Source organism: Triticum urartu, chromosome 4A, assembly GCF_056163025.1.
Source record: "Triticum urartu cultivar PI428250 chromosome 4A, HENAU_Tu73, whole genome shotgun sequence".
Lineage (NCBI taxonomy): Eukaryota > Viridiplantae > Streptophyta > Magnoliopsida > Poales > Poaceae > Triticum > Triticum urartu.
In genome coordinates this window covers 616,391,916-616,462,048 of record NC_141876.1, presented here as the reverse complement: position 1 = coordinate 616,462,048, position 70,133 = coordinate 616,391,916, and the positions used below count along the sequence as shown (strand labels likewise).

At 45.1% G+C, this 70,133-nt stretch overlaps 6 protein-coding genes and 2 pseudogenes across 6 annotated transcripts; 5 read left to right on the top strand and 3 right to left on the bottom strand.

Annotated features, from left to right (window-relative positions):
• Positions 1-13,353: 13,353 nt before the first annotated feature.
• Positions 13,354-14,678, bottom strand: LOC147977401 (F-box protein At5g03100-like). The gene is made up of 4 exons (XM_087521157.1): positions 14,353-14,678; positions 14,166-14,259; positions 13,666-13,827; positions 13,354-13,584 (listed from the first exon to the last, which is right to left on the bottom strand). The coding sequence occupies exons 1-4, from the start codon at positions 14,676-14,678 to the stop codon at positions 13,354-13,356; spliced, it is 813 nt and encodes a 270-aa protein (XP_087377283.1).
• An 84-nt stretch (positions 14,679-14,762) lies between these two features.
• LOC125555019 (ADP/ATP translocase ER-ANT1-like) lies at positions 14,763-18,850 on the top strand (annotated as a pseudogene).
• A 6,094-nt stretch (positions 18,851-24,944) lies between these two features.
• Positions 24,945-27,336, top strand: LOC147977400 (MEIOTIC F-BOX protein MOF-like). Its single transcript, XM_087521156.1, has 4 exons — positions 24,945-25,711; positions 25,922-25,997; positions 26,079-26,152; positions 27,225-27,336. Exons 1-4 carry the CDS (start codon positions 24,945-24,947, stop codon positions 27,334-27,336), a joined length of 1,029 nt encoding a protein of 342 aa, XP_087377282.1.
• Positions 27,337-32,010: 4,674 nt separating this feature from the next.
• LOC125554453 (heavy metal-associated isoprenylated plant protein 3-like) lies at positions 32,011-33,699 on the bottom strand. The gene is made up of 3 exons (XM_048718009.2): positions 33,097-33,699; positions 32,892-32,979; positions 32,011-32,691 (listed from the first exon to the last, which is right to left on the bottom strand). Exons 1-3 carry the CDS (start codon positions 33,562-33,564, stop codon positions 32,237-32,239), a joined length of 1,011 nt encoding a protein of 336 aa, XP_048573966.2. The 5' UTR covers positions 33,565-33,699; the 3' UTR covers positions 32,011-32,236.
• Positions 33,700-37,159: 3,460 nt separating this feature from the next.
• LOC125555018 (mediator-associated protein 2-like) lies at positions 37,160-44,026 on the bottom strand (annotated as a pseudogene).
• A 3,160-nt stretch (positions 44,027-47,186) lies between these two features.
• On the top strand, positions 47,187-51,878 carry LOC125555017 (uncharacterized). Its single transcript, XM_048718339.2, has 6 exons — positions 47,187-47,526; positions 47,671-48,133; positions 48,259-48,514; positions 48,606-48,696; positions 50,651-50,737; positions 51,087-51,878. The coding sequence occupies exons 1-6, from the start codon at positions 47,251-47,253 to the stop codon at positions 51,354-51,356; spliced, it is 1,443 nt and encodes a 480-aa protein (XP_048574296.2). The 5' UTR covers positions 47,187-47,250; the 3' UTR covers positions 51,357-51,878.
• Positions 51,879-55,914: 4,036 nt separating this feature from the next.
• On the top strand, positions 55,915-59,948 carry LOC125553268 (GDSL esterase/lipase At3g43570). The gene is made up of 2 exons (XM_048717077.2): positions 55,915-56,381; positions 58,956-59,948. The coding sequence occupies exons 1-2, from the start codon at positions 56,039-56,041 to the stop codon at positions 59,774-59,776; spliced, it is 1,164 nt and encodes a 387-aa protein (XP_048573034.2). The 5' UTR covers positions 55,915-56,038; the 3' UTR covers positions 59,777-59,948.
• A 5,668-nt stretch (positions 59,949-65,616) lies between these two features.
• Positions 65,617-69,598, top strand: LOC125553267 (GDSL esterase/lipase At5g42170). Its single transcript, XM_048717076.2, has 3 exons — positions 65,617-66,003; positions 68,545-68,675; positions 68,782-69,598. The coding sequence occupies exons 1-3, from the start codon at positions 65,703-65,705 to the stop codon at positions 69,469-69,471; spliced, it is 1,122 nt and encodes a 373-aa protein (XP_048573033.2). The 5' UTR covers positions 65,617-65,702; the 3' UTR covers positions 69,472-69,598.
• Positions 69,599-70,133: the final 535 nt, after the last annotated feature.

Below are 70,133 nucleotides of genomic sequence, written 5' to 3'. Positions count from 1 at the left end.
GATGTGGCTCGCGAGATCTGTCAGTTGCAATTCCACGCTTGAAAGACGCAACCTTCTGAGCCCGCGAGGCCATGTATCTCCTATGTCGCGGCGGAGCCAATGATTCCCGATGGTGACGGTGGACCCGTGCAGCCGAAAGTCCTCCAAGAGCGTGAACTCATGGCCGCGCAGAAAGTTGGTCGTGAAGTACTCAGGATTGTAGCGGGTATAAAACTCCCGCTCGTCGATGTCGAGGCACGGCACGGCGCGCCAGAGGTGCCGCCACCGCGCGGCGAGCGCGCACGTCTGCACCGCCTGTTAGTAGTAATCTTGATTATACTAGTGGTTAGCGGCATGCATGAGTTAGTTGCTCGCCAGCCTGGTGGATATGCCTTGCATGTGTGCGTGTGCATGGGCTAGCCAGTTCGTTTGGCACGTCCGTGCGGTGCGGATCGTGGCCGCCGAGTCGTGGCCTGCATGTGCGGGAGAAGCTGGTCGAGTGGAGCGGCCGTAGCTGAGTCGTGTGTGTGTGCGCCTGTGTGAGCCAGCGGGTATAAAGACCCTCCTCATGTACTGATCAAAGTGCGCCGGTATGAGCCGAGCCTAGGACCAGAGATGAGGTAGTCTCTACCGGGACCATGGTGTGCGCCCGGTCGGCTGTGAGAAAGAGCTCCTCTGGATAGGCTGCGGTGTGTTGCCACGCCTGGGTATGTGCCCAGTAAAGTGAGGTCGTTCGTGCGGCCGAGGCGCCGTTCGTGCGGCGGAGGCGTTTGTGCGCCGGAAAAATTGTATGCTCCATCTTCCACCTTCTTTTGTGTGAGTGAGAGAAAAAGAGCTATCTGGGTTTGTCCCAACACCGCCTGCCGGGCCTTGGGGCGCGAGAGGATGGCGCGGAGGAGATCATCCGGCAGCGCGCTCAGCGGCTCAGGCGGTCATCGCCCGCATCACCGCCGCCGCCGTCGTCTGCGTGGCATGGACGCTTCTGCTCGGTGGCGACAAGCATTTCTGTTGTTCTAGATTGGCGCGCGCAGTACGCAGCAGACAACTAATCTGCTGCTGGGTGTAGCTGCGCCGCCGCCGCAATGGCTTCAGAGAAAGATGGGATCGGGGGGATTCGGAAGTGAGGAGAAAGACCGGGAGAAAGCCCTTGGACTGTACTCTATATATGCATAGAACGGGCCCTTTCTATCTTGTTTTTCTTTCTTTATTACTACTATCTTTTCCCTCAAATGGTTTTCCTCCTTTTTCTCTATTTATTAGTTTTTTATTTATTTTTATTTTCTTTCCCACCTCTTCTTTTCTTTTGTTTCCTTCTTAGTTCATGTCCACGGTAAATGTCTTTTGTAGTTTTATGTAGGCTTCACTAATTCATAACCCATTTGTGTTATTTTCTAAAATGTTCTAGTAATATATGGCAACGGTTTTATCACTAACTTTGATACCAAAACATTTGTACCATTTTCACGAGTCGTATGAACAGTTTAGTTGGAAAGAATGAACATTTTGTTTGATGTATTCAAAGACTATAGCTAAAAAATGCGGACCACCATTATTTTTTAACACAATTTCAGATTACCTATGTGATGTTTTCTATTAAATTTTGTGTACTAGTAGTTTTTTCTTTTGTACTAGTAGTTACTTTCTGCATGGAGCAACTCCGACCGTATTTTCCCCATATCAAGTTGTGGGTGTTGTGTGAGGGGGTAGTTTCTTATTTTCCCCATCAACAAAAAAACTCAAGGGGCCACAGATGGTGATAGATGGTCAAAAGCGTATGGTCGACCGTGGCGGGGAGTATCACTGGGGTTTGGGTAGGGATGGGGAGCCCCTATTCCCCCCCCCCCCCCTGCATACGCGGATCACAGAAAAGTGGGGTCGCATAGAGGTCCGTTGAACAGGGAGGTGGGCTAGGTGAGTATTGGAGTGTGTTTTACGCGCAAAACTCACAAAATGATGTAACGAGGACGGGGACCTGTGTTGGGTTGCTCTTAAAGGATAGATTAATGACAAAATTTCTAGACACCAACCACCGCAGTCATGTCCCATGTTTATAATCCAAAAACCATAATTCTATGGATGATCGTACAAAATCCCACACATCAATCCGGAAAAATAAGGTCATGGAGAAGTAAATGTGCTAAAAAAAAGAATGTATAACAAAACATATAAATGAAACCCTACAAAGAAATGCCATGCGAGATGAAGCTTTGTCCAGATTGACCCCCCAAACATCAAGAAAATAGATACAAGCACATAGAAACAATTGCAATGCATCGGAGTTCAGCAAATGAATCTTTGCATGCTTGCAATTTTGTTCCTTTTATTTTCCCTCATGTAGAAGAATACATTTAATTTAAACATAACACATTGAGAGTTCATGTCTCAAAATAATACTACGAATGTAACTTTTATTGAATATATGTTCTAAATTTAGTGCAAGTGTGTCATCCAAATTGACATTGAATTACATATTAAACCTTAATATTTAGATGCATTCTTATGCTCTTAAACTTGGTATATAAAATTGTACTCCCTCTGCCCCAGAAGTGTCAAAAAAACGTCTTACATTATGGGAAAGTGGGAGTACTATTTGAGATAGATGTCGAGAGCGAGTTATAGAAAATATAGAAGTTTAGTACCATGGTACTCCTTGACCGGGAGTAATGCTACATCGACGGGATATTACGGGGGGAGGGATGTTACGGAGTGCTTGTGACTTGGCATGCTGTGACTGATATAAGGGGGCGGGACGGGCCCCACCCACCTGAAATTCAGAGTAGGGGATAGTTCGTAATGAGCCCGTTAGTTTAGCATTTTAACCTTGATCGGTGTCGGAGAACCACTCCAATCCGACCGTTTATTCAAAGAGTAGTTCTAGGTTTTCAGTAGTCTATGTTGCATCTATTTTTCATATCTACATTCCATGAAAAGCCGAAATTAATAAAAATAAGGTTAGATCATCCTATCCAAACCAGAGCCATCACAACTCTCTTTTCAGTGCATTTCAACTTTGAGTTTACTTCTACATCACCATGTCAAGTTTCTAGTCATAGGGCTTAGTCCTTTAGAGTTTCGAGTTATATTCACTTTAGTCATGTCGCCGCCGCATCATTATCACATCCATTGCCGACCACCACCATCTATCGTATTCCAGAACGTCTCAGCACTGCATCTACCATAATCATACTTGAGGTTGCTTGCATCTTTGCTTGGTCCAATTGGATCCTCTGGCTTTGATTCAAAATAAAGGCATAAAAAATCGGATCCCACCAGATTAGAATTAGTCTCACCATTCGGACCAAAATCGACTTTGGGCAGTGTTCACCAAAATAGGCACAACTTTGTCACATGGACTACTTTCCGGCTCCACGAATACTCAAAATGATCGCAATGATCGTGCACATCCAAAAAGTTCTCCCTGTGTATGCCAAGAGCCCTGGAAGGCCTTCATAGCATTGTCTTGTAACTTAGAAATTTTGCCCTAATTTCAGAACACGATTCATTGCAATTTTTCATATGATAGTAGAAATTATTTGACCATTCATATGAACTCCCATTTGAGTTATTCTTCATGCGTTGTAAAGCTTATGTCAATACACAGCTTGAGAAAAAATATAAATAAATGTATTTTTAAGTGAAGTTGCATAGAGAAACTTTAGTGTATTTCACTTTGTGATCTTCATTTATATCTTGTTGTTCAAGGCATTGTCCTTAATTTTTTCACAACTTTTTACATTATATTTGGAGTTTATTCCTAGGCACTGTCTTAACTGACTTTGCAATCTTGGTTTATATCTTCTTGTTCAAGGCTACTGCATATAATCTGTTGATGCTAGGTGCGTAGTGCCGTGGCCCCATGAGTGTTCTAGGATAGGATCACGTCTCTAGTCCATTCTAGTCCAGGACCAGCACATTACCGTTATTGTGCATTTGTGCAACTTGCATATCTGAATTGATTATGACTAACATGTTGGAAATATGCCCTAGAGGCAATAATAAAAGTATTATTATTATATTTCTTTGTTCATGATAATTGTCTTTATTCATGCTATAACTGTATTATCCGGAAATCGTAATACACGTGTGAATACATAGACCATAATAAGTCCCTAGTAAGCCTCTAGTTGACTAGCTCGTTGATCAACAGATAGTCATGGTTTCCTGGCTATGGACATTGGATGTCATTGATAACGGGATCACATCATTAGGAGAATGATGTGATGGACAAGACCTAATCCTAAGCATAGCACAAGATCGTGTAGTTCGTTTGCTAGAGCTTTTCCAATGTCAAGTATCTTTTCCTTTGACCATGAGATCGTGTAACTCCCGGATACCGTAAGAGTACTTTGGGTGTATCAAACGTCACAACGTAACTGGGTGACTATAAAGGTGCACTACAGGTATTTCCGAAAGTGTCTATTGGGTTGACACGGATCGAGACTGGGATTTGTCACTCCATATAACGGAGAGGTATCACTGGGCCCACTCGGTAATGCATCATCATTATGAGCTCAAGGTGACCAAATGGTTGATCACGGGATCATGCATTACGGTACGAGTAAAGTGACTTGCCGGTAACGAGACTGAACAAGGTATTGGGATACCGACGATCGAGTCTCGGGCAAGTAACATACCGATTGACAAAGGGAATTGTATACGGGGTTGTTTAATCCTCGACATCGTGGTTCATCCGATGAGATCATCGTGGAGCATGTGGGAGCCAACATGGGTATCCAGATCCCGCTGTTAGTTATTGACCGGAGAGTCATCCCGGTCATGTCTGCATGTCTCCCGAACCCGTAGGGTCTACACACTTAAGGTTCGGTGACGCTAGGGTTGTGAAGATATGTATATGCAGTAACCCGAATGTTGTTCGGAGTCCCGGATGAGATCCCGGACGTCACGAGGAGTTCCGGAATGGTCCGGAGGTAAAGAATTATATATAGGAAGTGCTGTTTCGGCCATCGGGACAAGTTTCGGGGTTATCGGTATTGTACCGGGACCACCGGAGGGGTCCCGGGGGCCCACCGGGTGGGGCCACCTGTCCCGGGGGGCCACATGGGCTGTATGGGGTGCGCCTTGGCCTAGATGGGCCAAGGGCACCAGCCCCAAAAGCCCATGCGCCTAGGGTTCCACTTAAGGGAAGAGTCCCAATGGTGGAAGGCACCTCTAGGTGCCTTGGGGGGGAGGGAAACCTCCCCTTGGCTGCCGCACCTAGGAGATTGGATCTCCTAGGCTGGCACACCCCCCCCCCCTTGGCCCTCCTATATATAGTTGAGGAGAGGGAGGACTTCATACCTCAGCCTTTGGTGCTTCCCTCTCCCCTGTTACATCTCTCCCTCGTAGTACACGGCGAAGCCCTGCTACTGTGACGCCCTGCATCCACCAACACGCCGTCGTGCTGCTGGATCTTCATCAACCTCTCCTCCCCCCTTGCTGGATCAAGAAAGGAGGAGACGTCATCCGTTCCGTACGTGTGTTGAACGCGGAGGTACCGTCCGTTCGGTGCTAGGATCTCCGGTGATTTGAATCATGTCGTGTTCGACTACATGAACCCCGTTCTTCGAACGCTTCCGCTCGCGATCTACAAAGGTATGTAGATGCATCTAATCACTCGTTGCTAGATGAACTCCTAGATGGATCTTGGTGAAACGAGTAGGAAAATTTTTATTTTCTGCTACGTTCCCCAAAAGTGGCATCATGAGCTAGGTCTATGCGTAGTTCTCTTGCGCGAGTAGAACACAATTTGTTGTGGGCGTAGATGTTGTCAATTTTCTTGCCGCTACTAGTCTTATCTTGCTTCAACGGTATTGTGGGATGAAGCGGCCCGGACCAACCTTACACGTATGCATACGTGAGACCGGTTCCACCGACTAACATGCACAAGTTGCATAAGGTGGCTGGCAGGTGTCTGTCTCTCCTACTTTAGTTGGAGCAGATTCGATGAACAGGGTCCTTATGAAGGGTAAATAGAAGTTGACAAATCACGTTGTGGCTTTCACGTAGGTAAGAAAACGTTCTTGTTAGAACCCTACTTCAGCCACGTAAAACTTGCAACAACAATTAGAGGACGTCTAACTTGTTTTTGCATCAAGTGCTTTGTGATATGATATGGCCAAAGTTGTGATGAATGATGAATGATCTATATGTGATGTATGAGATGTTCATGCTATTGTACAAGGAATCACAACTTACATGTCGATGAGTATGACGGTGACAGGATGATCATGGAGCCCCAAGATGGAGATCAAAGGAGCTATGTGATATTGGCCATATCATGTCACTATTATTATTTGATTGCATGTGATGTTTATCATGTTTTGCATCTTGTTTACTTAGAACGACGGTAGTAAATAAGATGATCCCTTACAACAATTTCAAGAAGTGTTCTCCCCTAACTGTGCACCGTTGCTACAGTTCGTCGTTTCGAAGCACGCCGTGATGATCGGGTGTGATAGATCCTTACGTTCACATACAACGGGTGTAAGACAGTTTTACACATGCAAAACACTTAGGGTTAACTTGACGATCCTAGCATGTACAGACATGGCCTTGGAACACAGAAGACCGAAAGGTCGAGCATGAGTCGTATAGAAGATACGATCAACATGAAGATGTTCACCGACGTTGACTAGTCCGTCTCACGTGATGATCGGACACGGTCTAGTTAACTCGGATCATGTAATACTCAGATGACTAGAGGGATGTCTAATCTGAGTGGGAGTTCATTAATAATTTGATTAGATGAACTTAATTATCATGAACTTAGTCTAAAATCTTTACAATATGTCTTGTAGATCAAATGGCCAACGTTGTATTCAATTTCAACGCGTTCCTAGAGAAAACCAAGCTGAAAGACGATGGCAGCAACTATACGGACTGGGTCCGGAACCTGAGGATCATCCTCATAGCTGCCAAGAAAGATTATGTCCTACAAGCACCGCTAGGTGATCCACCCGTCCCACAGAACCAAGACGCTGTGAACGCTTGGCAGACACGTACTGATGACTACTCCCTCGTTCAGTGCGGCATGCTTTACAGCTTAGAGCCGGGGCTCCAAAAGCGTTTTGAGAGACATGGAGCATATGAGATGTTCGAAGAGCTGAAAATGGTTTTTCAAGCTCATGCCCGGATCGAGAGATATGAAGTCTCCGATAAGTTCTTCAGCTGTAAGATGGAGGAAAATAGTTCTGCCAGTGAGCACATACTCACTATGTCTGGGTTACATAACCGCTTGACTCAGCTGGGAGTTAATCTCCCGGATGACGCGGTCATTGACAGAATCCTCCAGTCGCTTCCACCAAGCTACAAGAGCTTTGTGATGAACTTCAATATGCAGGGGATGGTAAAGACCATTCCTGAAGTATTTGCTATGCTGAAATCAGCAGAGGTAGAAGTCAAGAAGGAACATCAAGTGTTGATGATGAATAAAACCACTAAGTTCAATAAGGGCAAGGGTAAAAAGAACTTCAAGAAGGACGGCAAGGAAGTTGCTGCGCCCGGCAAGCAAGCTGTCGGGAAGAAGTCAAAGAATGGACCCAAGCCTGAGACAGAGTGCTTTTATTACAAAGGGAAGGGTCACTGGAAGCGGAACTGCCCCAAATACTTAGCGGACAAGAAGGCCGGCAACACCAAAGGTATATTTGATATACATGTAATTGATGTGTACCTTACCAGTGCTCGTAGTAACTCCTGGGTATTTGATACCGGTGCCATTGCTCATATTTGTAACTCACAGCAGGAGCTGCGGAATAAACGGAGACTGGCGAAGGACGAGGTGACGATGCGCGTCAAGAATGGTTCCAAGGTCGATGTGATCGCCGTCGGCACGCTACCTCTACATTTACCTACGAGATTAGTTATAAACCTCAATAATTGTTATTTAGTGCCATGTTTGAGCATGAACATTGTATCAGGATCTCGTTTAATACGAGATGGCTACTCATTTAAATCCGAGAATAATGGTTGTTCTATTTATATGAGAGATATGTTTTATGGTCATGCTCCGATAGTCAATGGTTTATTCTTAATGAATCTCGAACGTAATACTACACATGTTCATAATGTGAGTACCAAAAGATGTAAGGTTGATAATGATAGTCCCACATACTTGTGGCACTGCCGCCTTGGTCACATAGGTGTCAAACGCATGAAGAAGCTCCATGCAGATGGACTTTTAGAGTCTCTTGATTATGAATCATTTGACACGTGCGAACCATGCCTCATGGGTAAGATGACCAAGACTCCGTTCTCAGGAACAATGGAGCGAGCAACCAACTTATTGGAAATCATACATACTGATGTGTGCGGTCCAATGAGTGTTGAGGCTCGCGGTGGCTATCGTTATGTTCTCACCCTCACTGATGACTTGAGTAGATATGGGTATGTCTACTTAATGAAACACAAGTCTGAAACCTTTGAAAAGTTCAAGGAATTTCAGAGTGAGGTTGAGAATCAACGTGACGGGAAAATCAAGTTTCTACGATCAGATCGTGGAGGAGAATACTTGAGTCATGAATTTGGCACACACTTAAGAAAATGTGGAATAGTTTCACAACTCACGCCGCCTGGAACACCTCAGCGTAACGGTGTGTCCGAACGTCGTAATCGCACTCTATTGGATATGGTGCGGTCTATGATGTCTCTTACTGATTTACCGCTATCTTTTTGGGGCTATGCTTTAGAGACTGCCGCATTCACTTTAAATAGGGCTCCGTCGAAATCCGTTGAGACGACACCGTATGAATTATGGTTTGGGAAGAAACCTAAGCTGTCGTTTTTAAAAGTTTGGGGATGCGATGCTTATGTCAAGAAACTTCAACCTGAGAAGCTCGAACCCAAGTCGGAAAAATGCGTCTTCATAGGATACCCTAAAGAAACTATTGGGTATACCTTCTACCTAAGATCCGAAGGCAAGATCTTTGTTGCCAAGAACGGAATCTTTCTGGAGAAAGAGTTTCTCTCGAAAGAAGTAAGTGGGAGGAAAGTAGAACTTGATGAGGTATTACCTCTTGAAGCAGCAAATGGCGCAACTCAAGAAAATGTTCCTGAGGTGCCTGCACCGACTAGAGAGGAAGTTATTGATGATGATCAAGATACTTCAGATCAAGCTCCTACTGAGATTCGAAGGTCCACAAGGACACGTTCCGCACCAGAGTGGTACGGCAACCCTGTCTTGGAAATCATGTTGTTAGACAACGGTGAACCTTCGAACTATGAAGAAGCGATGGCGGGCCCGGATTCCGACAAATGGCTAGAAGCCATGAAATCCGAGATAGGATCCATGTATGAAAACGAAGTATGGACTTTGACTGACTTGCCCGTTGAACGGCGAGCCATAGAAAATAAATGGATCTTTAAGAAGAAGACAGACGCGGATGGTAATGTGACCATCTATAAAGCTCGGCTTGTCGCTAAGGGTTATCAACAAGTTCAAGGGGTTGACTACGATGAGACTTTCTCACCGGTAGCGAAGCTAAAGTCCGTCCGAATCATGTTAGCAATTGCCGCATTCTACGATTATGAAATATGGCAAATGGACGTCAAAACGGCATTCCTTAATGGTTTCCTTAAGGAAGAAATGTATATGATGCAGCCGGAAGGTTTTGTCGATCCTAAGAATGCTGACAAGGTGTGCAAGCTCCAACGCTCGATTTATGGGCTGGTGCAAGCATCTCGGAGTTGGAACATTCGCTTTGATGAGATGATCAAAGCGTTTGGGTTTACGCAGACTTATGGAGAAGCCTGCGTTTACAAGAAAGTGAGTGGGAGCTCTGTAGCATTCCTCATACTATATGTAGATGACATACTTTTGATGGGAAATGATATAGAACTCTTGGACAGCATCAAGGCCTACTTGAATAAGAGTTTTTCAATGAAGGACCTTGGAGAAGCTGCTTATATATTAGGCATCAAGATCTATAGGGATAGATCGAGACGCCTCATAGGTCTTTCATAAAGCACGTACCTTGATAAAATTTTGAAGAAGTTCAAAATGGATCAGTCCAAGAAAGGGTTCTTGCCTGTTTTGCAAGGTATGAAATTGAGCTCGGCTCAATGCCCGACCACGGCAGAAGATATAGAAGAGATGAGTGTCATCCCCTATGCCTCAGCCATAGGTTCTATTATGTATGCCATGCTGTGTACCAGATCTGATGTAAACCTTGCCGTAAGTTTGGTAGGAAGGTACCAAAGTAATCCCGGCAAGGAACACTGGACAGCGGTCAAGAATATCCTGAAGTACCTGAAAAGGACTAAGGAAATGTTTCTCGTTTATGGAGGTGACGAAGAGCTCGTCGTAAAGGGTTACGTCGACGCTAGCTTCGACACAGATCTGGATGACTCTAAGTCACAAACCGGATACGTGTATATATTGAATGGTGGAGCAGTGAGCTGGTGCAGCTGCAAGCAGAGCGTCGTGGCGGGATCTACATGTGAAGCAGAGTACATGGCAGCCTCGGAGGCAGCACATGAAGCAATATGGGTGAAGGAGTTCATCACCGACCTAGGAGTCATACCCAATGCGTCGGGGCCAATCAAACTCTTTTGTGACAACACTGGAGCTATTGCACTTGCCAAGGAGCCCAGGTTTCACAAGAAGACAAGGCACATCAAGCGTCGCTTCAACTCCATTCGTGAAAATGTTCAAGATGGAGACATAGAGATTTGTAAAGTACATACGGACCTGAATATAGCAGATCCGTTGACTAAACCTCTCCCTAGGGCAAAACATGATCAACACCAGAATTCCATGGGTGTTCGATTCATCACAATGTAACTAGATTATTGACTCTAGTGCAAGTGGGAGACTGTTGGAAATATGCCCTAGAGGCAATAATAAAAGTATTATTATTATATTTCTTTGTTCATGATAATTGTCTTTATTCATGCTATAACTGTATTATCCGGAAATCGTAATACACGTGTGAATACATAGACCATAATAAGTCCCTAGTAAGCCTCTAGTTGACTAGCTCGTTGATCAACAGATAGTCATGGTTTCCTGGCTATGGACATTGGATGTCATTGATAACGGGATCACATCATTAGGAGAATGATGTGATGGACAAGACCTAATCCTAAGCATAGCACAAGATCGTGTAGTTCGTTTGCTAGAGCTTTTCCAATGTCAAGTATCTTTTCCTTTGACCATGAGATCGTGTAACTCCCGGATACCGTAAGAGTACTTTGGGTGTATCAAACGTCACAACATAACTGGGTGACTATAAAGGTGCACTACAGGTATTTCCGAAAGTGTCTGTTGGGTTGACACGGATCGAGACTGGGATTTGTCACTCCATATAACGGAGAGATATCACTGGGCCCACTCGGTAATGCATCATCATTATGAGCTCAAGGTGACCAAATGGTTGATCACGGGATCATGCATTACGGTACGAGTAAAGTGACTTGCCGGTAACGAGACTGAACAAGGTATTGGGATACCGACGATCGAGTCTCGGGCAAGTAACATACCGATTGACAAAGGGAATTGTATACGGGGTTGTTTAATCCTCGACATCGTGGTTCATCCGATGAGATCATCGTGGAGCATGTGGGAGCCAACATGGGTATCCAGATCCCGCTGTTAGTTATTGACCGGAGAGTCGTCCCAGTCATGTATGCATGTCTCCCGAACCCGTAGGGTCTACACACTTAAGGTTCGGTGACGCTAGGGTTGTGAAGATATGTATATGCAGTAACCCGAATGTTGTTCGGAGTCCCGGATGAGATCCCGGACGTCACGAGGAGTTCCGGAATGGTCCGGAGGTAAAGAATTATATATAGGAAGTGCTGTTTCGGCCATCGGGACAAGTTTCGGGGTTATCGGTATTGTACCAGGACCACCGGAGTGGTCCCGGGGGCCCACCGGGTGGGGCCACCTGTCCCGGGGGGCCACATGGGCTGTATGGGGTGCGCCTTGGCCTAGATGGGCCAAGGGCACCAGCCCCAAAAGCCCATGCGCCTAGGGTTCCACTTAAGGGAAGAGTCCCAATGGTGGAAGGCACCTCTAGGTGCCTTGGGGGGAGGGAAACCTCCCCTTGGCTGCCGCACCTAGGAGATTGGATCTCCTAGGCTGGCGCACCCCCCCCCCTTGGCCCTCCTATATATAGTTGAGGAGAGGGAGGACTTCATACCTCAGCCTTTGGTGCTTCCCTCTCCCCTGTTACATCTCTCCCTCGTAGTACACGGCGAAGCCCTGCTACTGTGACGTCCTGCATCCACCAACACGCCGTCGTGCTGCTGGATCTTTATCAACCTCTCCTCCCCCCTTGCTGGATCAAGAAAGGAGGAGACGCCATCCGTTCCGTACGTGTGTTGAACGCGGAGGTACCGTCCGTTCGGTGCTAGGATCTCCGGTGATTTGAATCACGTCGTGTTCGACTACATGAACCCCGTTCTTCGAACGCTTCCGCTCGCGATCTACAAAGGTATGTAGATGCATCTAATCACTCGTTGCTAGATGAACTCCTAGATGGATCTTGGTGAAACGAGTAGGAAAATTTTTGTTTTCTGCTACGTTCCCCAAAATAACATTGCTACCATATTTAAGCCTACCAAGCTCCATGGATTTACCGTGCAATTTGGCATCACCTTCCAGTCGCTTACCCAATCTTTGGAGGTAATTTACACCATTGGTTACCGGTCACCACATGTTGAGTAAGAATTGGTAAGAACCTGAGATACATTCTCCTGCTTTTGATTAGCAACCACATTTTAGTAGTTGAAAGGGACATTATCCTTGTGTTTTGTTTCCAATCTTGGACTAACAATGACAGATTCGGTCGCATCGCCGCCGCCTGCCAGTATGCCGAAAATGTCACGGTCGCCGCACACAGTAAAGCAAAAGTAGCGCTAGGGGACGTCATCATGGTTGTGAACATCTCCCACATCACCGGCGTTGTTGGTAGATCGACCGCGTCAACCATGATGATGCCGATAATGATCTAGCATTGCTGCAAACAGTTTTGGTTTTTGTGGTGAATGGTGCACGTACAAGGGATGATCACAACCGCCATTGCCGCAGAACAGAGCTTTAAAAATGATGATATATATCCCAGGGGGGAGATACTAAAATCATATAGTCGAGGCAATAAAAGACACTTTTATTTCAATAAAGAATCTAGTCTGCACTAATATAAAAGTCAGGAGTTGGTGAAATCCAAACCATCTCAGCCATCAAATACAAACAAACCCAATTACTGATGGAATAATGTTGTATGTTATTCCTCACTTAACAGATAATTAATTAGTCCTCTATTTGACACAATTCAATAGCTATTTACATAGTGCATAGTCCCTGTAATGTATATTTGCACACGCAGACGTACTAGTAAAGAGAGGTAAAGTATAGTGCTATACGCCTAATGGACTTTAATGAGTTTGTTCATGTTCTTTTTTCTTGAGAGCGGTGAGTTCGATCTTGTTGTTTGGCAGATTCCTCCACATGCCCACCAAACCCTTGACAAGTAGGTGCACATGATCATCACCATCTCGGTATATGAGTTCACTAAACCTAAGGTTCTTGCACTTGAAATGCACTAGATCCTTAGAGTATGACTGGTGGCGTTTCATCACCTCCTTTGTAGGCTGAAAATCCGGGACCTGTTGAATAACACAAAGGAATCAATATTACGTAATATATTGAGTTGCGGTAATAATTAATGAAAGAAGTAATAGTAGCACCATGCAATGTCGCAAAGTGAGCTTATGCAGGTTACGCAAGTTCCACAGGTATTGTTGTACTCCGAGGAAGTCATCGCTAATACGACACTCGTCCAGGAACAAGGTTCTGAGGTTCTCAAACTTGAATACAGGAAGATCCTGATGATTCTCATAGAACAACAACTGAAACGAAACCCAGATAGATGGTCATTTTGTTATCTTTAAAATGGCCCCAGATAAAGGAGAGGCAAACTGAACAAAAGGGGGTATCAAGAAGAAGATATACCGTGACCTCAAAATGCAACAGGTGCAAGGTTGTCACATTAGACAGCACGCCAAAAATACCCAATTGTCGTCTTCAATCCAATACAGGTGAATCGACGCATCGACAAGAGACGGCAGGTGATGTGGTTCGGTCGTATCAACAATGTGATCGCGCACCTCGCCGAGGCGGAGAGAAACAAGAGAAGGAGCCTCTATAATCAACCGGAAAATCTCATCATCATAGACCCTGTATTCACCATCTTCAGTGAGGAGGAGACGATCTTAGGGTTGCTGGTGGTGAAGAAGACACATTTTTCCAGTTGCACCTCCTCCAGGGCAGGGCAGCCGGAGCTGCTCATGTGGCTCGCAAGATCATTCAGTTCCAACCGCAGGCTGGAAAGATGCAACCTCTTGAGCCGGCGAGGCCATGTATCTTGACCACACTAGCGGAGCAAACGGTCCCCGATGACAACGTCGGCCCCGCGCAGCCGGAAATCCTCCAGGAGCGTGAACTCATGGCTGCGCAGAAGGTTGGTCATGAAGTTGTTGAGTTCACATTGGTAATCAAACTCCGGCTCGTCCATGTCGATGTCGAGGCACGGTACGGAGCACCAGAGGTGCATCCACCTCGTGGACAGCACGCACGTCCGCACCGTCTGCACGGCCTGGAGGCGCGACAGGATGGCGCAGATGAGGTCGTCCGGCAGCGCGCTCAGCCGGTCACCGCCGCCGCCGCCGCCCGTGGAGCGCCCTGCCCCTAGCATTTCCATCGTTCTGGATTGCTGCGGGCGGTACGTAGGGGAGAGGAGACGGCGCGCGGTTAATCTGCCAGGTGCAGCTGCGCCGCCGCCATCATGACTGTGGGAAAAGATGGGATCGGGAGTGAGAAGAAGGACGGATGGGAGAGAGCCTCGTGGGCTGTACTGTACTCTGTATGTATATAGAAACGGGCCCTTTTCTTCTCTAAAAAAATTAGAACGGGCCCTTTCTATTTCGTTCTCTTTAATTTTTATCATTTCTTTTTCTCTATTTTGGTTTATCATTTTCTTATATTTTCCATCCTAAATTATCTTTTGTAGTTTTATGTATATATAGGCCTCCCCAATGAAGTCCACTGTTGTAGGAGGAGAACACATTTGAAAATACAGTCAGTCAGGTGAGACGGAAAAACAGATTCAATTTTCATTTTGTTGCGGATTCACCATAATATAAAACCCACAGCATGCAGTGCCCCAATGCAACGCCAAGTACACGCTTGGCCAATCCGTGCTCAGAAGATAGGAGTCGAAGCAAATCATCTCCTGAGCAGGCTCTCTGTTTCGAGAGCCCTCACTTTTTTAGTTGCATTCCATCGTAGCCGTTGCTCCTTCTCATTTAGTCACTTCCCTTTTCACAACTTTTTTTTGCGGGAAAAACTTTCAATCTATTCATCTTCAATAATGATAGTACAACAAACACTATACATAACAAAAATTACATCCAGATTCATAGACCATCTAGCGATGACTACAAGCACTGAAGCGAGCCAGAGCCAGAAAAACCTTATTATAGTAGACAGTCAGAAAGTAGTCGTGCTAATGCCCCATACAACCGCCGATGAAGAGTGTAGACCAGTAGGATCCAACCTGAGGATACAAGAACGATGAACATATCCGAGCAAATCCATCAAAGACTGATCCCCCAGAGATACACCTCCACGCGCCCACCGACGATGCTAGACGCATCTACGGAATGGGGACTAGGCGAGGAGACATTTATTCCATCTTCAGTGAGCCGTCGCTGTCTCACCTTTCTAATCAGGACACAAACTCTAACAAAACTTGAAGAAAAATCTAAAAACAGAACCCTTTCCACCGGCGAGGGCCAGGATCCACTCCGCCTCCATGGCCATAAGGCCACCGGAGACGGGGTGGACTGGCGATGGCGCCGGCGGGAAGCAGAGAAACTCTAGCTTTCTAGGGAGGCGGCTGACTAGATCGTTACTTGTGTTTCTTTTAGTCTGTAGGTACTACTTGAGTCCTTCAGACAGACGTTCTATCTTGTCTCAATTATTTGTTAAGACAATTTCAGAATCTCTGTAGTCTATTCACCTTTGCGTGATATGAGTACTTTGCATTCCACACTGTGCACCTCCAATCAGTGTCAATGGGTCCCTCCCTAAATTTGTTTAAAGTTTTGTGCACTGTTTGAGCAGTGATATTTTTTTCTTCTGAGAGCTCCTTGGATGTTATTTTGAGTTGAAATCTTGCAAGAAGCTCACACATTTGATAAAGTTTGTTGACTCAAAATTTCAGATTTTTTTATATTGTTTTATCTAGTTTTTTCAAAATTTAGCGAACTCGGGTGTACTACACCCGAGAGTACGTAGTCACACCTTTCTGCTGTAACTTTGCACTCAAAGGCTAGTTCAAGAGCTTTTTCGGCTATGGCAAGGAGAGAGACGGGAAATGGTATTATGGTAATGGCCAGCTGGCAATGTAGCATGCAGGACCCTGCTATACCATCTGGATAGAATCCGGAGTAAATAACATAAAACTACTACTTTACAGGCTAGGATTCCAAAAAACTATCGGTTTTTAATTTTTCTCAGATAACTACCAAGTCAGGGTTCGGCTGTTTCAAAAAACCCAAATTGCCGAATGCTTATCTATTGACCGTGATTATGACAGGTCGGGCCCACACCTAAACGAGACGTTAGTTTGACCGTTTGTTTGACCTTTAGCTGACATGTGGGGCCCACATGTCAATGTCTCTTCTCATCTAGTCATCTTCTCCTCTCTGCCTCCCTTCTTCTCCTCCACTCTTCCTGCCCGTGAAGGAACTGCCATGGCCGCCGGCCACACTGCCCACGCCGCCATCCTATGCCAGGTCCGGCCGCCACCCTATGCCACGTCGCTCCCCTCCCCTCCGCGGTTGCTACTAGTAGGAGCTCGCCGGAGCCCCTGGCGACAAGGAGCTCACAGGCCTCAACGGCCTCGTCCGTGACAGGGGTCATCGTCGGGCGCGCCGCCGTGGGGCTCCAGCTCGGGTCGTCGCGCCGCCCGCGCCATTGGGAGCCGCCTGGAGCGCCGCCAGCCTTGGGGCTCCAGCTCGGGTCGCCACGCCGGAGCGCGCCATCGGAAGCTGCCTGGGGCGCCACCGGCCATGGGGCTCCGTTTAGGTCACCGCGCCGCCGCCCCGCGATGGGGAGCCGCCTGGGGGTCGCGGCCCGCCATAGGGCTGCCAGGGCTCGCTGCCCTCCATGGGGAGCCGGCGTCCTCGCAGGCGGCCACTGGCCCGATGGCCCGACGAGGTAGTCGCTGCTGCGGCTCCTGCGCCCGACGAGGAGGGGCTCGAGCTGCTCTGGCTGGTGGTGGTCGCGGCGGCCTTCACACAAGCCCCCCATGGCGGGGACGACCACGGGCAGAGCCCCATGGAGGCGCAACGGCGACCACAGGCAGAGCCCTTTGGAGGCACGGCGTAGACAGTTCAAGGACCCGATTGCTTTTTTTAAATGATTCCAGGGACCCGATTGCTTTTTTAAAATATTTGTAGGGGCTAATCCGTAAAAATCCGTGGATGAGGCGCTGACATGTGGCCCCCACAAGTCAGTTAACAGTCAAACAAACAGTCAACCAAACGGTGCATTTAGTGGTGGGCCCGACCTGTCATAAACATGTTTAACTTTTTAACAAAGAGGATTTGGGGTTTTTTGAAACAGCCAACCCCTGACTTGGTAGTTATCAGCGAAAAAAATAAATTCGGTAGTTTTTCGGAACCCTAACCCGTAAAGTAGTAGTTTTATGCTATTTACTCTAGAATCCGGGCAAACAATTGTAGGGGGTTGCTGGATGTGTACAAGAAGACACCTGCAACTGATGGTATTCCTGCATTGTACTGAGGCTTCAGTGTGTATATCATAGGTATCACTCTGTACCGGGGTCTCTATTTTGATATCTAGGACACACTATGAGAATCCTCCCTGTCCTACTCCTAGTAGAGCCGTTGTTGTTGGTGTCACCATCAATTCTTGTCATATCAGAGATGAGGTTACTGCGCTAAGAATCAAGTTGACACACTTAATTGCTTTGTGTTTAATTCTTTTGCAGGGAAATTTCTTGGCGAGTTTCGCCTTGGGATGGACATTAACCAAATTCTTAGGGGGCTGTGCCTACCATTTGATAAATTCCATGGCAGAATCATGGTAACTTCAGGGCATCCATTCAAATACAAGAGTGCCCTCCATGATGTAAACTACAGATATTTTCGACCCAAGAGTTATTTCGCTTTATTCATAGGTGTCGTTGCAAATGTTCTCTCTTGAATGTCAGGCTAGTGTTCTTGCTGGATACAACCAGCTCCAATGGTTTGCAGTCCGGCATGATTACAAAATCAAGAGCAAAGCTTACGATGGATATATATGTGAACGTGTAGGTTGGGTTGGCCAAATATGATGATGAAAGCTACACTTAGGAAACTGGCAGAGCAAAGCTTACTGTTAATGAATGATGAAAAGAAGAATTCCTGGAGTCTGGAGACGAGTGTTTCAAGGACTATAGCTATCAGTACATAGCCATGGCATTCAATATATCATGGTAGAACTATAGCTATAGCTATCAGTACTATAGCTATATCATGGTGGAATAAGGCTTTCAAGGACAGAGGATGGAGTCATTGAACATATCATGGTAGAACTATAGCTATCAGTACATAGCCATGGCATGGGTAACTATAGTCATGGCATGACTATAACTATCAGATGATGTTCCTGCCCTAAGAATCAAGTTGGCATACTTAAGCCCTATTTCTTTGACATTTAGGGACTAGATTCAGTTTTACCAGTGAAACTGATTCTGGAAATTGGGACAAACAACTATTTCATTTGAAATTCAAGGACCAGATTCAACATTCCAGTGAAGCTGAAACAAACAGCTATTTCGAATCAACTTTGCCAGTGAAATAAGATTCAGGTCATTTTCAGTGCATTTCCTTGAAGCACCTCAAAGTGTACTTCAGTGGCGAAGCTCATTCACATAATAATAAGCTTTGTTAGCAGTGAAGCGAATGCACATGTGATTCTAATCGAATCAAAGCTGAAACAAACAGAGTCACGGGTTGAGCTTTGCCACTGAAGCGAATCCATAGGTGATCTGAATCTAATCAAAGCTGAAACAAGCAAGCAAGACCTTAATTACTTTGTGTTAGGTTCAGTTCCAGGGAAATGGAGTCGTTCTTGGGTATCCTGTAATCAACGTGAACTGTTAAATCAGTGCCTCCTCCTCCAAACTCCCACTGGCGTCACAACTTACGTCCAGGGGATCAATCTGTAGCGCGACAAGCCACCACTGTCGTCGACATGCTGCGCCCAAGAGCAGCCCAAGGCGTGCCGCTGGCCCAATGGGGTGACCGGGGCGTTGCGATATCGGAGCGGTAGCCGTGGTAAACCACGGCGAGTAGCAGCACGTGCGGCAGGCAGGCAAAATGGAGGAGGCAGCGGCGAGGAATACCGGTAGTGCCAGATGTTAGCATCCCATAATGGTGGTCAGTCGCCGCCTGGTTGGCTCTCGTGTGCTGCCCTTTCAAGCCCCAACCAAAACTGTGGAATAACGCACACCCAGTCGTAGATGCGGCAACAAGAGCAAGCTGCAGTTGATGAGCAAAACAGTGAATGTAATATGCATAAGGAGTTAAGGACACTCTTTCATGAACTTGGCTTTTAGATCATACCACTCTCTCCACACGTGTTCTAGCACTGCACCGTCATATCACTGTCCACGAATATTGTTCACAACTAATTGATGTTGAGCCAAAACAGAAGATACCCACGTGGATCGGCTGGTCTACAAGAGATGCGATCGGCTGGTCTTAGATCTATTGCTGTCGCAATGTCGGACGCCTACTGCAGTGATTCGCCGCATCTGGCCATGGGGTGGCGGCGCGAGACCCTCAACGTCCATAGATGGATCGGGATTCTCCGTTGCGCTTCCGCAAGGCTTTCGGCATGGCATGTACGGCACGGATCACACCAAGACTGGTACATATATATGGCTCCGGACGGCAGTTGCAGGCTTGGCCGGATTTGCACAATGGTGTTCAAGGCCGGCGAGGTGGCAGTCGGTGGTGAGGTCCTCGTTCGTCGGTGTTGGTCCAGGATGAACACTCCGGCGTGGCGGCCGCCTCATGGCGGATTATGATGTCCACTGAAAGGTTTTTGCGAGCGATACTCTCCATGACCCGATGGTTGGTTCGACGGTGATATATGCAATCTATGGATGATGTCTTGATGCAGAGTGTATAGTTGTGCAGCGGCAACTATTGATTTCTAACCCAGCACATGCAGCTGCTAGGATCTCGGAAAGTGGTGGCGACAACACATGCTCGACTCCAATGGTGGTGCTTTTTGAGTACCCGGTCTCGAATTCCGGGGTGAAAACATAGGTCTGGCCCATGACAGATATACCTGGCAATGACGATGTTTTGGCGCCGTTACCTTCTTGAAGGTATTGTTCGGATATGCTCGGACTACTTTTTTAGGGTGAAAACATAGACTTTGACCTTTGGTGGTTGGTTCCAACGACAGCAACCCTCGACTGTTGTTCCCTTCTCAGATATGGTCATTGTTGTAGTGTGTCGATCTCGATTTTGATCGCTTCAGGGCAGGTCTCTCTCTCTCTCTCTCTCTCTCTCTCTCTCTCTCTCTTAGGCATAGCTTTGGTCTTATATGACTTTGCTATTCGCCGGCGTTTTTTGTGTGTGTATGTACATTGGTGTTGGTTGTGTGCATCTTAGCTATGCAGAGACCAGACATGTGCTCATTGTGTTTGTATCCTTCTAATGCTTCATTTTGAGTAATAAAATCCATCCTTTGTCGAGAAAAATGAATGATATTCCAGAAAACGTTCACGAGTGAAACCAGGTTTGTCCACAAAACAAATTATAACCATTGCCACTTGCTCTCTTTTGGATTCATCTCTTGACTTGTCTACAAGCAAGCAGAAATTAGCATCCCCAATTTCTTTACGACATTTTTTTGCACATTAGAAGCAATCATATGCGGCAGTTCTTTCTGAATTGTAGGTGAGGTATACAGCCGTTATGTACTCGGCTGGTGGTGGCATGCCGCCATGGCTGGCTAGCAATACGTGAAGGAAAGCTGATGTTGTTGCTTGTGCTGGAGAGCATGACATAAGGCCACCGTGCTCTATGTTGTACCAAAATTTATCGAGGAGAAATGCTCGATTGGAAAAACGCAATATTTCTATCTCAAAGTAGGCATGATCTTGTACACACATGCGTCTTTAGATTATAGAACATTGTTTATTTTTGAAACTGTCACCGGAGGGAAAGGCTCCCCGCCTGAATATATTTCAAAAGGATTTAATCAACAAGGCACAATCCGGCGTGGGGTTTTTTTGTTCCGTCTTTCTAAGGCGGTGTGACCAGAGAGTGAGGTCCGAGATTATGGCCTTAATTACATCATTTGGGGTTTGGTTAACCCCCCTAAAGGTCATCACATTCCGTGCATCCTAGATTTTCCAGAGCAGTAGCAGCAGAACGAAGGGCCACACTGACTGCGGCAGGGTGGGGTGGCATGGCGAGTTCCACGGTTCCACAAGAGGTGAGGAACATGGCTGCAGCCCAAGTGCATCCCAAATGGCAGTAGCAGTCGGGCATGAGAAGAACAAGTGAGCACGGTCTTGCTGCACACCGTTGCAACAGGGACAGGACGACGAGTTGATGATAGACTTACGATGTAGATTGGCTCGAGGGTTAAGCCTGTCAAGATAGAACAACTATCCAAACACCTGCACCCTGCTAGGAACCCTTGAGTCCCAGATGTGAGCGAGGTTTGGGTCGGCCAGCTGCGAGGCAAGGGCGTTGTAGGCGCCCATGGTGCAGACGGCAGCCCTGTTGAGTAGCGATCTTTCGTCTGGAGCTCCCGTGAGGTGCACATCCTGCAAAAACAATCTCAAGGAAACAAGTTCATTAAAAGCAATTAAGGTTAGCTGGCTATGCAAGCCCAGATCAATCCCATCCATCATAATATGTGTGACTAAAGCATTTGGCTTTGTGTGGTGGGAAAACAGGGCTGGGAAGGTGGTGGCGAGAGACTTAGAAAGTATCCAACGATCTAACCAATAAAATGTGGAGGAGCCATTTCCTATCCTTACCTGAGAGAGATCTCTTAGTGTATGTAGATGCTTGAAGATAGCCTTGCCAAGGAAGGAGGCATTTTTACCTATACCTATATATAGTGGGGAGTGTTTTATAATCCAGTCTTTCCAAGGCAAAGGGGGAGGAGTGGAGGAATTCGAATGCAAAATTCGACATAAGGCAAAAAATTGCGCTCGTAAGTTTTTAACACCTAGACCACCTGGCTGCTTAGGCATACACACCCGATCCCACACCACTAAGCACTTAGCCCCTGAGAAGGAGTCATTGTTTGACCAAAAGAAAATCCGTCTACGCTTATTGATTTCCTTCCAGAACGCTTCCGGGGAGGGAGAAGCACATCATGAAGTAAGTGAGAAGACTGTCAAGAAGGGCGGACAGGAGGATCAGACGACCACCACGAGAGAGCAGAAGAGCACACCACCCAGCTAAATACACATCACAACAGTCTATTACGGGTTGGAACGCAAAGGGGCAGTTTGTGGGGAGAGAGGGGAAGGCCAAGGTACTTTTGCGGGAAAGTGGCCACAGAGTTGCCAAGTGTGGCCGCCATCGCGGAGGCAATTTCTGACTCAATATTTAGGGGGACGAAAGTGGTTTTGGAGAAGTTAATGGCTAGCCCCGTCGCGCCAGAGAAGTCATCAAGGATACGTTTTAGGTTGGCGGCCGTAGGACCGTCTGCCCTAATGATAATTAGGGTGTCGTTCGCGTATTGAAGGAAATGCCCTACCTTTTAGTGCGGTTTGAACTATTGATTTAAGTAATTGAAAACCTAGAAATCGATTATTGATCCAATTTGACTACCTCTACGGGATAGACAGGCCCGTCGATGAGGGCGTGCGAAGTGAGCGATCGCACAGGGCCCCCAAAAACGTGGGGGCCCCGATCGGTGAAAAAATAAGAGAAACCCTGGTTCGTACGCCTGATCTGCGAGTGCCCGATGTAAACGGTTCAGCTGCGAAACGCCCCACGCGCCGAGAAACCAGGAAAATGGGTGCCTGCACGGGCCCCATTTTACGTCGAGTCAAAGCGTCGCACCGCCCTACTCCAACAATTCACCCGATTGCTTCGCGCCGCCTTGAAAACCAGTTAACCACGGTTCAATGGATCTGCGGCGAACCATTGTCGATAGCGGCCCCGAGGAAGAAAGAGATCTTGCCCTGAAATCTAGCGTCGTACATCATGATGGTGGAGCTGTACTCTTCTTCCATGATGGTATCCAGCTTTGCCGGCGGCCGCGGTGGCACTGCCCTGCCGGATCCAGAGGTAGCTAGGCTGCTGTCAAGTGCCAAGGAACAGCCTCGCGGAATATCTCCTCCCTCTTGCGCGAGCAGGACGACCTCTGGCCAGCGTTGTGCAACAGTTCGCCGCCGACATGGCCTCGTTCACACAGGCGTAAGTCCATGATCGTAGATTGGTAGTAAGTAACTTTCTGCTACCCTCCTACTAAGTACATGGATTACTTTTATTGTTAGTATTCCACGCTAAGCCTAAACTGGGATGTGGTCTTGTTTTTCAGTTTCAGAATTATTTCCGCATTATGGCGTCTCTATGATATTACTAGTTACAAAAACACTAGATATTTTCATCAATTTATCATATACTTTAGCTCGTCGAGCCATTGTACTAAATAAATATATTTAAAAAACACTACTCCCTCCGTCCGAAAAAACTTGTCCCAAGCTTTTCTCAAATGGATGTATCTATTATTAACTTGGTGCGAGATACATCACTTTGAGGGACAAGCTTTTTCAGACGGAGGGAGTAGATATTTTCATAAATATTGATGCTGCTGATCCGTAGAATATTACTATCGATTTAGTACAATCTATTTTATTTTGCACTAATACTCGGTATATTTCTAAACATGATCAAAATAAAACTAAGTTAAATAATTAAGTGCAACTATAATGTTTCTATCAGGTTCCGAAATTTAGGGGTCCGTTTTGTATATCGCACCGGGGCCTCAAATTTCTGGAGACGGCCCTGGGGATAGACCTCAACAGAAAACTGTTGAGTAACGGCAACAAGTGATTGAGTTCAGTGATAGAAAATTATTGGCTCTAGACATTCATTCGCCGTTGCTATCAGTCGGTCTACTCGTGCCTGCTGCTTACTTTCTCTATCGATGGAATCGGTAATTCAAAAACCTAACATCCGTAAGGAGTCTCAATCGTAGCTCACTCGTTGCCTTACTCTCCCACAAGATCACACTAAATACATTTACCTTTCTCGTTTTCTTTTATATTCTTTCTGTTGTTTGCTCGCTTGTACTGCTGTGGTGGTTGCTTTATAATATAAAGCAGAGGAAACCCTTTTTTGTCAAATTGTCTTGAAAATAATGGTGGTCCACATAATTTTTACTAGCCATCATCTTTGAATACATTGGACATGTATTAGGCCTTGTACAATGCTAGGTGCTTAGAAAAATAAATCGGGTTTTTCTAAAGCACCGGTGTCTATTTTTATAGGAGAGACACCTAATTAAACGTCTGCCTTGTATAAATAAGCATCGATGCTTAAAAAAGCCTGATTTATTTCTTCAGGCACCTTTGCTAAGCACCTTGCATTGTACAAGACCTTAAGAAGAAAAAACAAAAGAAAAGAAGAGATGAGAGAAACATAAAAATAAATGAAAAACGAAATAGAGAAAAAGGAAAGCATAAAAAAATGAGGAACATATCTGAGGAAAAAAAGACAAATAATAATAAAGAAAGAAAAAGGAATGGAAAGGGCCCGTTCTTTCTATACATAAATCCCATTAAGGCTCTCTCTGAATCCCGAATCCTGATCCCATCTTTCTCAGTCATGGTGGCGGCGGCGCAGCCACACCCAGCAGATTAATCGTCTCCTACGTACTGCTGCAGCAATCCAAAACAACGGAAATGCTTGGCTCCACGGACGCCCCCGCCGAGCCGAAGCGTGCACGCCATGCAGACGGCAGCGGCGGTGATGCCGGCGATGACCGGCTGAGCGCCCTGCCGGACGACCTCCTCCTCACCATCCTGTCGCGCCTCATGGCCCAGCAGACGGTGCAGACGTGCGTGCTCTCCATGCGGTGGCGGCACCTCTGGCGCGCCGTGCCGTGCCTCGACATCGACCATAGATATATCCGCCGCGGCTTTGACGACTTCACGGTCAACCTTCTGCCCGGCCATGACTTCACGCTTCTTGAGGACTTCCGGTTACACGTGGCCAACGCCACCGTTACCGTTGGGGACCGTTGGCTCCGCCGCGACATAGGTCGAGATACATGGCCTCGCGGGCTCAAAAGATTGCATCTTTCCGGCCTGGAGGTGAAGCTGAAAGATATTGCGAGCCACATCAGCTCCGGCTGCCCTGCTCTAGAGGATGTGCAGCTCGAAAGATGCTGCTTCTTTCTCACCAGCAATATCAAGATCGCCTCCCCGTCACTCAAGAAATTGGTTGTCCATGGCGAGTGCACGGTGGACGAGGAGGATGAATTTGAAGTTTTCAAGTTGATTATAGACGCCCTGCTCTTGTTTCTCTCCGCCTCCGCGCGGAGCTCCATCACATTATTGATACAGCTGAACCACATACCATGCCGTCTCTTGTCGATGCGTCGATTCATCTACGCTGGATCGAGCACGACGTTAAGCACCAATTGGGCATTCTTGGCGCGCTGTCTAATGTGACAACCTTGCACTTGTTGCATTTTGCGGTCACGGTAACTTTTATTTATTCAGTTTGTATCTTCTTAATTTATCTGGAGGCATTCAAAGATAACAAAATGACTATACATATCTGGGTTTCAGTTGTTGTTCAATGAGAGTCATGAGAATCCTCCTCTATTCAAGTTTGAGAACCTGACAACATTGTTCCTAGATGAGTGCTGAATCAGCGACGACTTCCTCGGGCTGCAGCAATACCTAGAGAACTCATGTAACCTGCAGAAGCTCACTTTGCGCCATTGCAAGGTGCTACCACTTCTAATTTCATCAACTATTATCTTAACTCAATACATTGCGTAATATTGATTCTTTTGTGGTGTTCAACAGGTCTTGGATTTCCATCCTACAAATGAGGTGATGGAACGCTGCCAGTCATATTCCAAGGACCTGCCACATTTCAGGTGCAAGAACCTTAGGCTGTGTGAAATCATATACCGAGATGGCGATGCTTCTGTCCATCTATTGGTCAAGTTTTTTGTGGGCATGTGGAGGAATCTGCCAAACAACAAGATCGAACTTACTCCTGTCAAGGAGGAGAAACAAAAGAGTGGCCGAACTCATTGAAGTCGATTAGCAGAACAGTATGGCAATACACTATGTCGTCTATCGTTTGCTGATGTATGCCCAGGTTGCATGTCTAAGCATATGTATCAACGGCTTTACTCCTTACTAGTATCTCAGCATATGTATAAACTATGCACTTTGTAATAAATATACACCGAGTTGTGTCAGATAGAAGATTAATTAATTAACTATATATGTTAAGTGAGGGTTGACATAAAAAATAAATTGATGAATCCTTGGGTTTGATTGTATCAGATGGTTGGATCGTCTTGATTGACTCGTAACTTTTATACTAGTGTAGACTAGGTTCTTAGTTGAAGTGGAAGTGTGTTGTATAGCATCATCCATGTGATCTTTTTTTTCTCATTTGGGATAACATTTTCTCATCTCTGGCTGGTTGTGTATGTCACTGATTCAACTTAGTTGGGAAATTCTTTTGTCCGGCCGATGATGTGCGTTCAGTAAAAAGAGACGTGATGACTTCCCCAATTTCAAAATGATGTGCCGGCTAAGTCTCTCGAAGGTGTTGTGCATGTGTGTTCATAGGGATGAGTGTATGAGTGTATGCATGAGCATTTACATTTGTACTCTATTAAAAATGAAAAAAGATAAATGACCTGTTTAATGATTTCTTGTAAACATATGAGATCAAAAAATTCATTTATAATGTTATTGCAGAGCTGGTTTCGACGCCCCGACGTTGATACCACGCATGTTCTAGAAAAGCAGAATTTTCTTTAGACGACTCATATGTAGACGGTCCCAAAACAAAAACAAAATATTCTTTCGGACTGCTAAACATCAATTAACTGAGATTTAACCAAGTCTCAGTCAACCATGCAACATCTTATGCCATTGTTTGCAATATTTTTTTCCTACCAACTGCAACATCTGTCTTGCTGGTTGTAGCATGTCGTCCGGTTCCGATGCGATACGGGCGGCAACTACGGGTCCGGTGCAACGCCACCTGTCGCTCGTCGCGCAGCGCCGGCCCTTCCGGCCCCGCGCGCGGACCTGCTAGGCCTGCCTGATCTGCTCCTCCTGCCCGATGGCCTCCTCCACCTCCTGTCCGATGCTCCGCTCGGGCAGCGCTGGGTTCCAGTGCCAGCTTGGTCGCCGCGAGAGGCAGAGGGCAAGGGAGATGGCGGGCGAATTTGGCGCATCTGCGCAGTCTGCCCGACGCCGCCGGGTGCCCGAGGAGGATGATCGTCTCCTCGAGTGGGTGTGTCGTCGGTCACTGATTGAGTTGAGGACGAATGTCCGACGACTCCGGAGGATCAATGCCAAGCAACTCCGGCTCAACATTGAGCAATCCGAGCGGGAGGCGGCGGAGGCAGTGGCAGAGGCGACGAGGGTGGCCAAGCTCAAGCGCAAGGAAGACCACGACGTCCGGCGCTTGCAAGGCTACATCGTCATCTCTGATTCCTCCGACGACGACAGGTCTGACGGCTCCAACGTGGACCCACCTCCTGCCACGGACTCCTACAGCTGCGCCGGCGACCAGAAGGGCAAAGGGCCGGCGAGGAAGTGGTGAAGCTCGCCCTCTCCTGTTTATAATCTAGTTGTTGTATGTAGTTACAATGTGCTGGATCGTTTAACTATGTGACCTGCCCGTTTGGTGATCTTTTGGGTAATGTTTATGTGATTTATGCCCGTTTGGTACCAGTTTATATGTCTGTTTCTTATCGATTTTGATCGTACGTGATTTACGTACTAGTTGTATGAATTTGTATGGATATAGGATTTGGAATATGAGATATGCGGATGTGAAGACCCAGATTTAGGGAGTGCCTGATTAGTGTCCGTGAACGTATAGGACCGGTTTGGCAACTTCGACTATAGATGCTCTTACGGTACTCCATCGTACTGATGCAGAGTGAGATTGAAAACGACCTTTGACGATGCCCATGCCTATGCCCAGTACCCGACGGTAGAGATCGATCTGCAACGACGCAATCGATGTCCATCCAACACGTACACGTACCATCAATTTCCATGCCATTACTCCATCTCAAAAAAAAGACCCATATCACTCGCATGTGCGAGACCTGGCAGGCCTGTTGACCTGCACTACTTACAACCAAAATTGTTCCATTCCATTTACTTCCATCCCTCGTGCGTGTATGCGCACCATCGGTCATGTCTTTTGTTCTGAGGGTTACCATTGATCATGTCATGCCGTCCGAGCTACCAATATTGGACGGGAGCCCCTATATATCTATCTATTTATCTATATCATGTGTATGAAGAAGAAATGGGTAAACTGGTCGATAATGGCTTTCTTCTTCCTCTCATGATCTTCCTAAAACGGCCTACGGCCGTCGCCAGGCTGCCTGCTGCCGCAATCCGCTGCCCACGGTGCTCTAGCACGCGCCTCGCCACCCCTCACCACCGTCCCGACCATACCTCTAAATTTCCTTTGGAGGTTCCGATGAAGATCGGATCGATCATCAGTGAAACAGATTTATTCTCATGTATATGTATGTTTTTTTTTGCATGAACATGTATATGTATGTAGCTAGAAAAGAAGGAAAGAAAGAACGGAAGAGATCGATCAGCGACGATGCGTACACGTACGTAACACTATCATCAACTCTTTTTTTTTTTTTGAGAATCCCTATCATCAACTTCTATAACGCCGCCGCCAACCCTCCCGGCGACCACCTTATTTACCGGCCTTGCCTACCCGAGCGTCGTTTGGATCTGCCGCGATTCACGTCGATCGCTGCCGCCGTTCCGCGTGAAGACGCATAGATCCCTGCCTGGTACGGTGATGACCTAAATTTTCTCTCTGTATATTTTAGGGTTTACATGTGTGAATAGTTAATTATCTTCAACATCTGGTACGTCTCTGCATGGTTATTATTACCTAAAATTTCGATTCTAGGGTTAATCTATTTCGCATCAATTGTTTGGTGAAACATGCATCTGCTACGTACGTGCAGCGAGAGCATGTCATCGTCGAGATACAAGGGGCGGCCGGTCGCCGATGCCGACGGCGCCATCGCTAGGTACGCATGGTCGTCCAATGGAGGGTTTCAAGCTGGTTCGCCTCCCAAAGTTGTCGTCCAATCTCGTCCCAAGGAAAGATATATGCGGTCTGTTTTACCACAAGTTTCGCCTCACCAGAGGTGCTAGAGATCGGCCCGCCCCAGGTACAGCAACAACAGGCGGTGGAAGTGGCACCACCAAGGTCGATTGCCAAATGTCCAGCAAGCACACCCGACACCTTTTATACGTACTACCATCTGGTAGAATGTGGCCCGGAGATCCTGGTGGTCGTTCTAAGCCACAACTACAAGAAGATTTTAGTTTACAGACTAGCTGACCTTATGCTGGGAAGGTTTGTGCCAATGACATGCATCGGCGGCAACGCCCTCTTCATCGAAGGGAGGACGCTGTGCGTCAGTTCCAAAGCGTTTCCTACCATTGTGGGTGACACCATCGTCTTCCTACCATTGTGGATTTTAGTTTACCATTGTGGGTCATAATCGTTTCTTTCCAGGGAACATTTTGTGCTTCTAGGTAAGCTCATTGTTTTCCCCCTCTATGCATGTAGGAACAAGGGACAGATAGTGTTTCGGAGGAAGCAGAACAAGTGGCGGGCCAACGGAAAGTGGCCAATTGGGGTAAGTAATCTTGCCTATGATGGTATGATCTTTTTCTAGAGTATGCATTTTTGGTTTGTTTACATTTACTGATTATCCCCCAAAGGGTGACTATGGCCAACTAGTTAATTCCCGGGGAAGGGACGACGCGGGGGCTCACCTATTAGTTTCCTTCTCGATAGGCCTTGCACCCATGCATGTGAAAAATCTTGCACTACTTATATTCCATAAATAATTTACATATATACAACGATCTAATATTAATGTTCTGGTAAGCAATTCAATACTTAAAACAATTTCATTTCATATGTATGTATACTAATTTTGTAGACATACAATGATACAATGCATGAAAATCATAGTCAAAGTTGTTCAAGAAAGACTAGAAAGTCAACCGATGCTTTTTATTTTTGGAAGGAGGGAGTAGTTTGTTGTATTGTCCACCAAAGCAAACAAAAATAATTCATGCTGATTTCACATTTAGACCACTCTTTTTTCGCCTTTTTGCATATATAGAATTTCTTAGATTATGTATCTCAATACTTCATTGTGTATGTGTCTTCTGCTATTTTATTGGTTCAGGTTTATTTTCAGTTGGTATAGTCACTGCATTGACGCCTGCTTTTTGTACTTGTATCATGCTAGGCATGAACGGCTCTTGTACCATGCATGGTGTATTGGTGGTGGTGCCTGTTGTTCCTTGTTCTTCAACAACTTTATCTCAGTGTTGAATGATTATGCCGGTGGCATTTCATATTTAGCTAGGTACTCTTTCAAGTTCAAACAAGTAATTTGGTTATTATAATTGACATGGAGCAATTTATATAAATACCTAGCAAGGTTAACAAACAAATGGCAATGAACATGATGGTTTAGGGGCTCTGCAACTTAAAGGCATGCTCGTTGCTACTACCTTCATCCCATAATGTAATATGTTTTCGTCACCAGTGTAGTGACAAAAAAACATGTTACATTATGAGACGGAGGGAGTATATTACATCAATATGTAACTGTGGTCTTAAAATACAAATTAAGGTGGCCAGGTGTCTTGAGACAATAAGGTGTATGCATGGGAAGAGGCACGCACGCATGCAGCCAAGAACCAGAAGTGAAAGGGACTTGACAGGCGATGGAGAAGTGATATTTGACACGGACGAACCTTAATTTCGTTTGTTATTATTCTAGCAGGTCCTCTCTTTTGGAGCTACGTACGTGAGAAATCTGTTAATCTCAGTGGTCGATCATCAATTCATCGTCACATCGATGGATGGATCAGATCATGAGAGATCTACAACCATACATAGCAAAAATGAGCCCTCTCGTATGATCCGCACGGTCTAGGGTTCCCTTGCCGCCGGGTTTAAATAGCCGGATTTAGTCTCTCGAATGACGCGCTGGAGCGACGTCAAACAACACGTATTCGAGACATGATTTAGTCTCTCGAATGAGGCCTCTCGTATGAGCCACAACTTTTTTCAGCAACACGTAGCTCTCCGCCGGTGCACATAAGGGCTGAGTATGAGGGCTCTTGGGCTGGCTTTGCCCGATTGTAAATTCCTGGTCGGGCAGGCCGCTCGAGCGTTTGGTGAAGATATGAGACGTCCGGTCCGGTCTAGATGCTCCGAGAGACCTCCAAAGTGTGCCTGTGTTCTGCGCGCTCGTCGTCATGACACGATCGATGGTACGTATGCAGCAGGCCAGGGCATGCACGGACGCCTGGAGGGAAATGAACGGGATGGAACAGCGTTGGCACGTTGCGCTTGCAGTTGCAGGCGATGAGTGTGATGAGGCCGGCGGCGGTCAGCTCGCACATGCACATGTCAGCCAGAGAAATTGACGGGTGGACGGACGTCGATCGTACTCTACGTTGCAGATCCATCTCTCTGCCGTAGGCCGGCCGGGCAGCATGGGCATGGCTGCTGTGCGTCTGCCCTGCGCGCCAGCTCCAGCTCCAGCAATGGATCACTGCATGCCAATCTCTACCTACCTGCACAATTTAACGCCGCGCCGGACGTACGTACGGCCGGCCGGCGAGTGCGTGCACGCACACCGAGGCCGGCTGCTGGCAGCAAGCACCGGCCGCAGTCTGCACGATACCATTGTTATTGAATGCCCGATCGATCGATCGATCGAAATGAGTCGTCTCACCAGCCAACACAAACATACTGCGACCGTACGCATCATATGTTGCCACGGTACGTACGTGCATACGTGCATGCGGGCTCAGTCCGTACGTACTTGGTACTCGCTACGACTAAGTTACAACGCTGCATGCAACACGTGCGTGCGTGCGTGCGTGCATCTTGTTTCACATCACATGACGGCGCAGGCGTTGGGGTTCTCGTCGCTGAACAGCTGCGGCGCGTGTAGCATCTCCACCCGGTACGACGTCGTCCACCCCCCAGCCACCACTCCCCCTCCTCCGCCCCCGCCGCCGTACATCATCGCCATCGGGAACGCCTGCTCCGCCACCACCGCGGCGCCGCCAGCCTCCTCCCCGCCGTCCTCCTGCCTGTTCTTGTTCTTGTTCTTCTTCTTGCCGCCGCCGCCTCCTTGCCCCTGCTGCTGCTCCCCGGCGGCGTCCTCGCCGCCGTCCTTGTGCTGCTTCTTCTTGTCGCCGCCGTCCTTGCTCTTGGCCGCTGGCGGGGGCACGACGTCGACGTCCCTCCGGAGCTTGCGCCTGAGCACGTCGGGGAGGGCCTTGGCGTCCATGGTGCCCTGCACCGTCACGTGCTCCTTGGCCGTGTCCACCTTCACCTCCTTCACGCCTACATTCATGCAGGTCAATCATTTCGATTTCCAGCGACAGCCATGAGCCATGCATGCAGTGTCGCAGCAGCGCTTGCTGCACGACAACTCCATGAATGAATGTACGTGCTGCATGCATGCCATGCATGGCAGGAAGAGAGAGGGAGGGAGAGTCAGTGGGTGGGTGGGTGGGTGCATGCTCACTCAATTATGCAGTTACCTTTGATCTTGTGCGCGGTCCGCCTGATCCGGTCAATGCAGCCGTTGCAGTGGAGCCCGATCTTCACCACCACCGTCGACTCCGGACCCTAATTAGTTAACAAACAAACTAACCACCATTAGCATCAAACTTATGCATACTAATCCTGCACCGTACGTTTGATTGATTTTACAACCGTGCTAATGATCAAATCTAATCTAATCACCTCCTTGCTGTTGTTCTTCTTCTTCTTGTCATCGCCGGCGGCCTTGGCGCCCTTGCCGTCGCCGGCCTGGCCCTTCTTGCCCTCGGTGGCGGTGTCGCCGCCGTCCTTCTTCTTCTTGGGGTTGGGGGGATTGGGCGGGGAGACGAAGGCGACGGGCTTGTGCGTCCTGGCCTCGACGCGGTCCTTGAGGTCCCAGGGGTCGACGGCCTTGCCGCTCACCGTCACCGTGCCGGCGGCCACGTCGGCCGCCACGCCCTCCACACCCTGCGCCGCCTTGACGGCCTTGACGACCTTGCGCGCGCAGCCGTCGCAGTGCAGGTCCACCCCCAGCACCACGGGCGCCGCCTTCTTCTTCCCAGCGTCGCCGCCTTCTTTCTTCTTCTGCTGCTTCTTGTTTGCCCTCTCGTTCCCGTCGTCGCCGGTGCCATTCTCCCCCTCTTTCTCCTTGGCGTCGGCACCCTCCGCCATGGCCGGCTCGCTCGCTCACTCGGGATGGACGTACTAGTGGTTGTTCTGTCTGTGTTGTGTGTTGCGAGAGGAAGAAGAAAGGGAGAGATGGACGGAGGTTGGGTTGGGCTGGCGAGGAGAGAAGAGGAGGGCGCATAAATAGGAGCTACGGGACTTGGTCGTCGTAGTAGCTGCTCTGCTCTGCTCAGCTGAGACCGCTTCTCCTGTACATTACCAGTACGTTCCATGCATGCATGCATACGCCCGAATCTTTCTACTCCGCTCTTCATTTGTTTGTTACAAATTATAAGTTTATAACCAGTGCTGATTGCACTCCACATACATAAAATTGGCTGGTTGAAACAAATTGGTTAAAAACCCTTTGGACTCCACTACAAATCTGATGTTTCGTTTTTTACCATGGCAAATTATGTTCTTCAAGGATGTCAAGTTTATTTGGTGAGCATGGCAAATCCGTCTTAGTTCATTTTTATATCAAAAATTGCCGTGCTTGTGAACTAAATTTGTCGTCATCACGCCAAGGGATGTAGATGGATCGGATCGGATAATGCTTTTCCCATATCCTTTGCCATATTTTTTTTTGTCGGATTCGAAGCTGAGCAGATAATGACCGGATGCGGTTTTGAACGTGGATTTTATCAGATTACGGATTCAGAGCAGAAATAGAGTGGACTCGGACAGGAAACGAAAAAAAAAAACAATCGAGTCAAACCTACAATGAGACATGATTTTATTTCTAGTATGCAAATAATATTAATACAATTTATTTATCCAACCACATAACACAAGAGAGTGGCCAAGTGTTTGAATTCATGACACAGACCAATATGATAACAATTTTTTTACAAAGGCTTGTAATTTTATTCATGCTCATAAGAATTACAGGTACACCTATTTGGATCTAATATCAAAGAAAATACAAAGTAACTCATATGACTAAGAATTACAATGAAATCTCTTGGAAACACCTTCTTCGTGGTATCAATTTCTGCTAGTAAAAATACTCCAAAGACTTCGGTAAAGTGACTGCAATTGGACTGGAGCAATGATGTTATCACTCTTTCACCCCACACAATTACCAATAATGATTTTTGAGAGCGCCTTGTGTCGCCCATCCATAAAGATGGGAAGTCTTGATCAGTGAACATACTTGGGCCGGGGATGATCCCTAGAAGTGCAGGCCGTCGGATCACAATATGTTCACCATGATGACGATGACAAATTTCAACTCCACAAAGAATCAAACCAACAAAAAAAAGTTTGACACACCAACATAAACTCATCAAATCCGAATAATTGGATCCACGAGGACATAAAGCTCTCTAATTTCATGGCACCGCCAAAAGAACAATACTAAATTTATTCTCACAAAAAATGATGGTCACCAGACGGTGACAAAAAAACATAAAACTCTTGAAAATGCGAGGTCCCCCCTACCTCTTAGCGCCAAGATGACAGCCGAAGATGAAGGGACCAAGAATTCCCTGGGGGCCATGGCAACCCTAGATGAAACCCTCGCGTCGCTGGGAAGTAAAGCATATGGTAACAATTTGCATGCGGTGATTCTTATTAGTGGGCGGGTTTGGTATTTGGGCTCTTTAAGGTCTAAATTAATCAGATAATCTTATTTGATATTCTCAGATAATCCACAGAAAATACCGGATAATCCACATCCGTCGGATGTTACCTATACCATATCTGCCGGATATCCGGTTGACAAAAATCCCTATCTGCCTCCATATCCGGCGTATTTGTGCAAGTGCATACCATATTCATAAAAATGGATGCGAATGCGAATTCAGAGCGGAAAATATCTGTACCATTTACATCCCTAATCACACCAATATAGTACATTGCCGTGAAGAATGTCATATTTGCCCTACCTAAAAATCTGACGTTGGGTTCTTAGCGTTTCTGTTAAAATATGTTCACTGCAGGTACATGAACTTGGCTTTCGGGTTCATAGCGGGTACAAAATCGATCGCCCTTGGTTTGACACGTGTGATGTTCCCTTTCCAAAAAATAACTTGTGTATTTTCTCAGTTTACGTGAACGTCCGCCTGAATATAGTATTTAAGTCGGTTGATTTTGGATGAAGGAAGCAGCAGCCGCCAGATGGAAGGAAGGAGCAGCCGGAGAAGTAGCAGCCGCTGGTCTATCTTAGGATGGCAGGCTCGCCGGATATCTATCTTAGGGGTGGGGGCAGTGGGTGCAGGTTCACCAGAAAAATCTGTTCATTGCCGGGGTTAGAGGGATGATCAGGGATGGCACCAGCGCGAGGTGGGCGGCAGTTGAGGGGAGGGCGGAGCGACGTGGCTGGCGCCAGCGGCTGCGGAGCGGTGGAAGCTGACGGTTTGGGAGGTGGTCTGTGCGGTGGCTAGGGAAGGAAGATGAGCAGACGGCCCAAAATGAATCGTCTGACCCAAAAACATTTTTCAGTTGACTGACCCTAGCCTATCCCTATTTTTTCATGATTGTAGCCCTCTCCTTTTCCCCCTGGTGGACCGAGCGGCCACCCTCTGCCGCTGCGCCGCAGGCTGGGCGATCTTGAGCGTGGCGGCGACGGACTGGAGGTCCACGGTACCGGCACCGGGGTCGCCGAGGATGGCCCAGCGCTACTAGCCGAAATAATTGCACGAGGTAGTGCGAGCAGACAACAGAGAGTCAGAGACATGGTGAGCAAATCTCAGAAACCACCACCACCCTGGAGGCCTGGACTATGAACGCCTGCCTGTGCCTTGCCGTCAGGCTCGGATCAAAGGCCACGGGCAGCGACCTTGCAGCCATCGCCGGCGTCGCATCTTTCTTGTTGGATGGTACGATCATCAGCATTGTTAGTGGGTCTATTTAACACTGTTTTGGGTATGATAAGGCAACCTGTACTGATGCTTTTCTTTTTCCAACCTTTTTCTGCGGCTGCAACAAACAACCATGGCGCAACAGCATTGCTGTGGATTCAGTCTGCGATTTGCAGCAAAGCGGTTGCACGAGGTCGCTACGAAGTCGGTCAGCGAGCCAAAGAAGACCATAATCCAATGTGGTGGTTTTGGAGATTTGCTCAATATCAGGCTATTCTCTATGCCATATGAGCTTATCGAGTTCATTGTGAATTTGTGATGAAGACGAACCATTCAGGTACAAGAACAGGATCGGCGAAGATGTTCAACATGCCATCCGGCGAAAGGGGCGTGCAGCTGCTCAAGAAGACCGACAGGTGCAACCTCCACATATCTACAAAGTGGTGGAAAGGGCCCCAATCGCCCAGTCAGTCAGCAACATGCATGGTTAACATCATAATATGGAGTACCTAGCAACCTTGATGTACATGGCCATAGTACCTACAGGAATAATTTGCTTGGGATGAGCATGCGCCACGATGAAGGAGGTGGCAACAATCCAGGATTTGAAGCAAAACGAAACAGGAAGATCCCAAGCTTTTTCAGATTAGCTAGCTCATGCTTACCCATGTTAGTGGCATGTATATATGCATCGTTTCGTCCCACACAACCCTTACCATACATAACATTCCCCTTTTGAAGTTCCCCTGTCTCATGCTTTTTCTCTTGTTTTCTTTGTACGTACTTTGTTGCAGATCGTACATGTGGACCGCTTGATTCTACTCTCCATCCGTCTCTGAAAACAAGGGGTGTGAATTTTCTCTCAAGTCGAATGATGTGAAGTTTGACCGAGTTTCTAGAAAAATTTATCAAGAAAGATTAGGGCACACACAGCACAACAAAGATCATGTGGTGGATTGATCGCCTACAATTCCTTTCCTTCCTTCCTTCAGGATGTACAATTCCTTCTTCAGGATGTTCAAACCTGCACAAGGCAATACGTACGCTAGGTTCAGACCGCGCTGTTTGCTGCATCAAGGGCTAACAACTTCACTAAGCAAAACCGACAAACGCAGCAGGACTAGCGAGGAACAAGCAATAACTGGCTGGTTGGCTGGCTGGACACATACAAAGCTGATGATCGTTGAGTGACAGTAAGGGTTATCTCCAATATGTATTTTGCTGCTCCTGTATTTATGATCAAAGGACATGCATGCTAACATACTACCGGTAGGCAGCATTTCATCAGTGATGAAAGATATTGTCTGCCTGATAGCATTCTAGTACAGATGAATTTCATGTCTTGCATAAAACAGCAACGTTAACACAATCAGTGCGTTTTATGAGGTAACTTTTCTAGTAGTGATGTCTGGCTTAGTTAAACAGAGGTAAAATAAACTTGCATTCATGGATCAAGCCTTCTTCATGTACTATCTCATTCAGCAAATCTAGCAAAATCTCTGCCTAACTCATCTAACGTATTGACAGCTGAAAAGAGGGATTACTGAAGAAAAACCATCTTCAAAAAGACATACCTGCAGATCTCCTACTGCCAGGTGTAAGAAGACTCCCAAAACTTGGTTTCTCTTTCTCCAATTCCTCAGGTTCAGGATAACGCACCAAGCAAACTCTGCGTGAAATCTTCCCCACCGGAATTTATTCATCTACTCCCTCCGTTCCAAAATAGATGACTCAATTTTGTACTACTACAAGATTAGTACAAAGTTGGGTCATCTATTTTGGAACGGAGGGAGTACATGTTAGTCAAAAGGCCAATTGGCATACAGAGAGCACATGACATAAATATAGGTTAAAATGGACTGCTTGGGCTCATAACAAAATGGAAACAACACAGCCAGGGAGAGCTGGTATATTACTTTTAGTTTTTGTTAAACCAATGTGAAATAAGCATTACATAGTTTGCTTTCTTTCCCCGCATTGTTTGCAAGCTTGTGTTAAAAATAAAAAACAGAACATAACCACTGCAGGTTACACACGTCGACAGTTGAATGCAGAACCCTCCGTCCGGGAAAAGTTGTCCACGGCGTAGTTCATTATGATTTTTGCAAATAAACCCTTAGGATTTTAAATCTCCTGCTAATTACCCCTTTGCTTCTTCCTCCTCCGGACGCCCGCGGCAGGAACAAGCCCAGCGCGCCGTCGGCAGCCACCGTAGAGCCCAGCGCGCTGCCGTCCACCTGCGTCGCCGCTGCGCCGCCGCTGCCAATCCGCGGCGCCCCTGCCCGCCTGCGCCGCCTGCACGAAGGCGAGCTGCGCCGCCGCCCACACGGAGGTGACTGCTCCTCCGCGGCGACCAACTGGACGCCCTCCACGGCTGAAGGCACCTCCCTCGTCGCCCTGCTCGCGTCCCTAGCCGGTGCGGCCCGCGCCCTCATCCTCTGCCCGCTTCCTCGCGCCCGCGGCCGCCGGTGCGGGATTTGGGCAAGTCGCCGGCCGCCGCTTCCTTCTGCTGCCGCCGCGATTCCCTCCAGCCTCTGATGCTGCAGCTGTTGGGCGAAGCCAACGCCCCCAGATCGAGTCCTCGCCGTCTGATGCTTCTGCTCCTCCTCGCCGTCTGATGCTTCTGCTCATCCTCGCCGTCTGACTTCTCTGCCCCGCGTCTGCTGTTGAAAAGGTGAATTTGTAGTAGAAATTGAAGTAGATATGTGAAGTGGAAATTTAATTGGGCAGTGCTACACCTTCACAATAGTGTGCAACATCCACATTCGCCTGAAAGGGAGAGGGAAGGTTAAAAAGTTCAGGTTCAGGTTCTGTTAACTGAAAAAGTTTAGATTCAGAAACATTGTTGGACTGATAGGAAGTTTGTTGAACAGAGCAATCTATACCTGTAATTTGTACTGTTATGCCTCTGTTACTCCAGTCAAAATTTTCCTGTGAAAATTTTCAGTCAAGCACAACTGATCATGTAACTTGAGAAGATTACTCCAGATTTTGGAAATAATCAATTACTCCAGATTCTGTCCCTCCTTTGGAATGTGAAGTCCACTGGAAATGAGCACAAGTCAGGTCCGTCAAACTAAGATTAGTCAAAAGCAACAGAAGAGCACTAACCAACCAAAGTTCCACTAGAATTAGGCCACTAGAGAGGAAATAAACAAGTGTGCACCATTTATCCAATTGCAAACATGCCTAAAGTTTCCAATTGCAAACTAAGATTATTTGAATCATTTGAATTTATTTGATTTATTTGGATTTATACACCATTTGTCCAATTGCAAACATGCCTAAAGTTTCCAATTGTCCAATTTCAGTCATTCATTTTAGTCCAATTTTGTCTTCTTATTTCTAGCACACTGACATAGAAGATTTTTGCTCTGATTCACTTTTAGTCTAAAAAAAAGACATGACACACCAGAGAAAAAAGAAGAAGAAAAAAGAAATCATGCCTTGCAGAAGAAAAAAGAAATCCCAGAAACACTTAACTGTTTTAGACACTTTCAGTTAACTGTTTTGAATTGTCCAAGTGGCGGTATTGTTTCAGAAATCCCAGGTGACTCCCAGGTGACTGTATATTGTCCCGGTGACTAAAGTTTCAGAAATCCCAGAAAGTTGCTGCACCTCTTTACTAAAAAGGGGCAAAACTGATCATGTACTCTGAAGAAATGTTGCAATGTTGTCACAGTAATTACTTGATCAAAATAATTCTGTCCTTAACTGAATAAACTTGATTTAGTTAACTGAATAAACTTGATTTAAGTATATTCTTACAGAAACTTTGCCTACTTTTGTGTACTAAGGCACTGAAAACATGATCCTCCCCCTACATTACGTATATCCATCCATTTTCTTTTGGCCACAACAAGAAAGATCTCCTTTCATCTTTTGTACTCTTGGTATGATTTTCTAGACATAAACACTCTTTTGACAAGCAATACTTCTAATAAAACTATGCATAAAAGATCAAAAAACAGCATAAATTGGAAAACGAGCAATACTTCTAAAACCAGTTGCAAGCAAATCTACAGTAAAATAAAATGATCCCATAGTGTACTTAATTCAGAACACATGGAAGAAACTTGACTAAATGTACAGATTTTGGAAAAAAAAATCCAAGTTAACTAAATGACTGATTCAATTTCAGGCAACTTGGAGAAGAGATCACTTGATCATTGACTGTACTTAATTCAGAACACATGGAAGAAACTTGTTAGAAACTGAAACGGTTAATATTGAGAATTAAGTTACTCTAATGGAGTACCAAATTTTGAGAACAAGCCATCTGAAAAGAGCACTAGCTAAGATCTAATCCTTATTCCAGTTAACCACTAATTTACTGTAACCAATGTTCAGAGACAAATCAGACTTGACAGTAAAGATCAAAATTTCAGACTTGACAGTAAATATAGTGGAAACTGAAGATTATTTAGGAACACACACTTGTTCCTAAACTTGATGTCGATTTAGCAACACAGTCTTCAGTGAGAGTATAAAAAATAACTACTCCATCTACTTAAGTGATTCTACACTAAACCAGAACAAGTTGATGTTCAGTCAAGTTGATTTCAAACTTGACACATAAATAAAATTTGACATCAATGAAATTTAGACTATGAGTGCCTGCCCATGACATCTGCATGGTTCTCTACACCACACACCATCAACACTGCTAGCTACTCCTACTCGATCGCCCCAGCTTTTGCCACGGACAGCAAGAACCTAACACGTTCTCCACCTAGCAGCTAGCTAGGATGGCCATGAATCCTCTCTCCCAGGAGCGCCCCAATGCATATCCATGGGGGGTGGCCATGTACACGAACCTGCACTATTGATTTGAACTCTTAACACTACTGAAAACCAAATTCAGTGAACATACACTTCAGAAAATTCAGTAAACATGCACTCGAGAAAATTCAGTGACTGCAGAACATACACTCCAGAAAATTTTCCGTGATCTTGTACTCAATTTTACAGTGAACTTGCTAAAGAAGCTCCCAAGCTTCAAGATAGACTAAATTGACAGCTAATGTACTCAAAAGAAGCATTTTGGAGTACAAGAAGGGGAAAGCGGGAGGCAAGAAGAGGGGGGAGCCGCACCTTGGCAGGAGGGGGGCGAGGGGACTGGGTTGGGCTATGGGCAGACGGAGGCGGGGGCGGGTGCCTTGGACCAGTCTGGGAGTTGGCGGCGCTTGCCGGACTCGGCGGCGTACGCGACCTCGATGGCCTGGAGCTCCGCCTCGGCCTCGGCGTCTCGGCGACCCACACAGCGGCGTGCGCTTGGAGAATACTGGGTTCGTGGTCGACGGCGTCCAGCCAATGAGGAGGTGGTCGACGACGCGCAGGGGAAGCTCCGGCTCGCCGCCCTCGGGGAAGGACGCCGTCGGATAGCAGATCGAAAAAAGTCGAGCCTTCCTCGCCGTGATTCGCCATGGGGGGACGATGAGAGGAACGAGGAGGGGGGAAGCAACGCGGCAGTGGCGTGGGGAGAGGGAGCTCCGGCGACGCGCGGGAGAGCTGTGCGGGGGAGCAGAGGAGGTGAGCTCTGGCGCGGGGGAGCTCCGGCGAGGGGGAGACGAGCAAGGGAGCTCTGGCTCTGGCGCGGGGAGTGTGTTGTTTGTCGGAGGAAAGGGGAGGTGATTTTCGCAAAATGTCGTCGGAGACAACTTTTTCCGGACGGAGGGAGTATATTCTTAGACTCATGTTACTTATATTTACAAAGTTGGAGCACAGCTATTACACCAACTTCTTTTCATAATACAAGTATATGTCATGCAAATAGCACTGCTTCTCCTGAAACTCACAACAATGGGAGCTTTATTTCTACAAGATAATTTTTTTATCAGTTGGCACGGATACTTTTTTTCTGATAGCAACTGATAGAAAAAAAGTATCCGTGCCAACTGATAAAAAAAATTATACCACACATATGATCCAACTCCTTGTATGCCCGTTAAACTCTAAGATTTACATTCATGGTATACCCTCTTTACCGTGTTGAGATTTGTTCCCTTCATTGCTTCAAGAGGAATAAGCATGTACCGTAACTCATAAGAGTTAGACATTTGGAGATAAACTTCCAGCGATGAAGTGTCATGTGCTGTTTCTTCTTTTATTTGTTACTCCTTCCGTTCGAAAATACATGTCATGATTTTAGTTAATTGAACTAAAACCACGACAAGTATTTTGGGAAGGAGGGAGTATTTCCCTTGAAGAGTAAGATGCACATTTTCTGAAATCAAACGTGGTGCTACAAACTATCACTGACTAGTATCCAGTGAATTAAAATTCTGGCAACGAAGCAAAACATGGTGCTACATAGTGCGAATTTAATTAGGGTTTACCAACCCATCGATTGTGTCATCAATACGACATGGAAATACTAAACCAAGACGGTCAGAATGCTTCAGCAAATTTCACATTACTTCAATATAATGGAAATATAATTAAAGTACTACATTTGCAAAATACTGTACAATTAAATTACTACTCACTAAAGTTGACATTTCAAGTACGTACCAGCTTTCATTTGGGATTCTGATGGAATGAAGACAGTAGCATCCGGCTGTTGAGCAGCAAAGCTGACGGGTTCATACGATGTCCCTGCCAAATAACGTACATGCATTAGATATACCTGAATGTTTGTGGAGAAGCATTCATAGCTATTTTAATTAAACAATGGTATTTTCAGCCTGTGAGAATGGAGAAGGAACTATACAAGTCAGCTAGTACTACAAAGTATTACTGATGGATGGCATGCCATTCAACGGGATTATAGTTAAGGAGGAGGATGTAACTAGTCATTACTACATGAAAAAGTTTACAAGTATATATCACGTGACACGCCAAACTTCTGGCAGAACATCCACAAAAGAATAACATCATCTTTTTGTAGACTGAAGCGTAACATCTTGTTAATTTCTATTTCCATTCCAAGGATTCAAGAGGGACTAATAAACAAGCAAATTTGAATAAGAGGAAGCTGAGATTGAACTAAGAACTCAGGACGCACTTGTGGGCCTGCGTAACATTAATGACAATCAAAGACCCAGCATTGTCTGAATCTTCTTAACAGTTAACAAAATGAAAGACAAGTGGCAAGCAAGTAGTTCCATTTATATAATTAGCACAGCTATCTTTAATAATAAAAAAGACTGTCCAGAAAAAATAGACCCGATAAACACTCAAGAGTTGTCTGAATGCTGACAAGCTTTAAGATCAAACTCAGTTGTTGTCTGAATGCTGAGAAGCTTTAAGATCACCAAAACATGTAATTATTTAAGTGAAAACCATTTTGAAATAATAAATCGAAGTTATTTACCCGAAGGACTTTCCAAATTTCCCAAGTTTCCATTGTGATGAAGCGTAAGAGAAACCTCTTCACCGTGAAAATCAGAAGCATTTTACCTGTGTAATAATACAGAAAAATGTTACCTTGGAGCCCAAATGCAGCATACGAGTAACATGCCAGACGGGTGGGGGAAAAAAAATCAAACTTCCAAGTTACATACATGGTTTAGAGGCCACTGTATTAGCCAAAGTTCTGTCGAGTCAGACAACGGGATTTCAGGTTTACCCTGCTCTCCACTCTGGCTCTCCTGAAATGCCGGTCCAGGCTCATAACTAGTACAAGCATGCAGCAAGGTGTCAGATGCAGCATTTCCTTTCATTTTTTTCTTGTTTTTTTTACATTTTCAATTCTCTTTCTGTGTTGCTGTTTTTTTTTTGTTATTTTCATTTTTATAGGTTTTTCCCTTTTCTGATTTTTTACTCGTTTTTCTGGTTTGGTTTTTCATTGACAGGCGAATGCTTCCGAATTCTAAATGAGGCCGACCAAGACGAACCATAGCACCCTCTTTTCCCCCACCCTGAATTCCAACGACGACGAGATCTCTAACCAAGAGGGAGGGCATGGAATTGGAGTTTACCGGGGCTTGGGCTTGGGCTTGGGCTTGAGGGAGGTGTGGGCGGCGAGCTCGCTCCGCCGCCGTCGTCATCTCTCTCTCTCTCCGGCCTCGGTTTCTTTTTTTTTAGCAACACCCTAGCCTCTGTTTTTTCTTATCCCTTCATGGTGGGTCTATGGGCCGGTCAGGACAGGACGCGGTAATGCAGCAATGAGTGCATACTGGGCCGTCCGTCCAGCGGCCAGAAACTGGATGGGCCTCCACCCCCTTGTGTAGACTAAGTAACTCGCCTCTCTTGGCTAAAAAAAAGTAACTCGCCTCTCAATCTTATTCATTTCTGTAATTTCTAAAAAAAACATTTTCTGTCAGACAAAAAAATATTTTCTCTAGTTTCTCAAAAAAAAAGTTTCTGTATTAAGCATCTCCAACAGATTGTTCTCAAAAGAAATATCTCTAACAGCTCCAAGTTTCCCTGTAAAGTTTAAAAACAAAAACCTGTATAATTCAGGGGAAGTTGTCTGGCGAGATTAGTTTTTTCTTTTCTCGTAAACATCTTCCCCTGAAATCCATTTTTCTCTATTTCCCGTTAAACAAGCATACAAATGACACATGCATCGAAATACCACCTGAATAATGTTATATTAGACACGCATACGTGATAATGATTTGAAATCCAAAGTTTGTGAAATTTGATTCAAAATTCAAATTCAAGCATAACAGATGGTCCAAACAATGTGAGATAGAACATAATACGAACAAGTTTATTGACCATGAAGCGACCACAGATGCTCATCACGAAGTTGTTCATGACCCGCGTGGTTCTTGATATGTGGCTGAACAGGTGGTATATAAATCTTGCTCCCCTCATTCTGATAGTGATTGTCTGACGGCTGTTCCGGCTCATCCTCTATGATCATACTCCACGTGGTCATGGTGTGCCTCAAAATCTTTTGCTGCCATAATTGCAGAGGACCTAGCAAGGCGAGTTGGTATAACCACAAATGACTGCTCAACATCCTTTCTATATGCTTCTTGACGCCTCACAAAGTGAATAATTTTGTTAGCTTGAGGGTTTGATATTGTCTTCACAAAAGACCATGGAATATATGTTATCAACAATATAGTAGCCCATGTTGTTGTTGGGAAACGTAATGGAAAACAAAAAAAATCACCCTACATAACAAGTTTCTAGGATCAGTATGAAGATACATATGAGATAGATCGGATCGTTACCAATACCATCTCGGAATTTGCAGCGAAGAAGCGTTGGTGAAGATCGTCGGTGTAGATTCCCGCGGGTAGGATTTACAATCTCTGAACGCGAGAATTTTTATCCCTTGAATGAAGATCGAAAGCATGATCTCTCCAGTGGGTTGCACGCGTATGAAGTTAGTGATCTGACAACACTTCACTATCCAGAACTTAGCGTTGCCGGAGAACTAGAGGGTGGAGCGGCCTCACGACGTTAGGAACTTGTTTCGTAGAGAACGAGAAGGGGCACAGAGAATTGTGTGCCAAAGAGGGGATGAGGGGGTGCACCCCTCCTCTATATATAGGCGCATGGGAGGGATGAGACTTGGAGGAGGGGCTTCACCCATTTATATGACTCATACCGACATGATATTATATGACTGTACTTCACCGATCTATAAAGAAGACAACTTTCCTTCCAGCCATGAATATAATAAAGCGCAACAGAATATTCTTGCTCCTTTTTTATATGAAAAATAGGCTTCACCCATTTATATGACTTATACTGACATGATATTATATGACTGTACCTCACCGATCTATAAAGAAGACAACTTTCCTTCCAACCACGAATATAATAAAGCGCAACAGAATATTCTTGCTCCTTTTTTATACGGAAAATACATTAATAATAATCCGACACAAAGATCCAATAAATGGATTTTGCAACCCCAGCTCGGAAATGGAACAACATATAAGGGTAGGACCCAACTACCACAACCTAAGCTCTTCTAATGAAAAATGAATACCAGCAATATTACATATATTTTGTGGTAGGCCAATCAAGACCTGGTCATCAAATAAAATAAGGAAACTATCATGAAAAAAATGAAAATGACGGTCCAAGTTGATGTGGAGCAAAGAGACTGCTGCAAGTCATAATAAAGACAATCCAAAATTCTAGACCACCAGGAAAAGTATAGAGCATAGAAAGTGTTAAGGTGGCTTCTTTACACATATGTTCGGTTGGCCAATCAAGATCAGGTAACCGAATAAGTTAGGACAAGACCATGAACAAATTTGAAATGATGTGATCGTAGAGCCCGTTGCAAGGCATAATAAAAGGCAATCAAAAAAATCTAGACCGCCAGATAAGGTATAGTGAAGGAAGTGTCAACGCACCTTCTTTATAAACGTGTGTCGTGACTCGCGTGATAACCTAGTGACGTGCCCGCGTCATCTCTATTGACACAGTGCTTGCGGCTAATCCCACCACGCGCGGCCTATCACCTCATAAATAGACAAGGATTCAAATGCTCGCGTCAAAAAACCCGTACGCTGTCGCTCGGCGGGTGCGGGCGTCTGCTATAAAACGACATGATTAGGATCCTTGAGTGCATGCGAAAGATCATACTGGTCATCAAATACATAAATGTTCCCGAGTATCTCCATATGGTCCTCTCAAATCTCAAAAGAAAGGATCAACATGAGGCACTCACCCATCAAGATCAAAATCAAAGAGGAGAAAAAGATGTGTGGAAATTCTTGAGGGAGAAGAAAGAAAGAAAGAAGAAAGAAGAAAGAAGGAAGGAATCCATCCATGAGAAAAGCCTGACTGAACCCAAGCAAACCCCTAGCCTGCTCGGCCCAAACGCAGGGCTAAAGGAGAGGTGGGGTCCGGGTGTCATAGAGACGAAGCCCTAATCGGTGGCATCATCGCCAGAGCCCAGAGCCGTCCCCCCTCCCCATCCCTGGGATCACCAACTCCTCTCCCCCTCCCTCCCCCCGCCGCCGCCGCCATGGAGCCCGCCCCCGCGTCGCCCGATCCGGCGCCCCGCTCCCCGGCGCCGTCGCCGGCCAAGAGGTCCGCCTGGAAGCAGCCCTCCCCCTCCGCCGCCGCAGCCAACGGCGCCCCGCACGCCGACGCGCCGCCGCCGCCGGCCGTCATGGACGCCGACCACTGGCCCGCGCTCGCCGACGCCGCCAGGACCAAGACCCTGCTCCCGGCCCCCGCGCCCCCCTCTGACTCCCCCAAGCCTCCCCCGGACCCCGCCAACGCCGCCGCCGCCTCATCGGTCAGATCTCTCTTTCCCCTCCCACTCCCCCTCCCCCTCCCTCTCCCCCCCGCCGATGATCAAGATGGTGCCTTTCCCGCCGTTCGTTCCTTCCTTTGTTTGCGCGATTGATTCGGTAGCTGTGTGGTATCTTGCTCTTTCCAGGCCATGGCGAACCAGTCCAACTCGCCCCGGCACGGCGGCTCCGGGACGCACCACGGCCGCCACAAGACGGCTAGGCGCGGGGGCTCCGGCGGCAGCGGCGGCGGTGGGGACCACTCCCCGCGGGATCACCAGGAGAGGGGCGCAGGCGGCTGGGACCATGGCGGCGGCGGGAGGGGTGGCCAGAGAAGCCACCACAACAACGGCGGCAGGAGGGGCGGTGGCAACGGTGGCCCGGGCGGCCCAGGAGGTGGTGGAGTTCCTCACCACGGAGGGTTTGGGGGCCGCCGGAGAGGCGGGTTTGATGGTGGCTTCTACCGTGGCCCAGCAGCAATGGGCATGGGGCCGTACATGCGGGGGGCACCGCCGCCGCCCCCTCCGCTGACCGTCGCTCCTCAATTCATGGGCCCCCCTCCTCCCGGCTCGCATGTGCGAGCCTTTGCTGGACCGATGATGGCGTTCCATGGTGAGGTTTTACTTCTCTCGTATTGCAGATATCGCATTGCATCTGCTTTTAATGCTGCTGATGTAGTGATGTACTCCATAATCTGCTGGTATTGATCGATTGTCACTATGGTGTGCCATGTCCAGATATGCCATCGCCCGTGTCTCCTGTTTCCCCAATGTACTTTGTTGGGCCTCCGCCGCTTCCGGAGGCTCTCAGGGGAATGTTCGCACCTCATATGGTCGGGCCACCTGCTTATCCCTACTTCCAGCCCCAGGCTGAGCTTGAGCCTGAACCTGAGCCTGAGCCTGAACCTGAGCCTGAGCCTGAGCCCAAGGCTGATCCGGATTCTGAGGCTAATCCCCGCCAGAAGCTGCAGAAGCAGTTTGAGTTCTACTTCAGGTTGTTACACTGATTTTTTGCATCATTGAGTTAACTGTCGGCCTGTGGCTGTACTTCTGTGTTGCTGATACCCATGTTCTTTGATCCACAGCAAGGATAACTTATGTGGAGATGTTTACTTGCGGCAACATATGGATGAGGAGGGCTTTGTATCGGTCCCTTTTATGTCAACTTTCAATAAGGTCATCATGTTTACTGTTTTTCCTTAACTTGCCTTTCGAGACCGCCGATTAACATATGTGTATGTACTTTTTCAGTCACCATGCCTTTGCGTTGCATCATATTAAATACACTAGATTGTTGATCTTTTGATCTTTATTATGCACATGAATGTCGACTTCTGTTTGTAATTGCATTCTGTTCTGACTAGGTTATATGAGATGCTAGTAACTATTGGCTGCTGGATTTTCTGTTAAGCTTTCTTTCAGGCACTATAGATGCTTATTCTCTTCAAAATAAATTCTCTGGCTTGATGTTAAAGTAGTGATTTTTTGGTTGGATATTTGCGATTTTGCATCTGGTTTTTAGAACGACGGAATATTTCCTGCTCATCCCAGGCGTGGTGTGTTCCTCTCTGTGCCATCAGTTGTGTTGGGAGATGGTGCTTTATAGGAAATTGCTTTATTCTTCCTGGACCAGCATGAATATGCCTATCATCTTCATGTCCTTTTCTGGTAGATTGTGTGAGTGGTAGTGCCTTGTGCGTGTGCATGCTCGAAGTAGTATGACGGAATATTTTCTGCCCATCCCAGATGTGGTGTGTTCTTCTCTGTGTCATCTGGTTGTTTTTGAGTTGGAAGATAGTGTTTTATAGACAAAGTGTTTTTGAGTTGGAAGATAGTGTTTTATAGACAAAGTGGTTGGACTCCTCCCTGGACCCTGTGAAAGCGGGAGCTATGTTCTACTGGCTGCTCTTAGATTGTGTTTTAGCACGAATACATCTCCTTTTTTGTTAGATTGTATGAGTGGTAGTGGCATTGTGCGTGTGCATGCTTGAAGTCAGTTTAACATGCCTTCGTTGTTTGTTGGGATGCTTATTGCTTTACACCTATTATATATAGAATGGATGCCTGCATACAGTTTTGCTGCAGGTTGAGTATATTACATTGATTGACAAGAGAAGAGGTAGCGAGTAGCAAGCTATATTGTGATTGAACTTAAGTATTTATGTCAGGAGTGCATTACCATGTTACCATGCATTGATTATGAATGCCAATCAAGTATCAGGGCACTTGTGTGTGTTCTATTTTTGGCAACTTTTCTTTAGATATTGATTTTAAAAAATCGAAGTCTTTACCTGGGGACAGGTATCTGATCTCTATCTGAATTCTGGTTGGCTGTAATGTAGGAGTTTAAGTATAGCAGTATTGAATACTCCCTCTGTAAACAAATACTGTATAAGACGTCTTATGTTTGTTTACGGAGGGAGTATTTAAAGAACATTGCAGTTTTGTGACAATAACCAGACATAGTAGACTCAGCTATTTTGTGCTAAATAAAAGTAGCATGTGATTAACGTACTATTGCTCCCTACACCACTTCTCATTGATAAGAGCCTGTAAAGTGTTGAAACATATCATTTCCTTTGTTGTTTATTTCTCTCTGAGGTATCACTGTGCTCAAGTACACTCAAATTTTTTTCATACTGCAATATTCTTGTGCGACTCCAATGGACTGGCAGTAAAATAGGGAGTACAAAGACAAAGGATGTGCTGTGTGGATAGTTTGTAGGTTAGCGGTCCTTCATTCTAGGTTGTTGTGGCAAGGCCATCCAGTATCTAATTTCACAAGTGTTCTGTGTTTTTTAGTTAAATCAGATGTGCAACTCTCGCTGTAATTTTTCTGCATACGTGACACTGCAGGCTTTTAGTTTTCTCCTTTAGTTGATCATGCACTAGATTATCTGATGAATCTAGTCAACCTTGTTGCTTTGCTTTCCCTGTTGTTGCCAATTTTTCCCATTCACTATTTTTATTTGCGCGCTTGTGCATCCACAAAAAATGGCAAGGTACTTGGTCCTTTTGTTTTATGATGATACCATATGTATATACACCTATTCTGTGGATGTAAAAAGGAGGTTCAAGCTGAATATGTTTAAGAAGTCTGTGAACCGTGCTGAAATATCGTTTTTTGCAGGTCCGGGGAATCACTGCCGATATTCCTAATGCCAATTTGCAGTATATAATAGAAACAATTCAGTCCTCGTCTATACTGGAAGTGAAGGTACATACTATTACTTCACTCCTGTTTCAGCTATTTGAGGGCAAGTGGTGTGAACTATCGCATCTGTATGATATGGGGGTTCCTTCAATGCCCACAAATAAAGCATTTAATTTCCATTTAAACCGCACTAGAATAGTTTCCGCATTCATAAACATTCAACTAGAGTTGGTTTGGGACTCGACCAATAGTTAATAGCATTCATGACCATTGGACTAGGAATATTTCTGGCATTGATAGACACTGGGCTAGAATAATCCATTCCCTTCTCTAATGACCGAGTATTCAAACTTTTGAGACATAGAATAGTTTTTTCCACTAATGCAGGGCCTCGGTTTCTGTGTTGATGCAGGGCGACAAAGTTAGGAGGAAAGATGACTGGGACAAATGGTTAATTCCGAAAGAGAGCAACCCTAATATTCCGTCAAGCTCTGCAGCAGCTGTGCCAAGCCCCAGCACCAATGTGAATGATCTGACAGCACAGCTTGGAGGTGTGGGCCTGCAAGAACCAGCTGGCCCTAGTAGCACGGTGGACCAGAACCATCATGAGGTAGTCCAGAATGGATCGGCTTCCAGCAATAACCCAGCACCGGCAGCTGAAGAAAGCGCTGGTCAGCGCTAGCCACACACCGTCTCGTTATCACACTATGACTGCAAGGGTTTTTGTCCGAGCGCGAGTGACGAGAGTAGAAATGATGATGATACTTTGTGATTTTTGGAAGGTGGTATGCTTGCGGGGTTGCATTAGACTGACAAGCGGGTTCGTTTTGCGGGGTTGATGTGGCTTTCTGGTTATTGGTGAAAATCGGCCTACTAGCTGAAACGATAGGCGGCCAAACAAAAAGGTTTATCGTGTAGGGGGGCATCAAACGCGATGAGGGGGAGAAGCTGAAGAAGAGGATGGAAAGACGCTGCTGATTAGGGCTAGTTGCTTAGTGTGCGGTTCCCGACCGCTGTCGGTTATTTTGGCTATGTGGGTTATTGAAGTCCAAAACTCTGTCGGTTTCTTCCCCCCATTTGGATTGGATGTAAACCTCCATTTTTTGACGGAGGAGGATGATGTGATGAACTTTCTTGTCAGCTGTTTCGCCAAACGAGAATGTTGTACAACTCCTTGGTGTACTATTTTACAGACATTTCCTCTCGTGCTGTGTTTGGTTGCACCCTCCCGTGTGGCTCTGGGAAACGTTGTTGGTCGTGTTGTGTTATTGCTTGCTTCTCCTGTTGATGCATTGTTGCTCTAGTTTTTGGTTTCCAATTGCTTACGGTGTGCAGATGCTTTTGTTCTGCATCTGCGTGTCATTGGGTGGCGCTATGCTGGAAGTATGATGTATGCAATCCCAATGGAATTCCAGCAATTAGGATGAGCATGCAGTGGCGAGAAGCTGGAGCTACCAATACACGATCCACCAACAGTTTAAACCGTGAGGTACACCATGGGCAATGTAACCATGTGTGTGCTAATGCTGAATATTCTGATGGAGGCATCGTGCATTTAGGATGAGCGTTGCAATGCTGGCAATATGTATGCCATCTATATGCAGACCATGTTTTTCTTTTTTCTACTCTGTTCAGTTATTTTGATATATACCCCTAAAAAAGTTATTTTGAGATATATGCAGTAACAAATTCATTATAATAATACTGTAAAAGAGAGGAATTTCGCCGATTGGGATGAGCATACAGTGGTGACAAGCTGAAGCAGCTACACCTAACAGTATAGAGTTACTAGAATCTAGCTACAGGCCATACTGATCAACAATTGCAGCTGACGGTTGAACGCCAATTTCTGATGTTCTACCAAATGTTGCTTAACACTAACATGGGTGACATTGTGCACATTGTCTCTTCCTCTGTATCTGTAGACAAGAGAATGTAAACAAGGCACCTGAGGTATATGCTTTACGGGAAAAAGATCTGCAGAAAAGTCCAGCAAAAAGGAGCCGGAAGTGGAGTTTCTACTCCCAGCCTCCCAGGTGCATATATACTCCTACACAGTAAAATGCGAAAAAATAGTAAATATATTTTTAAAATCTGATTTTGTTTTGTAACAAATATAGCTGAATGTTTCGCCTGCATGCGCATAGTCCGGGAACAAAAATATATTTCCTAATGCTCTATGAAAAATAGACACAACTGATGCTAAAAAAAAGAGAAAAGATAATTTCGAAACCATTATATTTTGGAGCACTGTTTTTTTTAAAAAAATCAATGTCATTCCATCACAAAAATTTGCATGCAGTTAAAACATTCAGCAATGTTTATCCCCCAAAAAATATGATTTTATTTTTCAATTATTTTGCTATTTTTTTAGCATTTCACTGTTCATCCACAAAAAAGACACTTCCGCAAAGGACCATCCAGGAAAAATTCGGGCATCCAGGAAGAATTTGACCGTGTCTAGCTAGGAAATAGATGGACGATGAGGTAGTTAGGTTGGGTATCACATAGATGAGGTTTCAGAGAAGAAAGAGATGTGGTGATTGAGTGAGGGCATCACACTGCAGGCCTGAAGATTGTGTAGGTGAAAACATTGATGTGTTGCTTTCTTGTCCAAAGTTTTGTCCCATCATATGCAAGTTCTTATGCACTACCGTTTAGACGTTTTCGACTTCTAGTCAGATGTAATTTGGCATAGGACTACGGGACATGCCCCCCCCCCCCCCCCCCCCCCCCCCCCCCCGCGGTGCATAGGTCTAGTTTCTTCACAAAGACCAGCTATACATAGGTAGGTTTCGATCATGTTTAGGTAGGTTTCGTGGTCATTAATGAATTAGTTCTCTCTCATCTCCCTTGTCCAAGAAGATTCCCAAAAAATATGCTAGCAATTGGTAGAATTTTCAGAAAAATGTCATATTTGTTTGAAGAGAATAAAAAGAAATATTGAGAATCGAGTCTTCGTATGGTACCCCCCCCCCCCCCCCCCTCCCTCCATAAGCTTTGAGAAGGGTAATTTCATCTAATAAAAATTGTATGATTTTTGGAAATCAATGGACTAATTAGTCCCTATTTTTTAGGTGTGTCGGGCCTCTTCGTGGTTAGGACACATATAGTGGTGCTAACTTAGCAATACCACGTAGAATAATTGTTAAAGTTGGAAGAGAGAAGAATCAACATAATAGTTTTGTCTTCTCTTAGCTAGTAGGTGATCTCTTAATAAGAAATACAGTACACAACATTTTTCTTCATTGTATAATATATCTTCTCTTAGTTACATATTTTCCGGATTCAATTTAATCACCCATAATTTTAGGGCCATACAATCATTGATTGCTACACAACGCCAAGAGATAATCCATTCTAGAACATGCTTGTTTGTCCTCTTTACATGCCATTCAATATTCTCCCTTTGTCTAGCGTCGATTGTATTACTAGCGTTTTATGTTTTCTCGTTAATGTTAGGTGTATTAGGGGATAGATGCATAGTGAGCCAATCCATGTACTCAATCCGATCCAAATTAATTGTCGCAGACAATTGGCAATTACTAACTTGGATCGAGGGAGTACTCGTTTGTATGACCAACGACTCCATGAAACAATGCATGAAGCCTTATAAACTAGTGTAGGGTTCTTAGATTGTGTGTGTTCCATTTTGAAGCAAAACTATTGATAATGTACATGTATGGCGTTGAATCAACTGCTTAATTTAGGAACGATTTAACAACCAATTGGGGGAGTCACTGTCGAAAAAGAATTCCTGGCTAGCCTCTTAACTACTAGTTTCTTATCATACATGGCCTTTCATCTTGCACAGCTCCTAATTAAGCAAGAAGTAGCATGTAAATCAGAATCGAGTTTCGGCTGCCTTAGAACGAGGAGCAACGGTGATATACATGGGCTCATAATGTCATCACATTGCCTTCGCAGAAGCAATTTTGCACGTTCCATGTTTCCCTGGATCGACATAGGATAGGAGATGCGTCCCGACATATATTCTTCGGAGTACACGTTGCATTCTCAGAGTGGTAGACGCACCTGCCCTTCTTTTCAGAGTAGTACATTAATGGTGCCACATTAAGGAGTCTGTTGGGGGCACACTATGTATGTATAGCCAATGAATGAATGCACATGCATGCATGCATGGGCTGCAACAACGAATGTTTCTCAGTCTCAGTGACTTGCTTTCATGCATCATGTATCTCGAATAGTTTGAACTGATAGGGGGCGACTATTTGACAGTCTGAAAAAAAATTAGAGCCAGTTAATTTTCTCAGCCGTTGATCAAAACCCAAGGTCTCCCCTCCATCTTCTTCCTCTAGATTTAATCTCCACTCGAACCGGAGAACATTCTTCCTCCTTCTGCCGCTCTCTTCCCTGACTCTCGTCCTCTTGGCTCAGCCTCGCCGTGGTGCCCCTGTCCGCGTGTTGTCCTCGGTACCATGTCTCGCCTCCTTCTTCCTTCTCCAACGAAATCGAGGAAGACCAATTGCAATTCAGGCAAGTTACAAATAGCTACTCCCTCCGTTCACAAAGATATGATGTTTTGGATATTTTAGTATGGACTATATACAGACTGAAATAAGTAAACAAACACTAAAATGTGTCTATATATATGTGTGTGTGTCCAATTCAGAAAAAAGTCAGAACACCTTATAATTATGAGCGGAGGGAGTACTGCGGAAGAGATAAAAAAAAATCAACGAATTACTTTGATGAGGAGTACATGCATAAGCATGCAGTGTCCCACCCATCTTAATTCCAATTGATTGTTCTAGCTAGATCAACGCAGTACAAGCAGTGTACCACGGCGTCCACCCGATCTGCCTCCAGCTATATGATCTGCAAACAGTGCACATTCACATGCACATGGTTCTCGTTCCCGATCCATCTAAACAAGTCGTCAACGTACTCTACTTTATCAATGGAGAACACGTACACATATACATACATAATGGATCAGTAATGAATGCCCACCAAAGTTGGTGAAGAGATGGATGGATTATTCGATCTGTCTGTCCGGCAGGAAGAACATGCAACCTGTCCAGTGTTCAGCTTGCTGTCGGTGCACACATAAATATACCCATTTGATGCACGCAACAGTGCTCCTCGTAAATGCAACGCGTTGATCTTCGACTAATCGATCGATCGATCTTGCACCGTGCATGCATGGCATGCACCATTGCTGCTAGGTTGTAAAGTCATGGAACCCAACATGCGAGAACAGTTCCCGGGGACGGCCGGCACTGTGCGCGCGTACATTCTCTCCATTATCTGGCTTAGCTCACGATCTGTGTACCCATGGACAGAACGACGTGTATAAATAGATCAGATCGAGCTGTGGCCGCCCTGCGTTGAGGCCAGTTGATGATGATCACGTTGGGGAGCAAGATGATGATCACCACCCGGTGGCGGCTGCTCGTGGCGGCGGCGGTGGCAATGGCGATGGCAGCGCCGGCGATAGTGTGCGGGAGGGACCTGAACCAGACGATGACGGCGCAGGCGGTGCAGCAGCAGCAGGGGAGTAGTAATAAGAAGCCGCTGGTGACGGCGCTGATCGTGTTCGGCGACTCGATCGTGGACCCCGGCAATAACAACAACCTGCCGGCGACGAGGATGAAGGCCAACCACGCGCCCTACGGCAAGGACTTCGCCGGCCATGTCGCCACCGGCCGATTCTCCAACGCGCTCCTGCCCCCCGACCTCATCGGTACCTACCTGCTTACCTCCTCCCCTCTGTCTAGCTCGAGTAACATCAGTAGCATGCATGCATGCATGCGTACGTCACTTCCTGCATGCAAAGAAAAGTGATACTCCCTCCGGATGTCTTTCAAAAAAAAGATACTCCCTCCGGATGCATAGGGCGAAAATTTAGTATTCCAAATATATAACCTTATTCTTTGATAATTTTCTCTCTATTTTTTATGGTGACACGGTCTTTATATAACCTTATTCCTTGACAATTCTTTCTATTTCTTAATGAAGTTTAGTTGATATATCGAGGTGATACAACCGCATCGAAGGAATGCCGGTCTCTACATAGCACGATGTACACAAACAACACAAGAGAAAATAAAAGATCGTTTTACACAAGTAATAAAAAAGTCCAGCCTTTTTATGGGTTGACCATTCTTTCTACCGAAGAAGCATATGCATAAATTCATTAAAGAACTAATCTCTATGCACTATGAAAGTAAGATAAATTCAGACATATGATTTCTAAATATATACTTTTAGAGCTCCGCCAAAGCTTCGGGGAGTACACATCTCCTCTTGCCTTCTTTCTGATCTTCCTATCGACATTCTCGAGTGGCCCACCGACCAGAGATACTGATGAGAAGGGTATTACACTTCCCCGCAAAAAGAGGAAGGGTCTTACACTACTTTCGTATATTGGTAATGTTCCTTTAGAGGACCTGCCTTGTGTGAGTATTGTCCTCTCCCTAGTGCTCAGTTAAAAATATCGTCCAGGTCTTGGGTTTAAGCTAGTAGGAATATGGTCCTTTTCCACCTTCTTCCTCCTTATATCCATTGGCCTTGTCAATTCACAGCTGTCATGCAACTATGCCAAGTGTGCACTTCGGTCACACCTTCCCTCTTCTGGTCTAAACTTGAGCCTATGTTGCCAATGTTTGTGTTGCGGAATATCAAAATGTTACATTGTAATCATATAGAAAATGCAATTCCACAAATAGAAGTCATACAAAACTAATAGAAATAAACAAATTACAGTTAACAAAAAATAACCAGAATTTACAGTTAACAAAAAAAAGTGCATACAGAACTAATAGAAATAAAAAAATACAGTTAACAAAAATAAGCAGAATTTCTCAAAAAAGCGGCCCAAACTTCACAAAAAGTGACTGAATCACTCTTTTAGAAAAATGACCGAAACTTCAAAAGGAAAACACTGTAGTTGAGAGTGTGGTGTAATTAAGCATGAGCAGTTCAGTGGAGAGGATATATTCTTCCTGTCTGTGCAGGACCAGTCCGTCCAACTCCAATCAGTGCTGCATACTCCATGGATTTGTACCTTTGCTCTTCACCTTTATGACCCGGCTACTTACAACAAAGTGACTGAAAATTACAAATAAAAACAAAACAAACATAAAAAAAGTGAAAGCACAGTTATATTTAAAACAAAGTGCAATTGCATCAATACAAAACTAAAAGAAATAAACAAATTACAAGTAACAAAAAAAAATTACTGGAATTTTACATGTGACTCAACTTCACGCCAGTGGCTAAATCGCTACATGTATAATAAAAAAAGACTAAAACTTCAATAAAAAAGAGGCGCTCCTTTACTTTTAAGCATGAGTAGAAAGATAGAGTATGTAATTAAGCATGAGACACTGGTAATTGTTCAATAAAAAAAGACCGAAACTTCAATAAAAAAATGGCCTTGTGCCACTTGAGTAGAGAGAGAGGGTGTGTAGTTAAGCATGACCAGTGCAGTAGAGAGGATATATGCTTCCTGTCTAGATCTGCAGGACCCAGCAGTCAGTCCAATCAGTGATGCATACCCCATGAATTTATACCTTTGTTCTTCATCTTTATGACCCAAGGTTCATAGGGTAGAAAAATCGTAGGAATAGGAAAGTCATAGGAAATGAGATGACATGTATCTCAAATCCTATGAGTAGGAATAGGAAAAGAGATGCCCTTTGATGCACATCATAGAATTTTTTCCATTGAGTCCAGGCTAATGTTTATTTTCCTATGAAATGTGGAGGATGGGAAGAATTCCTTCATAGGAATAGGATTTCATTCCTACAAACCAAAGGGCTCTAAAGGAATTTTTCCTATAGAAATCCTATCCTATGAAATTCCTACAAGATTCCTCTAAATCAAAGGAGGATTCCTCTAAATCAAAGGAGGCCTCAACTGTTTCACTTTGGAGTAGTTCTCAACTTATTTTAGAAGTGATCCATTAACTACTTAACATTTCTTCGATGATTAATTACTTGGGAAAGTTCTGGCTACACCCAGACACACTGCACCCATGACCCATGCATGGTGAACAATAAAATAAAATAAAACAGCAAAAAAAAAATCAACAGGTTCTGAAACTTTGTGGCTTAGATTATGACCAAATGGTGTATGTGATTGAAACATTAGGTGCAAAAAAACATTCGCAAATCTCCATGTAAACAAAGAAAATTCTGCTCAACAGTGGACAAAAATTTGAGCACCACTGCAAGCCACATGTTATTTTACTGTTCATCGTGGTTGTAGTGTGCCTGCTTGACTAGCATGTTAACTTCTGGTTTAATACATTCAGCTCGGAGGCTTAACTTGAAGCCTCTTCTTGGTCCGTGGCTGAACGTGGAGCACACGCCGGAGGACCTCCTCACCGGCGTCAGCTTCGCGTCGGGCGCCACCGGGTTCGACCCGCTGACCCCGCAGATCGTGAACGTGTTCACCATGGACCAGGAGCTGGAGTTCTTCGACGAGTACCGGCGCAGGCTGGTGGGCATCGTGGGGGAGGCCGAGACGCGCCGCATCATCGCCGGCGCCTTCTTCTTCGTGGTCACCGGGACCGACGACTTCGCCAACACCTACTTCATGACGCCCTACCGCGCTGGCGACTACGACATCCCGGCGTACGTGGACCTCCTCCTGGTCGGCGCCGAGGCCTTCCTCCGCAACACCAGCGCGCGCGGCGCCAGAAAGATGGGCTTCACGGGGATGCCGCCCATCGGGTGCGTCCCCTCGCAGCGCACCATCGGCGGCGGGCCGCGGCGGCGCTGCGAGGCCCGCCGGAACTACGCGGCGCTCATGTACAACAAGGCGCTGCAGCAGCTCATCGACCGGCTCAACGCCGACCCCACGTTCCACACCCTCGTCGTCTACTTCGACATCTACGACATCATCGAGGAGCTGGCCGTGCACGGAGACCGGTGGGGGTTCACGGAGCTCACGCACGGCTGCTGCGGCTCCGGGCTCATCGAGGTCACCATGCTCTGCGACACGAGATACATGGGGGTCTGCGACGACGTGGACAAGCATGTGTTCTTCGACAGCTACCACCCCACGCAGAGGGCGTATGAGATCATCGTCGACCACATCTTCAAGAACTACGTGCCCCTCATGCATCTCTGATTTGATTGGCCCATCCATTCTTGTTAATTTGATTACGGACGATGCATGATATTGTTGTACTATCAGTGGAATGTAGTGATACTTCCTTATATTAATTAGCTTTTACGGATTTAAGATGCTGTCGAAGACGATAATGAATGATTCAAAGGGTACCTGCATTCTCCTTTTTACATTTTAACTGTGACCCCGTTAGAAAATATTGCTACTTTTTACCCCCTCCGTCACATAATGTAAGACGTTTTTTGACATTAGGGTAGTGTAAAAAACGATGAAGTACTCCCTTCGTCCAAAAATACTTGTCGGAGAAATGGATAAAAATAGATATATCTAAAACTAAAATACGTCTAGATGCATCCATTTCTGGGACAAGTATTTCCGGACAGAGAGAGTATGTTTTAGCTGTGTGAGAAGCTGAAAAAACCTTGAGTTATATACTACTCCCTCCATCCTGAATTAGCTGTCATAGATTTGTCTAGATACAAATATATTTAGATATGTTTTAGTGTTAGATACATCCGTATCTAGACAAATCTAACACAACTAATTTGGGACGGAGGTAGTAATATTTATTATTGGCATACCAAACACATGCCAGAATGACATGGCATTTAACTTGATTAACAACTCAGGCCCATATTTGTTAAGGATATATCCGACTAAAAACAGAGAACTGTCAGGTTGACCCAAAAGCTTAAGAACCAAAACTGGGCTTGGGCCTCACTTTTCAGCCAGCAGCCCGACCAATAAGCCAAAAGCCCAAAACGAGTGGGCTTAGCTATTTTTTTTAGGTAAAATAAGCATACTACCTTTATTTTATCCCAAAACTAATATAGTCATTATTCAATACGAAAAGAGCTGTTTAGCATGTTATAGCACCACATGAGGCTTGAGCTTGCAATTTTAGGACGAGCTTTGTAGAGCTCGGCCCAAAACCCGACCTGGCTTGGCTATGCCCATGTCTATATCTGACATGGCACAAGCAATTTGGTATGGCTAGCCGCACTGATTTGACATAATTTGATACAATTTCATTGAATTCAATTTTTAATGAAAATTAAGTGAAACTTGCATTTTCTTGTGTTACTTTGCATGGTGAACATTCCATTATTTTGTTACCCGAAAAGTAAGCATCGGGCAAAGTCAAATTTTGGAATACACTCTAATAAAAAAATTGCATCCTAGTTGAACTAATGATAATGTTTCAATGTCCAAATATTCGAGAAAATACCGTTTGTTGCTCTAACATTCCATAGCTTTATATGCTTGTAAATTTGAATAGAACATTCTTTGGTTTGCTCCTATATAGAGAAAGGCAAGAGCTGCAATATATTGCTTTTGTAGCTGTTTTTTAGGGCAATTCATTTTAGCACATAATTTGTTATTTTCCAAGGAAGCAATAATGCTTGTCCATTTTAAATAAACTTACAAACATTTAGCACATAACTTGTTTTTTTTCTAGTACTTGCCGGGGAAGAAAATTAATGTATCAACCATTTCACTCTTTAATTATCATGATGTGCGGTACTTGCAAACTCAAGTAAATATAATCTCTTGTTTGCTCATGTTATTGTGGAGAACAAATGGAGATGCTTCGATCTAGTTGTCTATATGGGCAAAATATAACATTGTGTAACCAAGTACCACTAGTTTTCTACTGATTGGCTAGAATTTTATAACAAGATTCATGTGAATTGAAAAATTAACACCTTTTTATCAAATAATGCTTGAATTGTGGAAGTTACTGGCGGTATATGTTCTCATATTGTTGGATGACCATCGTAATATAGGCCATACTCCCCGCCCTCTTCATAAAAATTTATGGACATGTCCAGAACCTTGACTACCACATCATCAAAGGTATCCAACTTTTACATCACTTTTGATAAATTGTTTAGTATTTCTAAAAATGCACTGTTCCACAATTAGGAAAATAATATGTTTTCCTCGTCGAAACATTCGAGAAAATGTGACACTAATCTTGCATTACCATGTGCTTGTGAATTTGTACAAAAGCAATAGCTCTACAAATTTTTTAAACCCTCATTTTGTTATTTTCATTAGGCAGTGATGCTCATTTCCTGTCGAGATATACAAATCTCATTCATGTTTTTATTGCATTGTTTGCATATTAGTCATCATTTTTCTGTTTACTTCCTCGCTAGAAAAGAAAAGCCATTTTTGTGTTCCAATTGTTGGGAAGCAAAATATCTATGAGCCATTTTGCTAATCTCACAGTGCATCAGCTTTGTAGACCCAAGTAAATATGATCTAGCTAGAATCTGCCCATGTTATTCCAGATTAAAATTTGAGATGCTCTCAACCTATTTACCAACATGGAAATAAGTTTGTCCAAGCAAAAGTACCATGCGGTTCTAGTAATGGGCTCTTATTTCTGGCAAACTTTTTGTGAATTTGAAAAGTTAACTCGACTTCCATCGAATTATGTTTGAAAATTGAAAGTTGTTGGTGGTGAAAACCTAATACTTTTGGATTAATATCATCGTAGTTCATATTGCCCCTCCTCTTCCCGCTAAAAAGCAATCATGCAGGTACCCAAAACCCTAAACATCACACCATCAATGTCACCCAACTAGTTCAAGATTTTAATGTAATATCCCACACCTCGCTTTAGGCTGCTTTCAATCAAACTTAAGTATGGAATCTCTCCCTTAGTGTCATTCCAAGACTATTAATGATTTTTTTTGTGTGGGGAGACTACTAACGAAGCAAACTCGTACTCTCGGTGGTCCCGGCACTCTTTGTGACACACTCCCTTTCCTAGCGGTCATTGTCTTCTTAACCACAAGACTGTTTAAATATGAAAACTTTGATAGTGCAACTCGATATATTATCGCAAATAGTCTTCTCACCTTTATTTATTAGGATTGTTAGGTTTTAGAGACCCAAAGTTGTTTCTTTAATTCCATAGAAAAAGGTACCATGGAGTTTTTACTTATTACCCTCTAAGGTTTGATTTTGTAAATATTTTTCTTCCCAATATAGGTTACTTTGGGACAAAAGTGTTAGTGAAGCGAGCACGTAAACCTTCATAAACACTGTTCAAAATTTCTAGAATAGTTTCTTAAAAATTTTGATCATTTCAGCAGGACCGAAATATTTGTAAGTTCAATTATTTGGAGCAAATCCAAACTAATTTCAAATAAGATATCAATTATGTAAAACTTCATTAAAATCTGGTGAATAATAAGAATTCCGGAAGAATTTCAAAAATTCCAGACATCCCTCGAGATCCGAAATTTGTCTCTTTCCGAAAATTTTAATCCTTGGTCATGCATGAGTGGCCTACAAGCAATATAATGACGTGTTGTCGGTTGGGACAGATGGGAGAACACACAAGGCAATGCAAGCCACTGAAGGCAGTGTAGTAGTACATCTATTGCCCTGTTGAACGGTCTTAATTCTTGTCAAGTGGGTCGATCGGCGCATGCATGTGATTCTTCACGTCCATACACACATACTATTTGGGCAAAGTGAAAGCAACGGCGAGCGGTTGCACGTAAAGGTCAGGGACAGGCAGATGGATGGCTTGCTAACCAACCTGCATGAATGCATGCATGATGCACGTCTGGCTCCTCCTCTTCGAGCTAGCTGCTCCTCCCCTCCACGTCAAGTCACACACGCCATTAACACCTCCCTAGCTAGCTAGCTAGCTCATCGATCCATCGATAATTCGACATAGATGGCCATCTATCGAAACTAAAACAAAATGTGTAGTTGTGCACTCTGTCTTGTCTTGCTTCAATCGATTCAGTGCCGGTTAACCCATGCATGCATCCATCACGTTCAGTTAACTTTCGTCTAATCTTGTACTTCCTCAGTCTTAAAATAAGTGTCTCAATTTTGTATTAACTTTAATAAAAATTTATAATATTAAGATTGAGACACTTATTTTAAAACGGAGGGAGTACTCGGTACCAGCTAGCTATCAAACCTAATCACATGCAAACATTTATTGAATCGTCTATGTGAGGTACACATATACAACTACATACATGTAGGATAAGGACTGCCGCCGGTCCGCCGCATGGATGGTTACATCAATCAATAATTATGATTAGAGAATGATTATGATATGATATATGAGGTTGTACGTGACCAACTAGCGTATCTTACTCATGTGCAGTGTCAATCCACATTCTGCAGTCCTTATCAGCTAGCTAGCTAGTATATTACAAACTTTTTTTGGTTGATAGATTGCTTGCCACATTGGCCATGTGGTAGCCATATCTATAGTTATATTTGGCCAAGAAAATTTATGCATATATAGTTTGATATATGATCAAGTCGATCAGGACCATCAATTTAAGCCGATCGCCATCGGGCATGCTGGTACGAATATATACATCTTTTACGTGGAAAAATCGTCTAACCTAATGCATGCACGGTCAATGAGCTCATTGATGAAGAAAATTGGACATGGAAGGCGGACCTTGTTCGACAAAACTTTCTTGCTCCGGATGCAGAAGCCATATTAAACATACCATTGCGCACTGGAGGTGGGGACGATTTCTTTGCTTGGGCTTTTGAAAACTCAGGTGTGTACACTGACAAGTCGGCGTACCGTGCTCTCGTGAATCAGAAAGAGCGTCATGCTCTAGAGGAAGAGACGGCTACCGGTGCCTCAAAATTAGAACAACAGATGTGGACATCTCTGTGGAAGCTCAAAGTTGTGCCTAAGGTCAGAGTCTTCTGGTGGAGAGTTCTTCGCGGGATCCTCCCTGACGAAGCAACCCTTCAGCACAAACATATCAAACCTCTTAGCCTATGCAATGTTTGCCTGGCCAAAGAGGGGGATCTTATGCATGCATGCATTGGTGTCTTGTTCCCATGCACACAGATTTTGGGATGAAGCGCAAACCTAGTTCGATCTCCGACTCCCACGCTTAAATCCAGCCACCTAGGCGCGCGATATCTTATGTGATGATCGTTTCTCGGAACATGTGAGAGAACAGATTGTGTCGGTGATATGGGCTATTTGGCATTCGCGGAATCGATGGACTCATGAGAAGGAGCGTGTGGATCCAGTGTATTCCACTCGACGCATCCGAGAAGATTTGGCCTTGCTGGAGATTCCGATGAAGCAGGCTACCTTGTTCCTAGGACATGGCTGGGGTCACCCAGAAGCGGGACTTGTCAAGATAAATGTCGATGGTGCAATCAACTCGGAAGCGCGATTAGCCGGAGCGGGTGGTGTTGCTCGTTCTGCTACGGCACTGCTTGCTTCCTGGTGCAAACCGCATGTCGGTGTTACGGATCCTCTCATTGCTGAGGCCTTGTCACTACGAGAGGGAGTTCTCTTTGCTCGTCAGCGAGGCTACTCACATGTGACATTGGAATCCGACTGCCTGGAGATAGTGAATCTCTGGAACACTCGTCACGACTCTCGTTTGGTTGTGGCTCCTTTACTAGTAGAGATTGGCGAGCATGCTCTGTCTTTTGTTTCTTTTGTATTTCAGCATGTATACAGGCCTGCTAATCTCCCGGCCCATCTTTGTGCGAAGCATGCCAGCACGCTGATGGTGACCGAGACTTGGTTAGACTCTACACCCTCGTTCCTGATCAGTAGCCTGATGGCTAATGACCCTAGTAGCGTTTTTGTTTGGATAAAACTCTCACAATTCCCCGCAAAAATAATAATAATGCATGCACTGTTTAATTAAGGGGCTATCAAGGCGCCATTGACACTCCAACTGCACGCAAGTTAGTACCACAGTACTTCACACTAGCTTAAACTATAGCCCACTACTCGTTGGAGGGACACATGTGTGTGTATAAATAGGGTGGCAGAGGCAGAGTGCTTGGTACACAGTGCATAGGGACATCCTCCATTGCAGCTAGCTAGCTGCATTCGGTTGAGGCCAACCAGCAACCACACACCACAGCTCATTACTCACTAGCAGCAACGATGAGGAGGTTGCGGCTGCAGCAGGTCGCCGTCATCGTGGCGGTACTAGCGGTGGTGCGGCCGGCTCTGTGCCGGGAGCAGAAGAACAATGGGACGGCGGCGGTGGCGGGGGCGGGGGAGGGGAAGCGGAGTCCGAGGGCGACGGCGGTGATCGTGTTCGGCGACTCGATCGTCGACCCGGGGAACAACAACAACCTGCACACCCAGATCAAGGCCAACCATCCCCCCTACGGCAAGGACTTCGACGGCCACGTCGCCACCGGCCGCTTCTCCAACGGCCTCGTGCCGTCCGACCTCGTCGGTACGTCCGTGTCCATCGTCGTCTGTCTGTCCTTATCACTGTGGTCGTGGTTTGTCTAGGGTCACTATATTCTTTCTTTTTCATGAACTGTTGTTTTGGACATCAGCATAGTATCAATACATGTACAAACTCCATAAAAAGTTATGTGTTAATGTCAACAAATAGTCGAGACTTGTCGCAAAGAATAAAAATAAATATTCGAGACACATTCACACATATCTTGGTTCAGTTCCAAGTATCCATCACACTTATACTATATAAAATTTGAATACTGAACCAAGAACAATGACTTAACGCAATCGGTGATATATTTTTTTATCAGTAGCAAAACATGGGTATTTTGTTGGTAGGGCATATCAAGCAATTTTATTTGGAAGTGGGCATGATGTGCCCACGAGATAGTATAATCTTGAAGGAAATATAGGAGAGCGGTCATATGGCCCCCGGGATAAACAACTGGATGACAAAAAAGTTTTAAAACATGCACGTGTTCAGATCTTTAAAACATGCCATGGAAAAAAATATCGTGGAAAATTCCACAAGTTTTGTAATGTTTATTTAAATCTAGTGATGTAAAATGAAAAAATAGCATCAAAATTTATTTTAGCACAAAAACTTGTCGTTTTCATGAAAAAATAGACCCACACAAATACCACATGTATATTTACATGTGTAACATTTTAAGAAATTTGATATTTAAAAGATCATTTTATTCCACCCTGCTAGGAGATATCTTTTTTTCTGAGAATGCTGGGGAAATATCTGGCCCCACAATTAATTAACTTAGGTTCTCTTAGTTTCTTAACATAGGTCACTCTTATTCTAGGCGCTGAGCGAAAAATTATCACTAAAACACACAGGCTTGCCGCATATATGCCGACCCAGCTAGCGCCAGCTCGCTCGCATAGAAAACCAGCATTACATGGCTCCATAGAAACCAATCATGTTCGTCTAAGAAAAGAGCCACTAGAAAAATTAGCATCACCTGGTTCAGGGAAAAACCGGCTATGCTTTTTCGATAAATTTGAAAAATTTCATAACTTCTAATGAAATTTAACGAATAATTTTTTCAAGAATTTTATAAAGTTCATGAATTTGTAAAAATATTGAGAAATTTTAAAATGTTTTGGAATTTTAAAGATTTTGCATGAGTTTTAAAAATGTTCAAAAAATCAAGAGGATACTCACGAACTTTGAAAATGTTCACGAATATTTTTCAAGAAAGGTCATGGAATAAGAAAAGAACATAATACACCGAAGCAAAACGGTGAAAGTGAAGTCAGACAGATAAGAAACAGAAAAAAAAAAGAGAACAACAGAATAAAAATAGTGAAAAACCGCAGTAGAAATTCGAATAAGAAATAACTGGAAAACTGGAACAAAACCAGTCAAAACACCCAACGAAACAAAAAGAAACAGAATATGGGCTGGGCCATTACCCAGCTCAAGAGCATGTACCAGTGTTTTTTGCGGTTGAAATATTCATGTGTGATTGAAAAATCTTCACGCGGCTAGGAAATGTTAATGCTGTCTAAAAAATTAGTCCGAGCAAGTTTCTAAAATAGTTCATTATATTCAAGGAAATTTTTGAGAAACTTAGAAAAGGTTCACCTGTTTAAAGAGTTTTATCCATGACATTAAAAAAATAAGGACATTGTAAAAATTCCATAGCATTAAAAAATCATGACATTCAAAATATTCACACTTTTGGAAGTTACATTTTGTGGCATTTTAAAAAAATTCATGTAATTTTGGAAAAGTTGGAGCAATTTTAAACATATGTTCATAACATAAAAAAATGTTCTAGTAGTTAACTAATGTTAACGCATTTAAAAAACAATGTTCATGACATCTAATAAAATGTTCAATTTATGTTTAAGAATGTTTAATTTGTATTCAAAAGATGTTTAATGTGCACTTTGCGAATGTTCAACACATACTCGGATAGAACGTTGAACATTTAAAAAAATGTTCAATGTGTATCTAAAAAATGATTGTTTTGTATACGGAAAATGTTCAATGTGTGTTAACAGTTGTAACGTGTAATTCAAAAATGATAGAAAAAATAAGATAAGATCAAATGTTATAAAATGAAAAAGTGAAAAAAAATCAGAATGAAAATTGGTAAAAAGATAGAAAAGAAAAAACGCGTTAAATCTTCCAAAAACCAGGTGGAAGGATCCGCAAACTGGTCCTTCGAAGCTTGCAAAAACAGCTTGGTACAAATTAGAGCCGGGCCACTTTTAACGATCACCATAGTCGAGCACGAGTTTCGCTTGTAGTAAGCGATGTATACGGCGAAGACTACATTGCATCTCATAGAGTCACGGTAAGCGAGATTTAGCACTAGCACAAGTGTAGTCTTAATTGATTGGTTAGCTGCAGGCCTACATGCTCAGTATGCCTTTTAAAACATGTTTAGTAAACTTTGGTGAATAATTTAATCTCTTTACTTAGTTTGTGGCCTACTTTGCGCTTTAGAACTTGTTTAATAAACTTTATGGCTAAGTTAATCTCTTTAATTGATGGGCCGGATTTCAGCCCAGAAACTTCACGTGAAGAAGCTGGTTGCTCCGTGGCTCAATGTTGACCACACTCCAGAGGACCTCCTCACCGGCGTTAGCTTTGCCTCAGGAGCCACAGGATATGATCCCCTCACTCCAAAGATCGTGGTATGTATTCTCACGGATCCTTCAAACTCAACCTCAACTAATTTTTTTGTAGCTGGTCCAATAAATGAAGTTGTATTGATCTTGCTGATTTCTACACGTAATGCAGAGCGTCATCACGCTTGAACAACAACTGGAGTACTTCGATGAGTACCGCGGCAAGTTGGTGGCCATCGCCGGCGAGGAAGAGGCCGAGAGGATCATCGACGGCGCCTTCTTTTTTGTGTGCGCTGGCACGGATGACGTGGCCAACACCTACTTCACCACTCCGTTCCGAATCCTGGAGTACGACATCCCGTCCTACGTGGACCTCCTCCTCGTCGGCGTGGACAAGTTCCTCCGAAGCGTGAGCGCTCGTGGAGCAAAGCTTATAGGCTTCGTGGGCCTTCCACCTATCGGGTGCGTGCCGTCGCAGCGGACGGTCGGTGGCGGGTTGCACCGTCGCTGTGAGCCCAAACGCAACTACGCGGCACAACTCTACAACTCGAGGGTGCAGGTGCTCATCAACGGGTTGAATGCGGAGGCTGGGTTCAACACCCGTGTTGTCTACTTGGGGATCTATGACATCATCCAAGAGCTCGCCGAGGGCGGGGAGCGGTGGGGGTTCACGGAGACGACCCGCGGGTGTTGTGGGACTGGGCTCATTGAGGTGACGAATCTCTGCGACTCGAGGTTCATGGCAGTGTGCCAAGACGTATCCAAGCATGTCTTCTTCGACAGCTTCCATCCCACGGAAAGGGCGTACAAGATTATTGTTGATTACATTTGGGACACCTACGGCTACCTCCTGCAACCCTAAGTGGAGTTTCTCGACATAGATTGAGCGCCAAGGATCGACGAACAAAGAAATTGTACATGACATATATAGTTGTCAAGAGATTTCCTATTATTGTTTGAGATCAACTTATGCATCATGACAGTGATCAGTAAGTCGGTGGGTTGGTCCGAAAACATGGCAAAATATAGGAAAAATATTCTCTACTCCCTCGAGTATATATTTATTACGATACCTCCTATACCTCCTATGCCATATATACTTCTTTCTTACTCCGGAAATACTGCGTTAGCTAGTAACCACTCTCACTTGAGAGTTATATAGGAAAAGGAAATTGAGTCTATGGTTCACGTAATTTGCCCGCATACTTCCTTTATGTATAAAAATAGTTACTCCATTGTAAAATCTAATGGGCCCGGTGACAAATTTTCACAATATTCGTGTGAGAGTGGATTTTCTGGAAACCCGGCAGTCCAGCATCGCACCGAGATCATAGAAATTTGAAACTTTGCAGTTCAGTAACACGCTAGAAGTAAAATCTTTAGACATGTTTGCCGGATTTTTGTGTGCACCACAAATAGAAACTAAAAATTTCAATTGCACAGAGATTTGATCGTGATTTTTTTTCTCTTTTTTTGCACAGAGATTGATGGTAAGCTAGATACAGCTGAAGAAAAGGGAGCAGA

Excerpts from the sequence above, each read along its gene's own strand:
- LOC125554453 (XM_048718009.2), bottom strand. The coding sequence starts at position 33,564 with ATGGCGGAGGGTGCCGACGCCAAGGAGAAAGAGGGGGAGAATGGCACC. Across the intron at positions 32,980-33,096 it reads AGAAGAACAACAGCAAGGAG|GGTCCGGAGTCGACGGTGGT; the intron begins GTGATTAGATTA and ends TTAACTAATTAG. Across the intron at positions 32,692-32,891 it reads GACCGCGCACAAGATCAAAG|GCGTGAAGGAGGTGAAGGTG; the intron begins GTAACTGCATAA and ends GCATGAATGTAG.
- LOC147977401 (XM_087521157.1), bottom strand. The coding sequence starts at position 14,678 with ATGGAAATGCTAGGGGCAGGGCGCTCCACGGGCGGCGGCGGCGGCGGT. Across the intron at positions 13,828-14,165 it reads TCTCCTCCTCACTGAAGATG|TTGTTGTTCTATGAGAATCA; the intron begins GTGAATACAGGG and ends GTTTCGTTTCAG. Across the intron at positions 13,585-13,665 it reads TCACTTTGCGACATTGCATG|GTCCCGGATTTTCAGCCTAC; the intron begins GTGCTACTATTA and ends GTTATTCAACAG.
- LOC125553267 (XM_048717076.2), top strand. The coding sequence starts at position 65,703 with ATGAGGAGGTTGCGGCTGCAGCAGGTCGCCGTCATCGTGGCGGTACTA. Across the intron at positions 66,004-68,544 it reads CGTGCCGTCCGACCTCGTCG|CCCAGAAACTTCACGTGAAG; the intron begins GTACGTCCGTGT and ends GCCGGATTTCAG. Across the intron at positions 68,676-68,781 it reads CCCTCACTCCAAAGATCGTG|AGCGTCATCACGCTTGAACA; the intron begins GTATGTATTCTC and ends CACGTAATGCAG.
- LOC125555017 (XM_048718339.2), top strand. The coding sequence starts at position 47,251 with ATGGAGCCCGCCCCCGCGTCGCCCGATCCGGCGCCCCGCTCCCCGGCG. Across the intron at positions 47,527-47,670 it reads ACGCCGCCGCCGCCTCATCG|GCCATGGCGAACCAGTCCAA; the intron begins GTCAGATCTCTC and ends TGCTCTTTCCAG. Across the intron at positions 48,697-50,650 it reads TTATGTCAACTTTCAATAAG|GTCCGGGGAATCACTGCCGA; the intron begins GTCATCATGTTT and ends CGTTTTTTGCAG.
- LOC125553268 (XM_048717077.2), top strand. The coding sequence starts at position 56,039 with ATGATGATCACGTTGGGGAGCAAGATGATGATCACCACCCGGTGGCGG. Across the intron at positions 56,382-58,955 it reads CCTGCCCCCCGACCTCATCG|CTCGGAGGCTTAACTTGAAG; the intron begins GTACCTACCTGC and ends TAATACATTCAG.
- LOC147977400 (XM_087521156.1), top strand. The coding sequence starts at position 24,945 with ATGCTTGGCTCCACGGACGCCCCCGCCGAGCCGAAGCGTGCACGCCAT. Across the intron at positions 25,998-26,078 it reads TCACTTTGCGCCATTGCAAG|GTCTTGGATTTCCATCCTAC; the intron begins GTGCTACCACTT and ends GGTGTTCAACAG. Across the intron at positions 26,153-27,224 it reads AAGGACCTGCCACATTTCAG|CATGTCGTCCGGTTCCGATG; the intron begins GTGCAAGAACCT and ends TGCTGGTTGTAG.